The sequence below is a fragment of the Cuculus canorus genome, chromosome 1 (genome assembly GCF_017976375.1).
Source record: "Cuculus canorus isolate bCucCan1 chromosome 1, bCucCan1.pri, whole genome shotgun sequence".
Taxonomy (NCBI): Eukaryota; Metazoa; Chordata; class Aves; order Cuculiformes; family Cuculidae; genus Cuculus; species Cuculus canorus.
Genome location: NC_071401.1, coordinates 28,488,571 through 28,560,659, shown reverse-complemented (window position 1 = coordinate 28,560,659; position 72,089 = coordinate 28,488,571). Strand labels below are relative to the sequence as shown.

General features: G+C 39.6%; 1 protein-coding gene across 4 annotated transcripts; it reads left to right on the top strand.

The window, feature by feature from the left end:
* Positions 1-15,142: 15,142 nt before the first annotated feature.
* Positions 15,143-59,116, top strand: RNASEH2B (ribonuclease H2 subunit B). 4 transcript variants are annotated; one of them, XR_008451991.1, is made up of 12 exons: positions 15,144-15,438; positions 28,118-28,189; positions 30,569-30,676; positions 33,222-33,298; positions 35,794-35,914; positions 41,164-41,228; positions 42,440-42,545; positions 45,554-45,632; positions 46,571-46,613; positions 51,278-51,355; positions 53,287-55,718; positions 57,309-59,116. XR_008451991.1 is itself a non-coding variant. In XM_054078379.1 (11 exons), exons 1-11 carry the CDS (start codon positions 15,375-15,377, stop codon positions 53,392-53,394), a joined length of 918 nt encoding a protein of 305 aa, XP_053934354.1. In that variant the 5' UTR covers positions 15,143-15,374; the 3' UTR covers positions 53,395-57,302. The 4 variants fall into 4 exon arrangements, 3 of the variants coding, with proteins under 3 accessions (XP_053934354.1, XP_053934363.1, XP_053934342.1); XM_054078379.1 differs by lacking the exon at positions 57,309-59,116 and having other exon boundaries at positions 15,143-15,438; positions 35,797-35,914; positions 53,287-57,302; XM_054078367.1 differs by lacking the exon at positions 57,309-59,116 and having other exon boundaries at positions 53,287-57,302.
* The last annotated feature ends 12,973 nt before the right edge of the window (positions 59,117-72,089 follow it).

Below are 72,089 nucleotides of genomic sequence, written 5' to 3'. Positions count from 1 at the left end.
GTTTTTAACAAAATGTCTGTGTTGGCAGTTTGAGCACACTTATGATTTTAATTTGTGTAATATTCCCTTTTAGTATTGATGTGTATTTACAACATCTGTGAAGGGTCTGTAACCTGCATGTGACAGGGAAAAACTAACACACTGCTATTGGAATCTTTCCACTGGGTCCATGTAACAGACTATTAACAAAAATCTTAAATAGCTATTCTAATCATCAACAGCAATCTTACGCAAATTATATCAGACCCAAAGGACACGATTAACTTTAAAATGCCTTACAGACCTGAAACATAATTTTTGCTCGTCCTGCCTTCCTTTGTAGAGCTGAAATCAGATCATATCTCAGGCAGCAGTTTTAGCTAGGCACACACAAAATCAGTATGCAAGGCAGGCTGTAGACACGCAGGCAGAGGTCCACTTTCATGACAAGGAAAGCACATTTCTGAGTCCTTTTATTTTTTTCCCCCTCTGTTGCTCTTCTATAAATCTCCAACTGGAATTCCCATTCCATAACAACTCTTTTAACCAGCTGGAACTTGGACAACATCGTGGCACGAAGAGGCATTACTATGTCGATGAAGTGCTGCTGTTAAAGTGATACCGCTGATAGAGGTAGACACAGGATTTCTTCTTGAGGGAAGCTAAGTCTTACTTACCAACATGGTTTCAGAGCACAGGAAAGCGTGAATGAGGGAACATGAGCTATTCTTTGCTATTAATTTCTTAATATTTGCACCACAATTTGAAATGTTAACTATCACTATTATGTCCCATAGGTCGTTTCCACAGAGTTCTTGCTTGTTCACACCTTCTAAATCAGGAGCCAAGATTCTCCCCCGCCTTTTGCCACTTAGGCCCTCTCTTCCCCTTCCCTCCCACACATACCCTTTGTTTGACCCCATCTATACTACAATAACTACTTAAGTAACAACAGTTGTTAAATTTGTTTATGGCCTGACCTTAGAACATAGTTTGGCTGGCCAGCTAGGATGGAGCCAAACTGTTTTATATCTAGCTTAAGAAAAAAGCCTAGGTAGAGACCTAAGCTAAGAGGTTTTTTCCTAATAAATAATAAAAACCAAAACACAACAAAAACCCCTATCACTCCATTTATATCACCCCTTGCCCTCATCCACACTAACTATCCAAGCAGCATTATAACCAAGACCTTGACAACAGAGACTAACAACCACTGCTAACAGTTGCTATTTTTCATATAGTAGAGGAAAACAGGGGACAGTCCTTTGAAAGCTTATATTTGACGCAAAGCTTATTATTTAAAGCAAAAGGCTCTGTTCACCTCGCCTCAATGTTTTACTTGGCATTTGGAAGCTAGGCTCAGCTTCTAGAAAGGAAGCCTCAAGGTCTCTGACAAATCTGGGTCTCTGCTGGGTACAGCTGCTTCCTTCCGAGCCACTGATACTGTCCCATGGATGTGAAATTTCTAGTGTTCCCTGTAGATACTTTTTCCTTCTCTCTCAGTAGAGGTATTTCACTTCTCTTTTTTTTCTAGATCTTTTTATCCTCCTGTGCCAGAGCCCCTCTTGTTTTTTTCTGGTTTTATTTCCATTTGCTTTTGCCTTCTGCTTTTTGTCCCTCAGGATTTCCACATTAACTCACTTAAAAGTAGAGCATAAAAGTTTTACATTAACAAAAGAAAGGTCCTAGCACCTACTTCTAAATTCATTGAATGTGGAAATCCTGTGAAGCAGAGCTAAGACATGCTTCTAAGTATTGATACTATTCTAGATGTGCTCTATTTAATTCACAACTTATATTTTGCACAAATAAAACCAGGGATGTTTTCCACCTTGCTTAAGTTTTCTTATTTTTCAGAAACATTCGGATAATGGTTTTGGTACTTAAGTATCTTTAGCATCTCAGTGAAAATACCTCTCCCTGAGCCCCGGATGGTTTCCCAAGTGTTCTGTTGCTTAAGCAGAACTGACTTAGAAAATTTTATTTCATTTATGTGAAGGAAAATGTGACTGAAGATGGGTCTAGAGCCAGACTATGGCAGAATCCATGTGTATTTGCACATCAGAGAATAATCAAGGCTTCACTGCATGCAAATAGAGGAAGCCAAAGGAATTCACCTGCTTGTGCTCTGAAGGTAGGTTCATTTTGGTAGCAGAGAGAACTGCTCTTTGTGGTCCCAATGTCACTGCTCATAAAAGAGGATTCAGCACTCTTAAGGATGCTGTCTCTGAGACAGAGACATCCCAGGTGATTAGAGATTCATTAGCACTTTTCATGAATGCATATCCTGGCCAAACTAACACTCAATTTAAAAAAAAAAAAAAATGAGTGCACAAACAGACACTATGGGGTTTCAGGGTCCTATAGTAGTCTTCAGACATACGCTGAAGAAAACTAGGCACACTCACTCCCAAACATCCCACTTCCTTTGCCTGTGCAACTTGCTCAAAATGAGCTTCCTGTGAGATTTCATCCACTTCACAGTCATGTTTGATTCCAGCTAGCACAGTGGTAGAAGTGCTATCATAGAATCTCCTCATTCCAGCTTCACTTCAACAGGGTGGGAAGGCACAAAACTATATTTTGTAATGTATTCTTTGTTCATCCAAACGTGAAAAAGATTTCAGCTTGAAATCAGTCAGATTTTTGGACATTGACTGAGCTTTTTTCTTACCTTATTCAAACTGACTTATTTCAAGCTCTGTTGGTGCCCTTTTGAACTAGCTGTACTCCTGCCTTCTTTGTGTAATGAGCTGTACGTGTTCCAAAGCAGTTGAGTGCACTTAAATCGTAAAACAATGGATCTCTGCTGAACCTGAGTGTTAAGTTAAAATTAAAAAACTGTTTTGGAGAAAGTTTAAGGAATCACATCAGCCACCAGACTGGGTACATTCAGATGACTCAGGATATTGAGAAATCTTCTGAGTTTATTGGTTTTACAGCAGTTTGTCTTCCGCTCAATTCACTTATGATGTATGTAGCAGAATCAGTTCCCTTACCCAAAATGAAATCTTGAGCTGAACTCTTATGTTTCTTGAATTAAATTGTTCCAGGTAGACACAAGTTTGGGGTTCATAAAGAAGTTTTAATGGAACTAAATGAAAATTTATTATATTCTTTGTAATATTTTTCTACATTATCTGTAGAAATATCAAAGCAGATAAATCACTACATTAAACACACATGTTCCTAATTATTAATTTAGCCTGTTTTCCTGCAATGGGGCAGTCTGTCTGTCCTCCTTTCCTGACCTCCATGTCAAGTTTCAATCAGATTAGAAAGAATAAGGCTCAAACTAGGTTCTTATCTTGGGCTCCTAATTTGAACAAGCATTCTAGAGAACCAAAGAAGAAGCCCTCCAAGAGCAAAGTTTCCCTCTACAGTCAGCGAAGACAGGCAAATGCCTTTGTATATCTCTGAAGGCACACTTTCCCTATGAAGTTTAGATGCCTAGCCTTAGAAAGACATGGATGATCCTCTGTTGCTTGTGGTGGGCACAGAAACACTATGAAAAGATTACCTCGCTAGCTTTCTTGAATTTAAGCTCAGGTTTGGTCCCAGTGTTAGGCAGGCTTGATCCCATCTTAGGCATCTACAGATCAATGAAGATCTTTCGGAGAATAGAGATCCTCAAGACAATTTGCCTGCACTGAGACAGAGAGAGACTCTCAGCTATTGCACGGCCTACCTGCTGTGGTCAGGGGGCAACCAGCACACCCACAGCTCTAGATAAGCTGCAGCATATGATGAATCTCAGCTGCCTGAAATGTTGAACAGGACCTGGGCAGGGGAATTAGGGTTATGATGGGGGAGACTGAAAACAAAGGTAGAATCCATAAGAAACAATTTGTTCCTTTTAGAATTTGTTTGCATTCATTAGTTCATCTGTTCACAAAATAACTTATTGAAGTATGTCAGTTGCTTTTGTTTACTCTTGTAAATGCCAAATACATTCCAAATTCAACTGCTGGAGTACCCGATATGCCTGTCCTCACAGTACCAATTGCTTTTCCAGAACATAAAATGCACATCCTGCGTTGTAGGAATATATCTTTTGTGAGAGGATTTGCTGATATTGCAGTCCAAATGCCTAACTCTTACAGAAACAATCACCACACTGACTCTTGCTTACATTTTTAATCTTTCTTTGGCCCCTGGCCATTTTCTAAATAAATGAAACATGCCTGTATTGTTCCGTCCAGCAGACAGATGATAAAAAGTCTGTTTGAGACTACAGGCAAGTCAGTCTTCAGCCAGTCACTTCTAAAGATATGGAACAAGTACAGCAGTCCTTAAGTTTAATACTACTCTTTCACATTTTAAATCAATTTACAATCTTTCTTTGTAATCAGTTTGGTTCCTTCCCAAAATCCAACACAAGGGATGCTTTATCGCCAGTTCTTCATTTCTAGTATGATATTCTTGATAACAGTTATGTCAAAGACAACACTTCTTGATCTGTACAGAATATTTGATATAGCAATTCTCACAGGCCCTTTGTTTAAATAAAGCTATGGATGATACATATACCTTAACAAGTCATTTTTCTAATGATCTCCTCTGAAGGTCACAAAATACTGTTAATGATGTTTCAAATAACAAGTACCTTTTGCCTTCTAGAATTACCCTTGAGAACATACTTGGCTGAAATAAATTTTTATGTATATTAACAATAGAATCCCCTTGCAGTGCTCACAAAATAATAGACTTACTTGCATTAGTGAAGACACAACACTTCATAAGCCAATACGTAATTCAACTGAGAATTCTGTTTTTCAGTTTTGTTTAAAAGTAACCTTAGGATACAGCTAGTTTCAACATGATTAACAAGTGCAGAAAGCTGAGAATTCATCAAACGCATAATTACCAGTAAGATTCATTTTGCACATGAATTCAGAAGACTTTTAAAAGAGAAATTAAGAACTACTGTGAGATGAAAAGTTTTAGCTAGTATGGGAGCCAAAACCATTAACTCAGAGGCAATTAAAAAACTTAAATTCTGGCAAATGGCCACCATGCTCGCACCAGTACCAGCGCTCCCTTGCAGTTGTTGGACAGTCCGTTTGCACACATTACAGATGCAGTTATACAGTATGTTTTCTGCATGTGCAACAGGACCTATACTTCCAGAAATATCAGGGTCATGGTATATGAACTGGCTGTCTCTATGCAACCTTCATCTCCAACTCCTAGAAACAGATAAGTTTTATTTGAATCTTGACCTCTTGTGCCTGCTTGCAGTAGATCTATTTGGGCAAAAATTTTCACTGGCCACACTGTGAGCCATACTGACACATGGCTATGTCTATACTAGTAAATAAATCAGGCCAGTGTGCCTTCCATGGCCCCAGGAGCAGAAGACCAACACTGCCACTGTACTCTTTCTCCAAAACAGGGTGTCCCTGTTCACATTGCTTATTGGGAACAGTCATGTTGTCCATTACATTGTGCCGGGGCAGTGCCTGGGAACTTGCTAGTTGGCATAGGACTATGCCAGGACATGCTACCTGTTAGAAAATATAGATAATTTCTGGATGGTGTTTAAGGCCATGCTCAACCCTGTTTATTTTACTTCTCCTGATGTCACTCACAGTTACAGTAAAGTTACACAACCAAGAATTACAGAAGAGGCAGGTGAAGCAGTCTAGGATCGAGTCACTCTAACAATGGAAATACTGGATACTTGTCTCAGAATTGTATGCGCCCAGATGAGGCATGAATAACACATTTTAAATATGTTTTCTTGTCATGAGGGCACTGGTTTTGTTCTGCTTTGCATTAGGTTCCTTGCATTTAAAACTCAGGTGTCTCAAACGACTATAGACCTAGCTGCTCTCTCTAAATCTGCTCATACAGTGCTTGGACATCTCCTTGTTTCGACCTGTAAGCAATGTTCACCTCTCCCACAACCATTGCACAGACCACATTTCTGGCCCTGTGGAGGTATTTTTATGCAAAACCACAGATGGGATGCAAGTAGAGAACAAATAAGCCATGCTTCCGAATATATAGAGCTTTTAAAAAACAACAAAAAACCCCAAGTTTCAAATACCCAGTTTCTAATGAATTTGTGTCTCATAGCTTATTGAACTTTCCTTTGAATTGCAGCATGAGCTCAACTTCTTCTTAGGTATCAGATAATCCGTACAGATGCTGGCCATTTTACAAATTCACAGCTGGGAAGCCTTCAGGAATATTAACATCCAAGTTTGACATGACATGAAAGAATTCTTAGAAGAGAGATAGCTTGGTTATGATGTTGATACTCCACTGCCTTGTGAGGCCTGAACATCAAAATACTCAGTTCTAGAGCATTTATAGTTTTTATTTCTTCATCTCATAGTCCTTTTCTCCCCTAGAAAGGTCACTAATGACTTCTAAGACACTTCAAGGTATCTGACACATAAATATGGAGCTAGAGTATATGACAGAAGACCTAGGGGAGACTGCTAATGCACTGCTCCCACTCTGCAAATATATCAAGCCTGCAGTCAACAAATACCATGGATTTTAGAGAGTTGTTGCGCTGCTCAGAGATGGGCATCAGTTTTAGGAGGAACTGGACGTTGCCTGAAGTGTATTCCTCTCCTCAACCTAGCTGTGTATTCTCATAAAATATGAACCTACACCAAAGGTGGCTGAAGCCAGTGACCACTTACTGAGGGATGTGCATACATCCACACAATAAGCTCCCCTAAGCCCTGATTCCTTAGGAGACTGGCCTATAAACACCGCGCAGAGATTCCACAGCTATTTTGCTGTTGCTGTTAGTTCCTTATCCCATTGTATCCATGGTAGAGGACATCGACCTTTTACCAGATACAGAGGACTGTTATGCCAACCCCAGCGACAGAAATTCAGTGGGTGGCTGGGGGACTAAGTCCAGGTTTGAACCACATGAATGACTGTCTTTGGTGACAGCTGTGCTTGGGCAGTATTTGCTAGAAAAGAAAATGAGCCTGTATGGAAGGATCTCTCTGAAGACAGCACTACAAACAGTTCTGTTCTTCGAGAACCTATCTGGAATGTTTTCTTCAAGAGGATAAGTCTGTTGGTTTACGCTTGTATGACTGAAAGCAGAAGTTAACTATTTAAGTTTCATAATTAAACATGATGGACCTGTGTAATGATTTCTGAGCATGGAATGCTGTCTTGGTTATTGCTGGATATTTGAATTACGAATGTGTTGCTTTAGTAACAGGATTGTTGTTAGTAAATAAGCAGGGATGAAAACAAAAAGGCAGAAATTAAACCATTAAATACACGGTGGTTTTTCAGAGATAATTCCTCAAAAAGGAAAAATGGGAACATAGAAGATCAAATGGAATTATAGCTGTTTAAAGATGGATGAGAGGAAAAAGAGGCATTTCCTGGACTATATAGATAGCATTCTAGGATTTGTCTAAGAAATCTGGGATTCTGTTCCTCGGTAACAAAGGGATGAAGTCTCAGGACCAACAGACCGGCACACAGAAGTCTGAAATATTTTGGTGCACAGAGTAATACACGTATAGACATATATACATGTTTTATATGGAAAGTATCTATATATATTTTAAATGGTTGTGTCCGCGTATGCAGGTATATATGTATATGCATCTGTAAGAACTGTGACAGAAAGGTATTGATTCTGCTTTTTTTTAACTCACAGATTCTACATTTCATTGATATCACGAAAAGAAAGCACAGCATCAAGACTGCTGAGGTACTGTTGGCTTATAATAATAATACCATCAGATGTCACTTATGAGGTTCACTGTAACATTAAAGCTCAAGTATTGTTTTCTTTCAACCTAGACATTTTATTTGCATAGTGTTTTTCTCATGGTCTGCTTTTCAAGTGGACACTTGTTTTGTGAGACTGTCCTGATGGGACTGAGAAATACATTGCAATCCAGAGTACAGGAAGGTAGGGTTAATTTGGCCACTATTACATTTTTGATGCAACAACTTTTAATCTGAAAATGTTAAAAAGAGACTCCATATATTTATAGCTTTTGAAAAATACATTAGTGTTTTCTTTTTTTTTTGTTGCTGGGGGTTTTTTTTGTTGTATTTTTTTTTTCTTTTTGGCCAGTGCCTGAGTCATAATCTGGAGGATATTTTGCAGTTATTTACTGCTGTTGATGAATGCATCATGCCCATTAAACAAGTGTTTCTACTGTTCACTTTAAGCCAGCTCACAATCAGTATACTCATTCAACTTTTTTCTTCACATAGTATGTATCATTGTGAGCAGCTTCTATAAACAGACCAAATTCTCCTTGCTATAGCAACACACCTCCAATAAGTGAATTTTCTGGTTGATTAAACAGAAAAGAATATATTTCTTAGGTGCTTTGAAAGAAAATTGGAAGATCCAGCACACTTGGGTCAATAAATATCTGCTTGCCCTAACCCTACGAGGTCCCCATCCATCCCTAAGGTGTGATGGATGCACAAAAGACAGTGAAAAATAGTAAGACAATGATAGCAACTGCATGTAACTGTGCCCTGACCCAGTACAGAAAAAAGGTAAGGGAGAAAGGTTCTTATCTGCTTATCTGAGGGAGGTATCTGCAGTTTGGATATGTACCTCTAGATGAATGGGCTAACTCTGAGGTAAACAGATGAATACTACTCTATTTCTCTTCATTAACTATAAAAAGACACTAAAAAATCAGCTTGAAGTTAGATATTTACAGTATGAAATTAGGCAACATGAATCCTATGGTTTCTAAGCACATGCCCATATTTTCCCATCTAATTCTCTTTCCTTTTCTCTCTCTTATGCCTATTTGACCTGACATACGGGCAAACTTTGGAATCCAGCAGCTTATTACTATCACAGAAAAAGAATTATAAGTGTTACCTATAGGTGTTACACAACCTCGTTTAGTACAAAGGAAAAAGTGATTTCTGATCAGAGTTGGTTAGAATCTTTTTCATCATTGTTTGATTGCTTTTAAATTAATACTGTTATTTTTCTTAAAATGGGCTATTTTCCAGAAGAGAAGTACTTGCTTAGATGAATACTGTCATGAAGAACTATGTAAAATAATTACTTTTCACCCTGAGAAATTGACTTGCAATTTCGGTTTGAAATTCAAACATGGTTTTGAGAGTTGTTTTATAGATTTGCAATGTCTCTATGTGTTCTTTCTGGTCAATACCATCTCTGTGTTAGGCCTCCATATGTTCTTTTGAGCCACAGCAGAACATTCTAAGGTCACTAGGATTTAGATAATAGATATTATACAGCTTGTAAGTATTTTTGAATTAAAAAAGATTAGATTGGGAAACTGTTCTGTGAGACAAGCAATCGTATTCTGGAGGACAAGAAGACTGCATATCTGGACCTGTTCCCTCCTACATGCCAGCACATGTATGTGACCAAAACAGCAGTTTTCCACGCCACAGAATGGGATTGTGCCAAGCCACCTGCAGCGAGATGATCCCATTACCTGAACTAAGGGAGGTGCGTGTCGCATTTCAGTCAATTCAGGGTGCATATTTGGTCACACAGTGAGTAAGCACTATGATTTGCTCTGGTGGGTCAGAGCACAAATGCTTCATCACTGGTTTATGTTCTGTTAAAGTATGCTAAGAATATACCATTTGTCATTTAAACGAGCTTATTTTAATGTATAATGGTGCGTGATTCATGTTCCATTATACAGTTTTATTAGGCTTTTCAGTTTTTGTATTTATCTGTTGTTTTTCTTTTCGTGCATATCCACCATTAATGGCGAGGATAAAGGAATGTGATTCTTGTCTAATAGGAAGAAAAGGAGAAAAAACACTGAATAAAATCTTTCCCATTTGTTTCAATGCCACACATATGTTGTTTCGAATAAAACCAAACAAAACAATAATTTGACCTGTGATCAACAGAGAACGGTATTTTAAACTAGACGACTTAAAATGAACCATAATTATCCTGGTACATCAGCTGGAGTTACACCTACCAATAGGCCTTTAACTGGGATGAAATGTAACACTCGCACACATACAGGTGATCCTTAAATATGCAGATCAATGGATTTATGCATATAAATATTTGAACCACTGAAGCATAAAATAAATAAACTTCGCCTGTAAATACAATTTGTTTGTTGAAACCATGTAAAATGAAACATAGTCATAACCAGAAAGGTTTTTGTCTTTTAAACTACAACCTTGACCTAACAATGAATCATACTTTTTTCTAAACATTGTTTCATCTCTTGCTCAGAGCAACATTTAGAAGTTGTTTAACTTCAGGCTCTAGGGTAGAAGGAAGGGGTAAATTCTGCAGCTGAAAGTGCACAAAGATAGCGTTTCTTTGGCAACAGACCAAGCAGCTGAGAAGCTCAACATGAGCCAGCAATGAGCACTTCCAGTCCAGAAGACCATATCCTGGGCTGCATCAAAAGAAGCATGGCCAGCAGCGCAAGGGAAGTGATTCTGCCCCTCTATTCCTCTCTTGTGAGACCCCACCTGGAGTATTGTGTCCAGTTCTGGAATCCTCAACATAAGGATATGGAGCTGTTGGAACAGGTCCAGAGGAGTGCTACAAGGATGATCAGAGGGCTGGAGCACCTCCCGTAGGAGGACAAGCTGAGAGACTTGGGCTTCTTCAACCTGGAGAAGAGAAGGCTCCGAGGAGACCTTAAGCGACCTTCCAACACCTGAAAGGGCTACAAGAAAGCTGGGGAAGGACACTTCACAAACAGGGATAGGATGAGACAACGTGTATAAACTGGAGAGGGGAAGATTTACGCTTGACGTAAGGAGGAATTTCTTCACAATTAGAGTGGTGAGGCACTGGCAGAGGTTGCCCAGGGAAGTTTTGGCTGCCCCATCCCTAGAGGTGTTCAAGGCCAGGTTGGACGGGACCTTGGGCAGCCTGGTCTAGTGGGAGGTGTCCCTGCCCATGGCAGGGGAGTTGGAACTGGATGATCTTTAAGGTCCCTTCCAACCCAAACCATTCTATGATTCTATGACATTTTTGTTTGGCAAAAAGGGATGCTTACATTTGCACAGACACTGGGATTATAAGAAGCAGCCCTAGCAGAAGGCCAAATGCACATCCTGTGGCTCTGAAATGTGTAAAATGCTTATGCTCAGATAGGGTGCACTCCCATATTGCATGCAATTAGCTCTCTGGATGTGATGAGTCTTACGGGTCTGAGTGAGAATACCCACATGTGTAAAATTAGATTTGACTATTTAAAATGATATCACCACAGGAGTTCAGATCCATCCAGTGTCTTAAATGTCAGCATTTTCTTTCTGGAAGATATCACTGAAGTTTAAACTCTAACCAAATCTGCATGGAAAGTGTTTAATTCTTAAGCAAACAAAATTTTAGTATGATCAGCTCCTGACTGAAATCACTACTTAGTATATCTTTTATTATTTATTTATTATATTTATAATGTTATAGTCTATCCTATGTTTACAAAGACAGATGCTATATCTCAAATGTGCACAAGTAGTAAGGAAGTTTTAAATATTTAATATGCATAATTACTGCATTATTTTTATTCGAAAACTGATGTCATTCTAGAGTCTTATTCAGGCCCATTTGAGAATTTCAATTTGAGGTATCTGAGAAAAACATTTATATCAGAAAGTTCCCAGAAAATGACATTATAGATTCCAGGGCCAATATGCACCTACAAATTGTGCAAGAGGCTCATAAATCAAAAGAAATGAACAGCTGGAATGTCCATTCAGTTCAAGGGACGTGAAAAGTACTCAGCACCTTTGAAAATTACAATAGCTTGCTTACCAGGTGCCTGGATAAAGATGGATCAGTGCTGTGAAAAATGTGAGCTTAAAAAGTCATTTTTCTAAATGTACAACAATGGACACACCACAGTCAGGGAGGAAATAGAATGTCTGGGACAACTGTAGGTTATGCCTCTATGCTTGACACCGGCACATGCGGCATCTGAAGGACTGCAGGACTGGATTCCTGGTTTTGCCAGAGCTTTGTTAAGCTTAGAGGTACACAACAGACTGCAACTAGTCGTCTTCAGGGCTGAGGGCCAAATTGATGTTGTTATTTGTGAGAACCTTTTCTTCATATGGAAGGCTTTTCTTTTAGGAAGGGTTCAGTCACAGAAACCAGCTCTGTTCTGCTCTTCCAGTGCTCTTGTATGGATTACAGTGGAACAGTTGATACTGTCTTTCTCTCTTTGCTAGCACAAGTACAGAGCTGCAATCTAAGCATATACTACAGCACAGTGCAATCACTTTCAAAGTAAGCGATTTCAGTTGGGACTTCTTTAAAACACATGGTGTGGTCTTTGGCGGTGAGATCTTGCCCTACTTCAGGCAGGGAAAAGAATCAGGAAAATTAAAATAAAACAAATTTAGATCAATGTAATCTCAGAGTTATGAATATGCATGCTCAAACTTCAGGAAATTATTTTTTCCAGCCTTACATCAACTCAGCTGTTTTACATAAGTTGGTCTTGGTTAGTTCTGCTCTGTCTTGGGGCATAGATGTTAGCATGTTTTTAGTATTTGTTTTGTATCTCTGAGATCTACAATTGATACACGCACTTTAATACTTTTGATAACATACAGTATTTGTCTTCTAAATTTCTGGGACTATGGCCATCAACTCATTCTTGTGAGGTAAAGCTGAGTTTATGTACATATGTATGTGTGTACAAAAATATGCATAAGCATTCATCTTATTTTGCAACTATGGCTCCTTGGTGCGATCCGTAGGTAAAGGATATATTTAACATGATCATATTATACACTGGGGAGGATGACTGTTACAAGGGGACCCTGGCATTGCCCATGTCCAGCCTTGGAAAAGACCAAAGTTCCACAAAATGGTAGTCGAGGCTGGCAGGTGCCTCTGGAGGTGGTCTAATCCAGCTCCCTGCTCAGGGAAATGTCCAGTCAGGATTTTAACATCGCCACAGATGGAGACTTCATGGTCATCTAGGACATTGTGGATAAGAAGCTGGATATGAGCTGACAATGTGCGTTTGTAGCCCAGGCGGCCAACCATATCCTGGGCTGCATCAAAAGAAGCATGACCAGCAACTTGAGGAGGGGACTCTGCTCCTCTACTGTGCTGTGGTGAGACCACACCTGGAGTACTGTGTCCAGTCCTGGACCCCTCAGCACAGACGGGACATAGACCTGTTGGAGTGAGTCCAGAGGAGAGCCACAAAAAATTATCAAAGGCCTTGGAACAGCTCCCCTGTGAAGAGAGGCTGAGAGTTAGGATTGTTCAGCTTGCAGAAGAGAAGACTGTGAGGAGACCTTACTGCAGCCTTTCAATACTTAAAGGGGGCTTATAAGAAAGATGGGTAAAAACTTTTTAGCAGGACCTGTAGCAATTGGACAAGGGGCTATGGTTTAAACTAAAAGAAAAATTTAGACTACATATTAGGAACAAATTTTTTATGATGAGGGTGGTAAAAGACTGAAATGGATTGGCCAGAGAGGTGGTAGATACCCCATGCCTGGAAACATTCAAGGTCAGGTTTGATGGGGGTCTGAGCAATCTAATCTAGTTGAAGATGTCCCTGCTTATTGCAGAGGGGGGTTGGACTAGATGACCTTCATGGTCCCTTCCAACCCAAACCATTCTACAATTCTATGATAACCTGCTCCAGTGTTCAACCACCTGCACACTAAAGGCATTTTTTCTCATGTTTGATGGACTTTTTCCATGTTTCAGTTCACATCCTTTGCCTCGAGCTCTGTCAGTCAGCACCACTGAGAATAGCCTGGACCCATCCTGTTTACTCCCCACTTTGAGGTATTTATGTTCATGGATTAAGATTGCCTCCTGGGCCTTCCCTTCTCAGGGTGAACAGCCCCAGCTTTCTGCTGTTCCTCACACCAGATGCTCAAACCTGTTAATCACCTCTGTCACTCTGCACTTCTGCCTTCAGGTCCAAACTCATCATGCCTAATTCAAGTTGTGCCCCGCTCCAGACAAAGCTTTGGGCAGAGGTGCTGCCTCCTGCCAGGAGTTGGTGGTGATGGAGCTGTGGCAAGGCACCACTCAACTATGGTTGCCCTGCCAGACTCCTGCAAAACCGGCCACCCCCTAGCCTGTGATGGGACAGGAAAAAGGAAACTTTTGCCTGCCAGCCCTCTGGGTGTGAGGGGGAAAACGTGTATGGAAAGGCAGCCCTAGAGTGACCAAAAACGATAACAAACTCTGAGACTCATTTTAGAAAGCAAGCACCCTTTATCAGGTTGGGCAACACAAGGGAACAACCACTACCAATGGTGTGCTGCAAGACAAGAGCTGGGACAGGATGCATTTCCCACTTGCATGCTTATGTATAAATTTTCCCAGAAATCTTATGCATATGTTACTTAACAAGGACTAATGCTAATGTTATTACGAACTCCACAACAATCAAATATCTTGCTTATTTAGAGCTTTGGAGCCAGCTCTCTGACTGTCCTTGCATTTAAGACAGGAAAAGACTGTAAACAGAGGTCATTACAGGAGACGCATCTGTTTAGCACAGGTCATACCTCACAGATGTTATCATCTTCAAGAAAGGAACAGCACCTGAAAAACATGCTATCAGAGGGACAGAATCATAGAATGGTTTGGGTTGGTAGGGGCCTTAAAGATCATTCAGTTCCAACTCCCCTGCCATGGGCAGGGACACCTCCCACTAGATCAGGCTTCTCAAGGCCCCATCTAACCAGGCCTTGAACACCTCCAGGGATGGGGCATCCATAGCTTCCCTGGGCAACCTGTGCCAGTGCCTCACCACTCTCATGGTGCAGAAATTCCTAATGTCTAGTCTAAATCTTCCGCTCTCCAGTTTATACCCACTGTCCCTTGTCCTATCACCACAAGCCTTTGTAAACAGTCCCTCTCCAGCTTTCCTGTAGCCCCTTCAGGTACTGGAAGGTCGCTGTAAGATCTCCTCAGAGCCTTCTCTAGGCTGAACAAGCCCAACTCTCTCAGCCAAACATTCTAACTTTCAAAACATACAATTCCTTAGACGAAACTTTACTGTAACTTAAATCAAAAATATCCCACTTGTAATAGCAACTACCCCACGGACCCCCACGGCCGAGAAAGGGCACGATCGGTCCCTCAGCCCCGCCGCGCCGCTACCCTCCGCCCGCGCCCAGCAGCCCGCGGGGCGCGGCTCTGCCCCGCCCTCAGGGGATCGTACCATTCCCCTCCACATAAGCGGGGGGGGGGAAGGGGAAGAGAGGTGAAGCGGCAGGGTGGCCCCAACCATCTCAGCGCCCTACTGCCGCCCGCCCCCCTCTCTCTCCCGCCAGCGGGGTGGTGCTGCTACCCCGCCGCGCGCGGGGCTGCGGCCGCCGGGCGCCCTTTCCCGCCGCGCCGTGCGGCCCCGCCCCAGCAGCCATGTTTTGGAGGAGGCGTTCGTCGAGGCGGCGGGAGCGTACGGAACATGCACAGCGGCAGGCAGCGGCCTGCGGGCGCGCACCCCGGCCAGTGGGTGCTCATTGCACCAGGTAACCCGGCGGGTCTCCGAGGCGGGACCGGTCTCTGCTGCAGCGCCGATCGATCGCTCTCCGCCGTGCCTGCCCGCACCGCGGCGGGGCCGGATGGGGCTTTCTCTGTGGGCTGGGGCAGGTCCCTGGGCCGGCGTGTGCAGTCAGCCCCAGCCCTAGTGTAGTAAGGACGCAGCCTGTACATGAAGCCCTGCAGAGCACCCGCCCCGCTTCTCCTCGTCAGGGGCCACGTGTCCCTCACCGCACTGGTGCCGTTCATTTTCTGTGTGACAGTCCCTCACCGCACCTGCGCCGCTAATTTTTTGTATGACAGTCTCTCACCGCACCTGTGCGGGTTGTTTTTTGCTGTGGCGTGCCTTCACCGCACTGTGCTGGTTGGTTTTGGTGTGATATGCTCTCACCACACCTGTGCGGGTCGTTGTGGCGTGACATGCCCTCACCGCACCTGTGTGGCTTGTTTTTGTGTGACATTGGGGTTTTCCAAAGGTCAGCTCGCCCCTGTTTGCAAACAGCGTTGTCAGCCCTGTGGAGAGGAGACGTGGAAGAGAGGTCTCGCTGGGTTGGAGCCTCACTGTCGTCTCCCTGCTGCTGGCAGCCTACCTTGCCTCCATCCCGTTAGTCCATCCTGCATTTGTTTAAAGAATTTAGTGCCCTAAGTCTCAGCTTTAAAACAAATTCCTTGAAAACCATAAGTCCTAAGCCACAGTAAGATCTCCCCAGCTCTCAGTATACTAAAGCAGTAGTCTACCACGTGGCAGCTCTGCAGATGCGATGTACACAATGCCTTAAAACACTCTGTAGGCTTAGTTTCTGTCACTTAGGACTGAATAAATGGGAAGATGCTTTCCTCCCTTTAGAAGATTTACTTCTGCGTAGTGGCAGGTTTTAAAATTTTAAATTCACAGATCCTAAAAGGTTTTTTGTATTTATTAAAGAGGGTGAGTAAAACAGGATATTCTGTAACTCCAAGACAGCACAAGGAAGGAGGCATTTCATAATGTTTTTCTTAGTTTAATTTCCTAAGGAAATGCAACTTCCACAATTATCTGTGGGTCAGCTTTGTAGTGTGCCTGTTTCTTAGCCCACCCAAAACTGTTGACTGGATTTCAATCAAAACGATAAAAAGGAGGTTCTCTCTGGAGTGAGTTTGTGATCTTTGTGAAGGTATCTGCCATGATGGCACTACTGAAGGAAAGGTGTAGCAAGAGCTTAGTTCACCAAAGGCTGAAAACGGGGCAGGACCTCAGTCTTTATACATGCATCCATAAGAAACGAGGCTTCTCTAGTTACATGAGAAACAGAACCAGTGTTACGATTTCACTGATTCCTCCCTTCCTCTAGTTTTAACTTTTCAGTTCTCCCCTTTTGGAATCTGACAAGCTTGATGCCTAGAAAGGAATTTATAAGTGCGGAATTAATTTTTTTTTAATATTGACTCTGCAGACTAGGATTTAAAGCTGAGTCTTGTATCGGAAGACTGGCTGTGCCAACAGATGTCCATACTGTGCAAATATTTACAAATATGGTTAACTTATGCATGAGTAGTCAGTTCTGTGCAGTAAGTTAAATTCTTCAGTAAGTGTTTGCAGGATTGGAGCCAGAGCTTGTAACTTTCATGAAGCCAGACAGTTTGTATTACCATTTATGCCAGCACAGCTTTGACAAAATTTATGTAGTACTCCAGACCTGTAAGAAAGTTTATTAAGCCTTAGTAGAACCTCAGAGCACATAGCGATTTTAAAGTAGGCTATGGCTGATAATTTCAGAACTCCACAGTTGATGAGACTGGCCAGTAACATGAATAGGACCGCTGAAATTAAGCAGATTTAATTATTTTAGTTTAGGTTTCACATTTTTTTTTTTTTCAGAAAAGAGATTTTAACATTAACATCTATCACTTTTCAAAGTATTGAATGTCTTAACTGCTTTGTTTAATGGATCTCAGAAGTTCTTCATTGGCTGTTTAGCAGAGTTTGTAGTAGGAAGAACTGATTACTTCTAGGAATGAAAATGGATGCAATTGAATTTATAAAAAAAATGCTTTTTCTATGATTGTGTTAAATTTTATTCCTATGGCAATCTTTATCTTCGTAATAACTGTGTGGCATTATATTTCATACATGCATAAAAACAACTGGTGTAAATAATTGCAGGATCTGGCTCTGAATGTGAGTTTAATAATATCTGTTAATAAGTCTGCCACTATCTTGGTCTGAGTAGCCTATTTATCTTCCTGTATCTGTGACCATTATACTATGCGTAGTTGGAGGAGGAAGTGAGTTGTGTTTTAATGCTATGCAAGAAGCTCCAAAGCTTTTCTTGTAAAAAAGGCACTTATGAAGGTCCCAGTTTCAAGTGCTTAAGTTAGTTTGAACTACTCACCTGGGTAGCCTACTTCCTAGAACAGCTTGTAAGGTTAATAACCTATACCATCCTACAGAACCTAGTAGCATCTCCACTTGGGTGTATGCCATTCATCTTAGTTTCATTGTGACACCTTAAAAGTTCACGTATGCATGGAGATAGTGACTAGTTCTGCAAAGAGGCTGGATGTCTTAGTAGAAAAAAGAATGAGGTCTGTCAGAAGTGTAGAAGTAAAACAATGAGAACTGAAATTTGCTTTCTTAAGTACCAATATTTCTCAATCATTTAGACGTTAGAGCTTCAGTGGTCACTTCCTAGTACAAGGCAAAGATATGTCTGGAGTTCTGAACAATGATACATGTGTTGCTCTGATTCCTTAGTTCGTGTTCTGAGAATCTGTCTGAAAAAGTCTCTGGCTGGTTTTACTGTTTATGTGACATGTAGAAACACTTAACTATGTAAAAAGCACAGATAAGGGAAAGGTGAGATTCTTTCTTATTTGGACTTCAGCAACCAACAACATTGGGTTGCTGTCTGGAACACAGCAGCTAAAAAGCAGACAGTGCTTTATTTCTATTGCCATAGAAAGTGAGTACAATATGCTTGTCTGCTTTAGTATTGAAGGTTATAAAATTATTACCGATTTCCCTTTTTCATTACACGCTTTTACACTGTGTTATATTGAATAGACAATAAATTGCTGCTCTGCTGTTCAGAGCATGTTTGATAATGGTGATAAATTCCAATTTTCTTTCTGATTTCTTAGCTTTTGTATTCATTTCAGTGTTCTGGAAGCAGTTCTGCAACAAAGAATTACCCCTGTCAGGTAGAACTGCCCATGTTTTTTGTTGAAGTCATGGTTATGGCTAGAGTATGCAGTTGGAGTCGTTATTTCACCAACGATGTACGTTATCTCAGCCCTCTTGAACCCTTCTAGAGGGCTAGACTGTCACTTTCTGTTGCAAATGGATAAGCTGTCATTTTATTTCCAGTACTGTAAAACTTTGATCGTTAGTGTCTGTCCTGTGCCTACACATCATAGGACAGAGCTGCAAACCACACAGCTTGGCAGGTGTTTTACCTGGACTGTAAGAGGTGAGTGCAGGTGGAAAAGAGGAGCAGAGTTGCCTGAGCTGTGAGGCAGAGTTGATGTTCAGTCAGCAGGCCAGTCACCCTATGCTTCATTTCAATCAGTTTTTGCCTACCCTCATTCTTGTGACAGTGAAAGAGGTTCGTTCACCTTTCCTATCGGTAGCAGCCTGATGGCAGTATTTGCTCTCACCAGCCCTTAGCGACACCAAGACAATCAGGCTGTTTGGCATGGGACAGTCACACAAGGGAAGTACGAGTAGGAAGGAGAAAGGAGAGCCTCAGGCAGTCCTGTCTGGGCTGGCTGGTAGGCAACTTCTAGGTGAAATAATGAATGAATACCTACCTTTAGGAATGGTAGCCTGCCCTTGTTCTTGTGAGAGCTCTTGTGATGGTGTTTCTGCTTATACTTGTTTCTTTTCCGTGGAGACAGGATAATATAATATGTCAATACTATCATCTTTTTGTTCCTGTGTTAGGGATTGAAACACCAAAGTGGAGGACAAAAAGGAAAGCCTTGGTTTGGGAATCGGGGGTGAAGAGTTAGGAAGAAGCATTGGTCTAGTGGAGAAAGTAGGACGAGGAGAGGGTGGTAGTCATAGAAGCTGCTGTGGTGTTCGTTGTGCAGCCGTATCATTGGCATTTAGGGGAGGGATGAGAAATGGATCTGAATAGTCGAGACAGAACAATGAACAAACAGGAAGAGGGTAAATGGAGGGATTAGTCACTTGGAGGGAGGTGATGAGGACAGAAAATTTAGGTATGTGTGTAGGAGTAGAGCGGTGCATGCTGGGCTTGAATAGTGTCAACTCTTTGGGCAGTTTTTCCAGATGCAGATTAACTACGGTGTGGATATGCAGGCACCAGGTTTGGCCTAGAGCAAACTCAGCTCAGCACTAACAGTTTATTAGTTCAAATGCTGTGGCATGTTAACATATCTCTGCTATTTCCAGGACCGGCTTTGCGGTGCAGCTGCTTTCAGACAGCGTCTGAGCTAATAAGTCCTAATGGACCCAAGCTGGCTCTGTGCAGACCCACTTGGGTGTTTCTATGCTGTGCTTCGTGTTCCAGGGGATTTTATTGGCTTGGCTGGAAATCTGGATCTGAACTTACTTTGTGTAGGTTGGTTGATGTCAGTGGTTAGGAGGACCTCCTGAATTTGAAGTTCTGAAGGAACCACAGTACAGAGACACCAAAATGCTAGTAAGTACTGAAGGACCTACATGGACTTCATTTGTGGGTGGCCGAGTTTTCAGATTGTGCTTTTCTGCATTTGTCATAGTTGTTGGATAATCAGGGATATTACACGTGTATCCGAGTCCTCCTTTCCTCTTAAGGATGAAGAGCTTCCTATACAGGCTGCTTCTTATTTGGTCTAGTTACTGAACAGGTACAAAGGAAAAGAAGCGGCTCCTAAGGATTACAACATGACCGTCTCACAGCTAGAAAGTTGCTAATGATGTGCTTTAGTGTAGGAGATTTTGTCTATGTTTACAGAGTATTCATGCAATTTTTTTAAAAAACCTACTGCCTGAACAAATGAGATTTATTTTGCTTAGTGTGGGTATAGGAAATTTCTGCTTGCTTTGTGAGTTGGACACATGGAACTGCCATTTTTAGTGTTTTTTCTGAAAATCATAAGAACTAGAAATTATTTTCTAGACAGAGAAATAAGTCAGGGATCCCACCTAATTGAAGGGTCCTAAGGGCAGGGCTCTAGAAAACCCTCAAATACTGTGATAGTGTCACTGTGTATGACAATGATCTGATTGGGGCTCTATAAAACAAATAAACCGTCTTACATAGTGGCTTCAAACTGGTCTTACAATAGCAACCAGAATCGCACTACCAGCTTAATGGGATGAGTGTGAAAGGCAGTCTCTTTTCACTACACTTTCTCAGGGATAGGTGTTTTGTCAGAACTAGAACTATTTATATCTTTCACTGGTTTTAGCAAAGAGGTCAGGAATTGAAGACGATTTTCCAAGTGTGGTGTTGCACTCTACACCTGAAGTTAAGACTGCTGTATTTAGCTTGTCCTGTGTTTGTCTGTATTGGGAAAAGAAGCAAGGGTTAGCTACAAGCTGAAAATTGTTTTTAACCTTTATTTTTGCTGAATGAGACAAGGCGACAGTGTGCTTTTTCCTTAAGCAGTAAATTGATTAGGTTTTTTTAATTGTTTTATGGGAAGTGCCATATGAATAGCACTGGAAGGATTGCAGGGGAAGGTATGGAAATTTAACAGTCCTATTATTTTTAGGAATTACTTATTTAAAAATAAAAGGAACAGTTTCACGTTAGACTTAGCAAGTTGTTTGAACAGATCTCATATATGCCAAAAGTCAGATGGAGGCAGAAATAAATGGTCTGTGCTGCAAAACCATAGGGCATCAGCACACATTAAATTAATTCTTCATTCTTTCAAATGGGACTAAGGAACTTTTGTTTCTGTGCAACAACAGAAGAGCCATTTGACTTGAAAATTTTGGGTCATATTGAGAGAAAATGTCATAGCAAAAGAAGCATTTAATATTTAGTGCATAATAGTAGTTTGTGTTAAAATCTGAAATAGGCAGGTTTTTTGTTTTGGTTTGGTTTGCGTTTTTTTTTCCCATTTTAGCACCTTGCACTTAAAAACCCCTTTAATATATGCTTTTATTTAGCATTCAAAAAACAGTTCACTTTGTCTTCTACAAAATAGACTACACTGCTAGGCTGTTAGGAAGCTTGATTCAGAAGTTGTAATGAATGTCAAAATCAAGCAGGATACTTGAACATTAATAATTCTAGAATAATTAGATGGACTTGGAAATAATGTTTACAATAAACAAATATGTATATTTTTTTAACTACTGACTTAAAACATTAGAAAGATTATATAAAATATGTGCATATATTTATATACCTTCTTTATAAGTGAATGTGAATATGCTTATTTTAGAAGTTAGCAGTCTGGGCATATTTTACTTAACCTCCCCCTCAACTGGCATTTGCATCTCCTGAACAAAGACTTTTGCCTGCAGGTAATTTGCACCGTTTCTTATATGTTGTCTCTTAAAAGGCATACTGAGCTCAGCTGCGTATAAAGCAGATATAACTGGCAAGCTAAGGAGCCAGAAGGAAGCATAGCAAATAAAATAACTGAAAAGAGATGTTTTAATGTGTAACACCATCTCCTACTTCTGCTTTCTGCCATCTGGCTTGAAAGAGACCAACTTATGCCAACTTAGGCCTCTTTGCACATGGGAATAAGGCTGATTCAGCCAGTAATACAGCTGCATGAGTGTTGACCCTATAAATATTGAGAATGGAAATCTGAAGATTTTATCCTTCTAAGTGATAACGTGTTCTTGAACTTCTCAGGATTGGCCTCTCCTTCACTGAGCTCAAGCCTCTGCATGATCTGCCTAGCATCTAGAAATCAGTAAGAGATGAATTAGTACTGTCCTTTGCTGCCAGGGAGTTCATGAACATGTTTTTCTGGCCTAAGAAGTGGACTGTGCCAGTGTAAGGGGAAGCCAAAAGATGCTCACGGGCAGAAGTTTTCGTATTGAGCTTTATTGCATAGCTGTGTACTAAAGCGAAAGATTACTCCAACTACCTAGTAGCATTTCCATGTGAAAGTTTTGCTCAAGATGTAAAACAGTGCCATTTTTAGATTTCATTGTGTTCTGTTGTAGGGTTTTCAGGTGAAGTTGGAGCCGGAAAGAGGTTAAGGGTTCTAAATTGCATAACATTAAATGTAATTTCCTTAGAGAAATTAGGGAAATTATTTTTTTAGGGAAATAATAAGTGCTGTGATTACCAAACTGATAGCTATTCTTTTACAACAGGCATGGCAAAAGTGCTCTCACTGAAGCTACTACTATGTATGGTCAAGTAGAAAGTAAGGTGATGACGTAACATCAGGTTAACATAACTCAGTAAAAACTGAGGAGAGTGTTTCCAAAAATCCGTTGTGTGCAAGTGCAAAGCCATACCTTACCGGTAAGCTGTGTGCCTTAGTACTCTTCTGAGAGTATTGTGTGCCACAGAAGCAACAATGTAGTTTTATGGCTGTCTCTTGCTTTCCCACCTCTAAAGTCACATACAACCTAATTTTCTAATCAGCCTGTACTGGTCAAAGACCCGAGTGTCACGCATTGAGTGAGTTATATTCTATGCCATCTGCTCTGGCCATGGGTTCTGTCTCTTTGTTCCGGTGATCACGTAACCATATGGTGAGTGGGCATAGCTTACTGATCTGGGTGAAAATTAATACTTCTTTTCTTGTGACTGGTTCACTGAACTGAGCCGACTTGCTGCGTGGCCACAAGATTGCTAGTTTTGATGTAAAGAAAGCAGCAAAGATGTGCAACAGGAAGGAAGCCGAACTGGGGACCTCAGGACTGTGCTTTTCAGTGGCCTGTGATCTTTGGTCATTTGAAGCCATTCATGAAACTGCATCCTCAGTTTGTGCATACCTGAATTCAGTCATTATGCTAGTATTTAAATACTTAGTAACTTATAAAAATTGTCAAAATTTGGGGTGCAACAAAGTACTGGATTTATTTTTGAATTTTCACTGGGTTTTTTTCAGGGCATGATGCAGGCCAGAGGACACCTTGATTTTATACTGTTAACAAAGGCACTGAATTAAAACCATTTATTTCAAGGTAGACTGATTCTAAAAAGAACATAACAATTATTAGATCACCATATCTCCACACTTAGGCTACATAGTTTAAAGGCTTCCATAAAATGTTGATTAAATGGGCTCCATCATGTCTCCATCCGACACACCTTTCATGCATGAGTAGAAGCTATGAAGGGAATGGAAAAGACTTGTGTAGGTGACGTATGGTTTAATATCTGTTTTTAAATGAAATCTTAACTTTATATTTCCAGACTTTTAAATAATCCTGAGGGTTTTCTGGGGGTGGGGGGGTGGGGGGGGTGGGGGTTGGTAGGGAAATTTGTGTTCTTAAGAGGGCTTTTTCCTCTGACGCAATTGACAGATATATACTGCCTTTTTGCTTGCTTGGCTGGCAGGGAATGCCATATAACTTGGTATTAGTCTGTTATATGTAGTATTCTGTAAGCATTTTTTTCAAAAACAAAAAAAAAAAAGTGAATAGACCTTGCATCGTCTATAACAGTTTCGTAGATCTTAGTGGGAATTTTATGCTCTTTTTCTTATTTATGTCGCTGTACTAGCCAACACTTTTTTTTTTTTTCCCTCCAACGGCCAGTTTCATTAGTGCCTCGTATCTGTCCATTGTGGAAGAAATTATTGCCAGAAATCCTTTGACAGCTGGTTCATTTTCACTTTGTTCTGTTTATATATTTTATAGAATTTGCCTGGTTGTATGTCTGACCTTGATGAAATACAATAGGCTTTTCTGTAATGGAAAGCTTTGTTTAAGTTTTTATAGTCTCTTTCACTCAGCTTCAGTATTCTGAGGTTCCATTTGTAGACCCCAGTACTAGTGATGGATATATCGCCTACGTTTTTAGATGGACTTGGTGTGATTTCGTTAATAGTGAGTGAGCAGTAGACTATAACTTAAGCAAAGCATACGTAGATGTAGTAAGCCCAGTGGTGGCACTTAATTGTCCTGCTTTGCGCGTACCTCAGAACTCCCTCCTCTGGTATAGCTATAGCAGTACTGCATCCAGATTCATTCTGTGTTGCTGGAGATTGTCTGTAAGAGACAGAGGCATGTATTTCCAGGGGCTGATATAAGTGTTAGGTGAGTTCAGCTGCCTCCTGGAAGTGCTTCTCATTTGTCTTCCTGGGCAATTGAGAGTGCCTTGTTAATTGAGATACTTCCTTGGCACAGGATTATTTGAGCCCTTCTGTACCCTTGTATCTGGGTTTTGTTGTCCTAGGAGAGTAGCATGCTGTACTGGCACATCTGTTAGTAAGTTGACCTGTACTGACTGTGTTACCTGCAGCTTACAGCTGCAACACAGTTGGTAAAGCATATAATATTCAATCAGAAAGGTCTTACCTCTCTCATTTGATGTTCTTGTAGAAGAACAAGTTTCTCAGGACTGAGATATGGCTATGTTGTAGTAAGCATAGTGGGAATCATCTGAAGTTTTCCCCAAGGATTTAACAAAAAAACCTGTTCTTGTAGTGTCCTTTTTGTCTGCTTATTTTATGTAACTTTTTTTATCTGGATGTCAATCTTAACAACAACAAAAAAAGAAATAATATTTTAACTCTTGTTTTTCTAGAAAATTGCTGCAGTATTGCTCTTTAAGAAATCTTTATTTACGTAGCTATAAGAGATCCTTGCCCAAACAGAAGGACAGATAAACGTAATGACATTAAAGAAATCCAATTACCTTTCTTGGCTAAAGGCCAGAACAAACACAAGTTAGGTTTGGACACCTAACTTCAAAAATCCCTTGCTCGGCGCTTTCTTAGTCATGAAGTGTTTAAATTCAGATAAATAGGGCCTTCTTCTCCCTTAAGGCCACATTAATATTGCATCCAGTTTTCCAAGCGGGCATTCTCCCAATTCCCTCTTTTTATCTGCCAACTTGACATGTAGTAGAAACAGTCTGTAATAAAAATATACTTCAGCTGCCCCGGAAATGGAGTAGGGTATTGCCTACATTTTGAGGAAAGTAAAGGTAAAAGAAACTCAAAGAAACCACTTTTACCTTTGCGTTCTCGTCTCCTTCCTCTATGCATGTGTATGGTCATGTGTGTATCCCTTCTGGTGAACCGTCTTCTATGGCAGCTGTGGGGAGAGTGTGGCATATGCTTTGATCCCATCAGCACGAGATACTGAGACTGAAGTCTGCAACTCATTAGGGTATGGTTGCTGTCCTCTGTGCAGCATTGAGCCCCATGAAACTTGGAGAGGACCATGGTACAAAATGGGCAGAGCTGTGCTTCTCTTCACATGGGGGAGAACTGTAGGCTGAGCCAAGGCAGCAGTAGAACCAGGCTGGTGTACATAGAGGAAGAGCAGAGTGTGCTAGACCTGGAATAGCATAGGGTGGGCCTTCGTGATAGAGGGCAGTTTTCTCGGTTGGGAAGGCAGAAGCTTGATGAGGAAGAGATGGGACGCTCGTATCCCTTGGACTTGTTACACTGAGTACACCCTGTCTGCACGGATAAATTCTTTGTGTTACTAGAAGGTTAGGAAAAGAGCATATCAACTAAATAAAGATGTGAAGTTCATTAAAAACAGCTACATTAGGAAAGATTGTCTACTTAATTGTTCACATTAAACAAGATGCAACTGAGGGCTCAGCTGGACGCATTCCCAGTGCTCATAAATCTATGCATGAAGAAAGCAGAGCAAGTGAGCGCTAAAAGTTCCTTTGGGGTTTTTTTATTTTGCTTTTTGTTTCAAAATTTGAAACTCACATTTAATGTGTATATTTTAACATGTTCATGTGAAACACATCAAAGTAAATGCATGTGGTGTGTTTCTCTCACTGTCATTAATCACTGTAGTGTTTTAAAAAGTAACAAAAAATACAGTAATGTTAAACTGTGGTCAAGAATTGAAATATACACAGCTCTAGAAATTTGAATTTTGCCTTTGCCAGGACAAATGTAGCTTGACAACCGTGTATGTTTATGTATCAGCATATGAAGCAGGTCTGGTTAGTGAATACGGACTTTTTCCATTAAAAACCTCCAACCTATATTGAAACTTTTCGAAGCACTTTTTCAAGCCACCTAAACGCTCAACTGAAAATTCAGGGGAAGAAAATGGTCGTAAGTTTTCCAAACAGCTCTGAGAACTATTGTCTTCCAACACTTTTTCACAAACCGCACTTACTTTTTAAGCCCTGCTTATGTCTTTATCTGGGCAATTTCTGTTTGTGGCGTAACTGAATAACCAGGAGTGAATGTGAAAGATGAGGGTTACATGATGCTTTTTTGGTCACTGAAGTGCCAGTGAATGGCCGGTGAGAAGTCCACCTGTTCTTTCTGGAGGTGTTTGGGATAGAGTGGAAAACATCTGGTTTTGGTTGTATTTGAGGTTCCTACTTCCCTGTTTTCCACAGAAAAGAACTGTGCTATCTCCCTCTCTTCAAACCTCCTGGGTGCTACTGAAAGGGGAAGGACGATGTGGCACTTCTGTTCCTTACAGCAGCCTCCCTTGTGAATAGCTCTGCAGGCTTATTCTGCTGTACCTCTCTGCTTTCTTCAGCAGCACCATAACACAAACATCAGTCTGATCCCTGTCAGTCCATTCTCTGGGGCTTCGATAGTGGTTATGTATGTGAAATGCTTTAGTAATTTTCCTTGCTCTGATGAATGCCTATATGAAAGGAACTGGGACAGAACTGGCAGTGTGCAAGCTAAGAAAGATGATGCTGTCATATTGTTCTTCAATCAGATGTGGGAAGTTGTTTTCATAAATATAAGTTAGACTTCTCTACAAAGAGAACTTGGATAGAATATAATTAACTGGGGATCCTTGTAGATGTTTTTCTCAGACTTGAATCAGCATCGTTGTGGGAGTGGTTTCCTTTCTAAATTTTTTTAAAATTTCATGGAGAAATTGTACTTTTGTGGCTCTGCTTTTTGTCTTTTTTTGCTTAAAGAAGCAGGAAAAAGAGCAACTGTCAGAGACTTTAAGCCAGATGTGCTGTATTCTCTCAGCTTCTTTTTCCTGTGGGGAAAATTAAATGCACTCTTTATTTTTAAAGAATATACATAACAGATAAACAGCTGAGCATATTTTTCACAGAAGTAACAACCATTCAGGCAATTTCTGCCTCATATTCCTGGATAATCTGACTTCTTGAAAGCTTTAGAGAACGTTTGTGTCTTCCCACACATATTTTGCCTTTTGCACTTTTAACATTATAAGGTCCACACTGTGCTTGATCTAATTTACGGAAGTATTCTCATTGTCTTTGTAACTAATTAGGGCAACATATCAGTTCATTTCACTTAACTGAGATGTGACATTTAGGAGCCCTCTTGCCTAAGGCTCTATAGGGTGAGAAGTGGTTTTCAAAATCTAAATAATCCCTGGGTGCTTATCTTTCCTGTAACAGAAGAGTGCCAAGAAGTCTGGAATCATAATTTACGTGCCTTGGTTGGGTAGGATGTATTTGAGCTGAAGCACATATCTTTTAGGCAGAAAAGATGTGAATTTTCAAAAAAAGTCAAAAATTAATTCTGAATGTCTTAGAAAAGCATGGAAAAATGTGAAATACTTCTTGGTTTACGAATTCGTAACGTTTTCCTCTCCCCCTACAGAGGCTGCTATTGAACCCCCTAAGCCACCTGACAGTGAACCTTTGTTTACAAAACTGCGCAATCCAAGCACAGGCAAGTTTTGGAATTGTGACGTGACCCTACTAATGTTCTGGTTGATTCCCACCACAAAAAGATTGATATATTGCAAACTGAAATGATGATGACAGCGTTATAGAGTAATGTAATAATTGGATTATGAGATACTGCAATTGCAACAGAAACTTGCAGTAAGCCTTAGTTGGGGTTAACATATTTTGCTGGAAAAACATGTTTCATGTTGTCTTTTTGTCTTTTCATAAACCTGTTTGTTTTCTGTAGATTTAAGTTGTATGTTTTTGTTTTGAAATTCACTGCTTATATTTATGTATGCTTGTAACTAAAGTCTTCGGGTACAATTTTACAATATAGTAACTGGTATTTATTCTTGAAAGAGGAAAATATTAAAACCGATAGACAACAGAATGTGAAATGCCTCATTATGATACCTGGGTTTTGATTGCTCAGATTTACAGTGAGACTATAGTGCCACAGATTTTTCCCACATGCTGTGTTATATTGGCTTTCTAATTTATGTTTTAAGAGCATAGGTGTTAATTTGCTTTTCTCTGTGGAAGAATGGATATATTTACCTTGTAGAATCAGAAACATTTCTGGGGAAAACGTAAAGTGCAATGATTGCCTGAGTGTGTTCCTTTAGAATTTACAGGAGCTTATTTATAGACCTGCATAAACTTTCAGTTATGTAGCATATTATAAGTATAGGGTCTAAAAATGGAAGGACTGAGAACACCCCATTAATGTATTTTCCTTACATTTAGGTCTAACAGATGAATTGTTGATGCCAGATATTGTATAAATATGCACTGAAGGACTCAGCACCATAGAATTCATGCTGACCACTTTATAAAGTAAAAGTATGCAGGATCCTTTTTTTTAGACAGGTGAAAAGGACATTTCTGTCCGTTGCAAAGTCTATGAACTAGGGGTCAGTCTGCAATTCAGAAGTACCACAAGAAGCATTTTTCAAAGTGCTGAGCTAAAAGGGAAATAACCATACCAAAAGACTTAAGCAACTAATTGAAGTGGTAACACTGGGCAGGGCTGCCTAGGTTGTCTCTTCATCCTCTAGAGTTTCTTTCTAATGACACTGTTAGGAACCTGTGGTGACTGTCCTTTTAATATAAGGAATTAAGAAGGCAATAGGAATGGTCCCTTTCCCAAGATTGCATAGCTCACTATGACATTTGACTAGGATGCTCACTGGTAGAAGTCTTAAGCTGTTCAATGAACACTTCTGTGAGTAGTTTGACGTCTGGTGCTGCTCAAATTATGGTGTAGACACTTGTTGAGAACCATATGGTAATGATTGAAACCTCTGCTCACCCTTATATCTATTCTTCACAGCTCTCCTCACTCAGAGAACTGAATCTGTATCTTTAGGTGTGGTTAAACATCTAGACAGCCTTTTGGATAAAGGGAGGAAAAGGGCATTATCAGTAATTATGGGAAGAGATGCATCTACCCATTTTAGCTGATCTCCCTCTGCACCTAGGGATTTTGGCAGACTGAGAACAGCAACGCTGATGTCAGTTTGCAGTGGCTTACATTGAGACTTTTTTGAGCCAGTCCATGATATGCAAGTCAGTGCAGCTTTGCTATTTATGTGTTTTGAATAGGACCGCCATGTTGTAGTTGTTCTTGTCTCTTGATGATGCATTGGTAACCAATACAGGACCAGACCAGACTCAGCTGATGAAATTTCAGTGGCCCCTTCTGCAGTTGTGGCAGTTCAGTGTTTTAGAAAATGCCAATCCTGTTTGCAACATATTCATCACCCTTTCATTATAACCCAGAACTAATGTGAAACAGCAGAGCAGTGCTGTGGGATAGCCTGAAATAAAGCTTTTCCTTTTCAAGCTATTAAGATTCTGATGGGCACATCGAAGCAACTTCTTTTAGCTTCCTTGTTCACCTTATTTGTCTACCCATACTGAGTCATTAGCAAATCATTTTGATACAAAAAAAAATTGTTTTGAATTGTGTTTTGAAGGTTTGAGTCTTTTGTTTCTTTAGCACAGCATCTGATATCTTAGAGACAACCACGATGGAAGGAGAAGGAATTTTCTTGTTTTCTACCTTCCCCCTCCAGTACAGACAAAAGCTGATTTCTTGACTGATTTTGATTTGGGTTTGTATCAAAGGCTTTGTATTGCAAGATAAACTATTCACACATCTGATTTATTGTTTCAAATTCAGTTTGGTTTATAGAGCTGGTAAATAAACATCTGTATATAATAGTTTTCTTTGTCTGAGCTTTCTTTGTAGTGAGTTTATGTAGAATATGTGTATGTTTGTGTGTCTATGTATATAAGGCACATTCTTCAGATGTGTTGGGTATTCTTTTGATTTTTGTGAAAGCTTACAAATGCAAACCAGATTTCTTTTCAACAGGGGAAGCAACGCTTTACTTATTCAATAGTGGTGCACAGCAGCTGTTTGAAGTAAAAGTTTATCATGAGGACTATCGTTCCTGGTTTATAGGTCAGACCGTTCAACAAGGTGAGTAATATAACATATCCTTCCCCCAACTGTAACTAATGTTCATACACAGACTTTCCCTCTCTCTTCTAGTAAATTTACAGGTGTTTTTCTTAGTTGTTTGAGGCATGCTGCTTTGCATCTCCACCTTCTGATACATTCATTTGCCGTCTGGATTTAACCAGGGCTGGGGGCTTTGTGGTCTCTCTTTAAAAGGCTGCCTTTGGCAACCTCAATTAGGCAGATGTTCATTTGTCTTTGAGGAAGGGAGGGTGTGAGGAGAGTCATTCAATTGTATTTAAAGTGAAGTGCTATAAAATACTTCGCTTGCCTTGTCAATCAGATCAGCAAGTCCTCAGTGTAAGTAAAATATCTGTTATCCTATGGGAGAGAAAAAGGGCTGGAAGGCCTTAGCTAGCTAAGCAGAGCAATATGTCAGAGCTCCAAGCATTGGAATGTATGGCCTTGCTTTCTTTTAATTAGTTTTGAAGTTCTGTGTGTGAGTGCTAGCATCTCAGGGATAGGCCCACTGTCTGAACGTGCCATTTCAGTGTTCTGCCCAAAATGAGCTTGTTTGTGCCATCCCAATCATTCTCTGATCCTAGCTTGTGTTTCTGAAAATAAGGAGGAAGCTTATGTAATGGCTTGTGACAGCTTTAACAATCCTTTGTCAGTAAGGTGGTCTTGGAGTAGTGTTTCTCTGCCAGCTTGTCCATAGACCAAGAAATAAATATTAATTAGGAAATGAAGGTATATTTATTTTGTCCTTTTTTAACTAGAAAAAAGACCATTTATAGTAATAAATAAAAGCAACCCCACCAGACGTATGCCTTCTTTAATGATAATATCCCAAAGCCTGTGTTAACTTTTAAACATCCTCTGCAGGTGCACATAGCAATGAAAGATGTATGTCTGTGAGCTTTTCCTTGCTGCATCTGGGGGTGAGCCAAAAGACTGGGTCTGCTCTCTGTTCCACATTATGTCCACATTTTATTCTCCTCCTCCCACTCTAACCTCTATTTTGGCCCTTGGGAAAATGTTGCCTTAAGGAATCATTGCCTCAGTTTTCTTTAAAAGGTACAGGGGGAAAAATTGTTCCTGAATGTTAGGGCTGCCACATCTCTGAAGTGGTCAGGAGAAGAATGCTACAAAACTGTTGTGTGTTTGCAGTATAAAGCATATTATTTTGTTATCTGCAGAAAAGGGCAGAGGTCTTTATACACTTACAGTCAGTCTGAACTCTTCAGAACAAATAAAAATACATCTTCCTGGAGGTGCAGTGGAATGCATTTAAACAGAAGCTTTGAGAAAGGGGCTGGCGGGTTTCTTTTCCACTCTGGTTTTATTATGACAGCTTTCATATTTGTAAGTAGTCCTGGTGCTTGCTTTGCCTCACACAATGCGTCATGTTAGTAATGCAGGTGGTGGATTGGGTACCAGCTTTGTCAAAACCACATTCTTCCCACTCCATTGTTTGTTAGTTTTAGGGCCAGCTCAATAATATTTAGTTTTCTTTAATTATCTCAATCATGTGAGTTAATGCAAAAAAAATACATTTATTTGCTTTTGGTTTGCTAATTAATGTCAAATTGGCATCAATTATTGTATCTCATTAGTGAATTTCCTTGATGTTACATTGTTTCCTATTATACAAAAAGCCTGACTAAGCCATTGTCCTGCAATGAGCTCCAGGTGGGCAGAGGTGACTGTTTCAAGGGCAGACCAAGTTCTTGCTTTGTGTGTAACATTGAATGCAACATACTGAGCCATATTTTGTAATCTGTTTAATGTATTTGGTTCTGTTAGGAGGCTGTGTGCAGATTCTCCCCTTGCAAAAGAACAACAGCTCTGACTTATCATAGAATCATAGTATAGTTAGGGTTGGAAGGGGCCTTAGATATCATCTAGTTCCAACCCCCCTGCCATGGGCAGGGACATCCCACTAGATCAGGCTGCCCAAGGCCCCATCCAATCTGGCCTTGAACACCTCCAGGGATGGGGCATCCACAACCTCCCTGGGCAACCTGTGTGAGAGTGTCTTACCACTCTCATGGTGAAGAAATTCTTTCTAATTTCCAGTGTAAATCTGCCCCTCTCCAGTTTACACCCATTCCCCCTAGTCCTATCCCCACAAGCCTTTAACTTAACTAGCTCTTGAAATTCTTTCTTGCCAGAAGCGTTTTAGGTAGAATATGCTGGAGATATATGTATATATCTATATATCTCAAAACAAGTTTCTGTTACACCTAAATATGCCAATAGAGGGCAGCTTCAATTTTGCTGGGTTTAATACTTCATAAAAAGGCAAAGCTAAGAGTGCTTGAAGCCAGCAGACCAGTGGAGCTTCTGCTTTGGTTTGACAGAGTTTAGAATTGACTTCTCTCTGTATTTTTAAAATAAAACCACAAATACTGTTTTCATGCACATTTTAGTAAAGTATTGGGATACTTATTTAAAAAAGAAATATTCTCATCTTCTTGCCCACAGTCCTGAAAAACATCCTAAAGAAAAGTAAATGTATTGTGCCTCTTGGTACTAAGCTTGCTTTTACATATCTGTCATTTAGATGGGCGCCTGCTGTTTGTTACACCGATGGACCCCTTATTTCTGATACTTTACTACCTCATAAAGGCGGACAAGGAGGTAAGCCTTATTTTTTTCACTGAAACACTCAGGAGAAAGCATTCTGACTTCATGTTCTGCAAAAGTTATATTAATTTTACAAAAAGGGGCTTCCATCATAAAGGAAATGTCATTTATATTTAAAGCAGAGATGTCCACTCTAGAAGTATGTTTGTTTACATCAATTTTTTTCGGTCAGTAAAGTATATTCCAGGAGTTAGCTTGCAGTCTCAAGTAACTGGAAGTCACCGCCTTTTTAAGAGAAACAGAGAATTTTCTTTTGTCCTTTTGTGACAGCCTCAGAATTATTGAATTTAAAATGATGAGATGTCATCAGAGTAAAATAAACTAGTGCCCTTTCTGAGGCATGAGTAGATCAGTCTTTTAGGGAAAGAAGGGAAAGAATTTGGATGCTGTGAGAGAGGAAAAAGGAACTTTTCTGTGGCAGTGTTTGAACTTGAAAGGAAATTTTGCTTTTTGGTTGGAGTATTTGTAGAGATGCTGTATCATAGAAGAGCAATGGGATGATAAAGTATCTGAAAGTTGGATAATTAATAAAAGGCTTCAATGATTTATCGTGGTGTGGTAACACCACACCTAAGTTTCTGAAGTGTATCAAAAGGCATAAGCAAAGTTACTGATTTATCATTTGTAATCTGCCTGTGGAAAAAAAGGGCATAAAATGGAATGTTTCATGGAAGCAGTAATTTCATATTTGCATTCTAAGAGTTTTTGCTCTAAGAGCATTTCCTACTAGGTTACTTTCTATTTTCTGCATTAGATTGCTAGTGGAGAATGCAAGAGAACTTTTTTTTGTGTGGTGAAGAAATAAAGTCCTACTAGACAATTGTAATAGCAACTTGTTCTGTAATTATTTTTAAATTATTTGTGATGTAGGACATGCAAACGTGTTCTGTATTTCTGTGGTCTGTTCCTACTTCAGCGTTGCCCATCCAAAGTCGTTTTACCAGGAATAGTTTAGCTCATTCTCAAGGCACTGTGCTCTGTTTGAATTCAGCATCCCTTTGAAAATGTTATACCAAACTTAAATTAGGGAAACAGTAAATTTCCTCTGTGTAGTAGAATATTGAGGTAGCCTGAACAAAGGACTTTTGCTGCTCTTCCTGTGTATGGGAAGAGTCCTGTACTGCCCTTTACTTTCTTGGTACATTGTTTTCTAGGCCATGCTTGGTGCCAGGTAGAGGCATAGAGCTGTTCCGTGTCCTAAATCAAGGCAAATGTGTTCCTGCAGTGCTCTGCTTAAGTTAGTGTATTCTTCAGTAAAAAGAAGTCTTGAGGATTATATTGCAGATACCTCATGCAAGACCAGCTTTAATACAGCACAGTCACTTCTGGCTTGAACTAAGGTATCCACTAGGTATCTTAGGATCATCTTTTGCACTATCCTTTAGTTTTGATAGTGTGATGCAGGGTTGCTTAGTGTGTCTTCTGAAAAGAGCCATCTCCTATCCAGCAGGCTCTTTTGGCTTAGGCTCTGTACCCCTGCACAACGTAAATGTGGCCATCTTGCTTTGGGCCACAGCAGATTTGTGCAGGTAAGTTATCTATAGTAAACAGTTTACTGCAGATTTATGTCTGCGTCTCATAACCTTCTTTTTGCCATTGTTATTGTGCCTTTTATTTTTCAGGACAAAAAAACTTAAAGTATTTTCTGGTTTGGTTTGGGTTTTGCTTGTTTATATGGTGATTTAACAGTGGACGGTTACTTTTATTAAGCCTCTGACTGTCTAGTAAGAGGATTAATACATAATGTAAGCAGTATACCCAAGCGCTTTTTTTCATGCTGACCAGTATAATGACTTCAGCTTTGGCTCCTGAGTCCATGCACTCTCTAAGTTTGGAGAGCTCACTGAGTCTTTCCAAAGGGAAGGTTGCCAGTTGTGCCAAACCGTGCTGAATGATTATGCATTGTTTGGCAATGGCAAAATTTGTTTGATGGTTCTGTCATGTGTTGGTCTATTAAAGTTATGCCAAAATCACTATATACATACTGTGGCCAAACTGGAATTGATTTTGCAGAGGTGAAAGGTTAATACTGTGTTCTAGAAGCTGCCCTGCTCCTTTGAGATTTATCTTTATGGAAGAAAAAGCAAAATTTGGATGGAAGTTATGACACTGGGTTTAATCCAACAGGTTTTGGTCTAAAACACTATTGGCACATACTGACTACTGTGTCTTATGTCATCTTCCAAAAAATCGCACTGTACTTCACATTAGTTTCTTCCTATGTTGTTTTAAAATTAGTCTTTTAAGTGCAGTAATTGAAGAGTTCAGTGTTTTGCAGGTATTTACTGATTTGAAATATTTATTTTTAGTTTGCTCTATAATCAGTTTCTGAATGTGTCATGTGTTACCATTCAAAATATTGTCTTCTTTAAATACTTTATTTTAAAGACATGGCCATTGAATGCATATGTGTTTCTATATATGTGTAGCTTGTATATGTGTCTTAACAGTATAATAACTTATGTGTAATGTCTTTGATATATTTTCAGCAGCAAGGAAAGTACCAGCCACTCGATCAAGTTGTGCTAGACTCGGACTTCCCTAACTGCCCACTGCTACTGAAGTGTGCAGATGTTAAACAGTACATACATCATGTAACAGAAGAAAAAGGTGAAAAAAAGGGGCGGGGGGGGGCATAAAAAAATACTGGATTTGTTAGTGCCACTTCATTACAAGATAGATTTAATTTTTTTTCTTTACTAAATAAAGATAGCTTTACCAAGGTGCTAGATAAAGCTGTATTTTGAAAACAGAAGCTTAGACTTAGAAGTTGTCATTGCAGTATTGTGAATAGTAATGTGTAGCTCCAAAATACTCATGCAGTCTTGATTGTAGGTGTCATAAAAATGATAAACTCATCAAAGCTGGCTGCTTGACATTATTGTATGGTTTGTGAACTTTCTTTGCCTTTTGACGAAAGTTCTACATCTCTCTAAATTCTTTCTTTACTGTAGTGTGGTCTTGTGTGGAAGAAGTTAACTGTTGTCCATTTGGCGTTTTTTCTCCTTTTCTCCCAAGGCATTCAAACAATAAGTAGGAAAAAGCTGAAGAAGAGACAATATGCTACTGAGAAAGGAGAGCACAGTTTTTCTAGTTTTGCATAATTTAGCATTGTGGGTTTAAGTTCAGAGGCTTATTTTTTTAAAAAGGTAGAAACCTTGATTAGGATGCATAAGTGTATGAGAGAGAAAACCTAAATAAAAAAAAATAGCAAAGTACCAAATGTGTACATGGTGTCCTCAACCTTTGCCCAGCATTCCCATGCCAATGGGGGCTTTTATTTTATTTGAGGACAGTATCTGCTTTCTAAGGAAGAGGAAGGAGCATTACATAATCTCCACAGTTTAGCAGACCTGCAAGGGATGCAAGACATCGGGTTTTATGTTCAGTCCTTCAAAGAGCATTTTCCTTATGCTTGCTGACTTCCTGCTAGTGAACAGAGATTTACCGACACACAGATGGAGATCTACAGGAGGTGGTACAGGAGTGTGAGAACATGGAATCTACCACCATCTGCAAAATGACAAAGCTGCCTGACCCTAATGCATGTAAAGCTCCTCCAAGGAGTTGAGGTACACAGATTAAAAGCCAGAATATTAGGAATTTGCTTTCACGAAGCACTCTGCCCTTGTTGTTGATACATATAAGAAGAAATATGATCTAGAGATAATTGGGAATTGGCTAAGGACACGTGATGGAAGAATGAAAACCCTAAAAAGTAAAACACCAGACCTCTTTATTGCTGCATAGAACATCAAGGGTAGAGGGGGCTGTGAGTTTTTCCTGAAAGATTTAGATGCACAAGTTTTAAGTATTTTCTGTATCGTATGGTGCATATGCAGTGATGTAAGGTACTTTCTTCAACCAGAAGATGAATTTGAACTTCAGGGTGGGACATGTTTCCGTTGAAAATTATCACTTTAACAACAGAGCAGGAAGTCCGGGCAGCAAAGCTATTGTTGTGTTCTGCTGGGACTGGGGTAGTTGGAATTACATGGTGTTGTGATAACTCCTGGACTTCCAAAAGAATGTTTGGAAAACTTTAAGTTACATTCAGTATCACTGGGAGCAGGCACCCTTTTTCTTTGGGCAAGTTCTGACTTTTGAGAAGGCTTCTTTAAGACAGGCACATCTGAACTGCAAAACTGCTTTTGCCTTCTCATGAAGTGATAAATACTTCTAATAAAAACTGTTATTAAGCTTTTAGGTAATTGCTGTGCCCTATAACTTGTCTTACGCTAAGGAGCTAGGCGTGAAAGAAGGGGTACTAAGCTTCTGTGCACCCATCTGAGGACATGAATAATCACGCCAGATTGTCTTGGCTGTCAAACTAAGAAGCCTGTATAGGAATGTAGGACAAGATCTGGATTATTTTTTTGCAGGGGCACTTCCTCCAGACAGTGGTGCTGCCTTTGGACAGTATTTATGTTCCCTTCTTATCAGCAAAATATTTTTTTTTTAAAAAAGTATTTGCTCTAGGCTAGGTCTTAGACCTTGATCTAACCTCTGTATCCTTTCTGAAATTGTATTTGCAGTTGTTATCTATCAGAACATCCTCTGATAAACTGTATTCTGTTAGACAATAGTGAAGATGATTTACTGCTTGGATTTTTGCATTCATGTTCTTAATAGTGTTTTATGTACACCTATAAGTCTGTGTCATTTTGCCAGCAAATGATATTAACTCTTAAAGAAGTTATGTTCACTTCCAGGTTTTTGTTTTGAAAGGCAGGGTAAAAATTGCTTTTGTCATGAAAGCTGTACACACATGCACACAGCAATTTTATGTGATGTTTTTGGATGTCCTTAGGCATGTACCTGCTGTTTCTTTTCTTGGTCAGGTTTGGATTGGGCAGAAAGTAACAGCAGAGCTCATTCTTAGCACTTCTTCCTTTTTTTCAGAGCATCAAGCATATTGTTAAGCAAGAAATACGTTGGCACTTGCTTGCCTGTCATGCACTGATCACCCTTCTGTTCAATCCACTTCTATGTGTTTCATATTCTCATGTATTTTATTGCCTGTAAAAAATACCAGTATTATGACTAAGGTACACTTCTCTAGCTCTGAGACCTGTCGTTCGCTTTGTAGCCTTTCTCATTTAAAGAGTGAGGTTTTAGGGCAAGAAGTGTTGAGTCTTCGGCAGCTCTGATCTGTTTGGCAGAACATAACAACATAATTATTTCACTCTTAATTTAATCTTAAGGCATATAACATCTGTCTAAAAAATTCTGACCCTAGAGCGCTCACAGTTTACACTTACTGAATTAGCAGAAAAGTCCACCTTCTCTGGTCTCAGTGTTGAAGGGCACTGAAAATTCATTTTGCTGGATTAAATTACCAGTTACCTGCTTTAGTAGTTGGGGAAAGGGTGTGTTACAGCTTGTTAAATCTGGGTGAGGCAGGTTGTTTGCTAATAAATTCAAATGTTGGATAGAAAGTACAACAGAGAAGGTTTAAGAAAGGGTTATGAATTCCAGTTCTAGAGTGTTACTCTTTGTTTCATTTTGCAAGGCAAAACCTGCCCCCTGCTCTTGTCTGATGTGATTAACATGAAGAGCCAAGAAAACTTACCTGATTAGAATAACTAAGTAATATTGCCAAGCTTGTATTCCCAGAAGTTAGGAAAAAAGGGGCCATGTGAGTTTTAGAGTTATGGAAAACACTGAGAAAATGGATGTTAAAATGTGCTTTAGGCAGTTTGCTCAACAATACATCAGGGAAACTTCCAAGTCTACATAGTGATTACCCGATCGCTGAACATATTATTTAATTGTAGAACCACTTATATTCCATCTGTATTTCTCGAACCCACTCTTTCCAGATGTCTCAGACCAGTTTTATAGGCACCAGACACATTAGGGAACAAAAGGCTTTCCAATATATACTCATATTATCAAACATAGTCACTAACTCTCACCAATATCAAATGTGCATCACATGTTAAATCCACGTTCCAATATTGAATCCTTTTGTCAGCAGTTTGTGACTTTCATAACTCACTTTAATTCTTCAGAGGTCTCAAATATTGTCAGTTGTTAGAGTTTAATAGTCAGAACTGTCAAGCGCACAAAATATTTTCAAACAAAGTGATCTCTGAAGGTTTTAGTGTAATTATTTTTCACATGTTTTAATGAATATGGCTTCATAGTTCTACGTTTTCTTTCCCTAACTGAGTCACTCTGAATCATGCTGTAGTGGGGGAGTCCACTTCAGAATCCAGACTAGAATTACTTTTCAGCATGGATTGGGGGATGGTGGCCAGAGGATGTCCCTTCCTCGAACTTTCTTAGATAAGAGAGGAATCCGCAAATTGTACTGACTGTACTTGGACTCAAACCATGTTATCTCTTTGAGAAGCAGGTTCAAGTATCCAGAGCATCTCCCCCATTTTCTGCTTCTTTCAGAGCCATTTAGAAGCTTCAAAGTCCTAAAGACTGCAGCCAGCAATGTCACAGCTAATTACTTTACCTGCAACTCATCATCTGCTCAAAGTAAACTGTATGTTAGAGGTTTTCTTTCTTTTTGCTCTGAAGAATTTTTGCATTTTACTCTTCTACAACTTTTTTGAATGATTTAAATGTTATCTTGACAACTGCTTTCCTCGACCTCTCCATACCCCCTACCATGCATACACAAAGAACACATAATAGCTATTTGTAAGCAATTTGAAAGAGCCAAGATAAACCCCAAAGAAGGAAATGCTGAAGAAATCATAACTAATATGTTGTTGTTTGCAAGGGTAGAAGGAAACTCTATGAATAAGTTTTGGAATATGATACTGGATCAGTAAATGACACGAAAGAGATGTAGATATTTATAAGAATTATATGCAGGAGATTAAAACTTACTGAAATAGCTGATACAGAAAAAGACTGAAACACAGTGGGCTCTAAAATCTCCTTTTGTAGTCTTATTACACATTTCATTCCATTTCCAAAAGGTAACTTTCTGTGAATTAACACTGAATTTTTATGCGGAAATTTCCATGAGCCTTTGCTATATTCTCTTTCATTTGCCTCAACATCCTGAATTCGCCTGTCTCCAGGTAACTGATCACATGTGCATAGCTAGTGTTCGTGGTATCCTAGTTATCACTGGGGAAACACTGTCTGAAATTCTTCTATCATTGAGTTAATTTATGTTCCTCAATAAATCATAAATTAATCTTGTGCTTCCTCCCACAAGAAGTGAGTTTCACTATTTTGGAGTCTGTATTTTCTTTTGGCACTATACTAAACTACATAAAAGTGGGATAGAAGTAAAACTGCTGCTTTAGTCACCCTGTGAAGAGAGAGAGGAGAACTGATAGGGCAGGGGTTTATTGAAAGAGTGGATTTTTTGTCTCCAAAAACCAGCTCTCAGTCCTGGTTGCTTACTAGGTATTAGAATTACGTAAGTAAAGATTTGAGATAGGGGTTTGTTGTTTTGTTTGTTTGTTTTTAAATAAAAGCAGTCATGGAACCAACATTTTGTGTTGTGAACTATGTAAAATGACCAGTCTGGTGACACAGGGCACTGAAGGTTTGGCATTGGCAAACTACAAGGGCTTGAGAAGAGGGTTAGTGAATTCAGGCAGCCCAAGATTACATACAAATAAATAAAATATGTGCTTTCCTGGATTACGGCCTAGTTAAAGAATTGTCAAGTCGTTCAGACTTGTGCATTTCAGCTTAGTCTGTTTATTTTTCCACATTTCCAAAATTATTGAAACTTATTGCCCTGATATCAAACATGTGTAAGCTGCAAATTAACTTTGATGCTGTATCTGCAACTTAAAAGATTTTAAATGTATTGAAAATGCAATCCAAACCAATCATGACTTTCTTCCCCTTGAGTTTGTTTTTTTTTTTTTTCTTAGAGATTGGCAGTCAGAAATTCCACAGATACAGCCAAGAGAAGACACTGAAGTGGTTAAAGAAAAAGGTATTGTATTTTCTTTTGTTTTCAAAATTCCTGTATGTTTAAAATTTGGTTATTAGCTTGTGCATATCAGCATTTGAGCCATGTGATGTGCCTCAGTTCAAAAAACATGCCCTCATCTAGAAGGACAGATGTCACAGTACAGTTGTTGCATTTGTGAATGTGATGAGATATTAGAGAAATGACAAGATTGTTACATTTCTCTTTCTGACGGGGTTGGCATGAAAGGGCTTATGGAGTATGGGGAGGCAGAAGTAGCAGCTGGAGTTCAGCTTATCACTGTGTTCTGCAGGCTCTGCAGAAGGTGAGGGGCTTGTCTTTAGGTTTGTTCGCTGCACAGATGGGCTGGAGGAGAGACTTTTGCAACTTTTAATTGCTTCCATGCTTTAAAGCAGGACAGAAATGCCTTGATTTTGTGCTACAAATGGTTTTCCTGGTCAAGTTTTGGCAGAACAGTCCTGGTATGGTTGCTGCTGTCCTGATCCAAACACACTGTTGAAGAGGTCTGTACAGTATGCAGAAAATAAACTAGTGTTACAACTAAGCTTGATATGATCTGTGTTTTGCTATGAAGAAGACAAGTTTCATTTTACATACACACATATACCCCTACTATGATGCCACTTGGTAGAAGAAGATTATATACGTTATGAGATACAAGGAAGCCTTGTCATTTCAGTTAATCAATACAAGCACAAAATTTTATCTGCTTTCTGTGATAGTGAGGCATAGGAATATCTATTTTGCAGTGAATACCTGGATATTTGCATTTGAACAGGTACCTGTTTGTGTTGTTGAAAATACCTTCCTCTGCCAGCTATTTGTAAATCCAGTATAGCCATGCCCTGTGTAAAGTCCTTAATCTCTGATTAAGCATTGCCTTTGCAATCCAGCTGAGCTCAGGCATTCCCTATTCTCTGGGCAGGTGTATTTCTCACCTGTATAATCATGGCTGTTGCATCTGAGTAGGTCCGCTCATCTTAGGGTGTTGCAAAACTGGTTCTGTGTTGTCAAGGCAACACGTTCAAAGACATACTAGTTTCTTTGGATTTTTGAGCTCATATGCTAGTCATTACAAATGTATATTAAATTTCACCACAGTCCATAACTTGAGTGTTTTATATGCTTGAAACAAAATTACAAGAGCTTTGTCACTGCATTAACATGTGCATAACAACACTGATACAGACATTTCATTCTGTGGTTTCCTATAGGTCATTCAAACAGTGAAAGCACTTAAAAGCAACAATATATCTGTAGGTGAAAGGGTACATGCACCTACATTTATCAGTGATAAACGGATCACAGATACTGATGAAGGTAAGAAAACTAAACATTGTAATGAATTCAATTTTTGTAAAATTTCATTTGTGGAGGTAGAAAACACATAATTAGAACCTAAAATGTATTGAAACTGGCTTTTGCAGTAAATGTATTCCTTGTACAGAAAATTCTGTATATGTTGTGACTGTGTGCCTTGACTTATTCTGAGTTCTTTGGTATCTTCATCAGGTGACATTGTAATTAATAGTAGGTCTCAGTAGGATTCTTTCAGCTTCTCCTTAGTTCAAGAAGACGTTTTTCTCAGTGAAATATATGCTGAAGTGCTTTGCTGAACTGAGACTGTCTGGAACAAGAACACATGTTCATAATATATACTAGTATCTACTCAGTGTCTCTGTATCAGAACAGACTTCTTTTTAGTTATTTTTATTAGTGTGCAAGTGCTTTTTATCAAATTCTCCAAAAAGGGAAGGGATCTTAGGAAGTCAAGCTGCTGGTCCGAACACTACTTTATGTGACAAATGTATAGAGCACAGGATCACATGTTTATTAAGGGCAAAAACTTTAATAATATGGGTATTAAATTACCCTGAAATTGACAGTCCTGGTACCAGAAAGTCTGGAGTGATCCTGTTTGCTTCTGGTCACCTTTTACTTAGGGGGGGTGATGTCATGAATGTTACTAGGGTATAAAGTTGTGTAAAGAAACCTGAAAACGGACTCAGAATAAGTTCTTTAAATGTTAATGAAAATTAAGAAAAGTTTAGAACAAGATGAACATAAGTAAATTGTTCCTTATTACAAAGACATTCGGAAGTCTGCATGCTGCTGAAAAATAAGGAGAAACAAAGCAACTTGCTGATGAAGTGGAAAATGAGTTACCAAGTAATGATATCAAAGGAAACAACATAAATGAGATTTAAGAGGCAACTAGACAGTTTTATAGAACAGAGATTGTAATATATGGTTTTTAAAAAGAGGCAAAGCTCAAAACTTGTAATTGAATTTAACTTCATAGTAGCTTTTCTCCTTTTCCCCACCTCCATTTTTTTTAAAGAAAGGGAAAACTGTCTTGAGGGCAATCATCTTGACTATGCTTAAATACTTCATCTCTGAAATTTATAATTAAATAGCTCATCTTCAGTGTTTTTTCTACCTTCCTCGTTACTTACAGTCATGAGGATAAATAGTATTCTAAAAGTGTTTTTTAAATTTAAAAGAGCAACATTTGAAACAGGGAATACTGGGGGTTAAAAGTAGGTAAGTTTTGGAGGCAGTCCCACTGTATGTAGCAAGGTAAATGACAGGAAGTCGAGTGGACCTTACTCAACACTTATTGTTAATAAGACTAATTTTATTGTCTGATCCTTTCGTTGCCATGACAGTGCAATTTATTTCTGCAGAGAATTGCTTTCATAGGGGTATCATGACACTTCAGTACCTTATAAATAGACGGATATGTGTAGTTAGCATCTACAGGTGTTGTAGGGTAAACATCTGGGAGGATATAATGACTGTAAATGGAGAAGGAGGGGAGGTTTAACATGTGAGACCTGAATATTCATTCAGAACGTAAAAAAAGGACGTGCACAAGTATTCCTGATGTTTGACAGGAGGTTAGTAGCACAGCAAGGCTAGGGTGAAAACGCAGACTGCCTAGAAGGCAAACAGTGATATTTTAAAATTGGTAAAGAAGCCAGTGAACATTGCTTCAAGGCAGCAATGCAAAGAGAATGGATTTTGTATTTAGTACAAAGTAGTAGCAGTTGACTTCAACTCACCATTCAGTGTCATAATGCAAAGAGTGAAATGCTGGGAATATTTTTCATAAGTGATGAATTGGATATACTAAATGTTAAGATGAAATTGTCTTGGATGGAATTATTTCTTGCTCTCTTCTGACACTAAAGTGAGTTTAGGGAGTGACAAATTATTGATGAATCCAGGCAGTAAAGGAGGGAGCAGTACAGACAGGAGATATTATACTAAGAATTTGATGTCACTATAGTTGAAATGCATATGCTGGTGTGGGTTTGTTAGTGCTGCAGTGGGCTTTTTAGATAACTTAAAAAAAAAAGAAAAAAAGAAGACGAAACCATCTCTGGCACTGAAGAAATAGATTTTTACCACCCTGAGGCTTGCTTACTATGTGCTTCTGAACTCTCACAAGCGTGTAGGCATATGAACAGATAGAGCTGACCTGTTGTAGATAGAATTCAGAGGTGAGATTTTAGCTCAATGTCTGTCTGGCAAATACTTCCAGTGCATGCGTGCGGTTACTCCCTAGCAGCCCCAACAACTGCAAGTTTAAAAGATCCAGCCCATGACCAGTAAGGGTTGTGTAGAATGTGACCCAAAAGGACCTGATTTAGGACTTCATGTTATTAAATCATCGCTTTTTTTTAACTCAGTCTCTCAGAAAAGGCATTTATAGCAGGAGTGCCCTGTACTGAAAACAGCTTCTAGTAGTTCATATTTCCACAGATAATTATCCCATCTTGCCAGTGATGTTTAGATAGGCCTTGGCATTTTCCATAAAATACTGAAATTAAGTACAAGACTTTGAAATAGATTCATTGTCTCATCTAATTGTTTTCAGTTGAAGCCAGAAAATGTACTTCAGTACTGAAGACCTTGCCAAATAATTGTAAGATCCAGATGCTTTAAAATTAATGATTGCATGTTCTGTTGAGTCAGCTTTTTACTTTTGCAGGTTTTAAAAATTTAATTTCTTTGGAAAAATATATGATATCTACTTTTCTCAGAAAGTGGACAGCTTTTGTAAAGTACATACAGCAGATATTAATAACATGTGCTGACAAAGTGAGTGTAGTAAGTCTTTACTTCTTAAATAAACGTACAAGTGTCATGTAACATAAACTACTCAACACAGAGAACCATCACAGTGTATCCATTAGAAGTCTCTTACTATTAATTGAACTCTATGATTTATGGTAGTGCATGGAATATGGCTAGGGTAATGTGACTATATAATGTGAATGTTCTTTTTCTTCTCCTTCACCCTCCCTTCTCTGTTCCTGAAGACTACATGCGGTATGCCCATGGGTTAGTATCAGACTATATTCCTGAAGATCTGAGCAAAGAGTTGTTAAAATACTTAGGGTAAGTATTGTTCCAGCTAGCTGCTGTGTCTATGAGGCATACATTAATGTTGTTTCGGCCATTTCTGTTTAATAGTGAGATTTGTTTATCAAGGTTGCAGTGAATGACACAACGAAGATTATATTTGCCACACTTAAATGTGATTTTTTTTTTCCAGTGTAGATTATGCCTTTGTGTTGTTCCTGTGATGTAAGGACTGTGGGATGGAGGAGAGATGTATTATATAAATCCAGAATGTCTGTTATCATGGTTACATCATGAAACATAGAGCAATGTTTCCCATTTAAAAGCAAGGCAGGGAAGGAAATGCAAAGAGTTAAAGCAGAATTGTCAAGCATGAGCATCAGAGCCAGGAATAGGATCCTCATTCCCAGCCCTCTTTCCTTTTCCCTGCTCACTTGGTGCTGCTGGAGTTTGACTTCACATATTGAACTTGTGCTTGTTATTTTATATTTAAATCTGGAAGATGAGCCAGCATCATCATCCTGGTGTTCCCTGTCAGCAGCAGGCTTTGCTTGAAGCATCGCTGGGACCCTGCACCTGCCCCTCAGTCCAGTTCTGTTCAAAGGTTCTGGTGGCCTGTTGAAAAATGTGCAGTTTGCAGCTTGAAGTCCCATAGCTTGACAGCTTCGCTGAAGCGATATTATGTGCTTTATGATACCTTACTAATAGCCAAAGTTTTTAAAAGTAAGGTGTAGTTCTCCTGTTTTGGTTGCCAGATCTAAGAACTTTTAAAAGCTCATGTTTCTGTATGGAGTCTGGCTCTGTTTTAGTTATCTAAGTCAGAAATAAAGTCTCTGAGGTTTTTTTTGGTTTTTTTTTCACAAACGCATGCCATGTGTAATAACCAAAGCAATCTTTGTGGGGAAGGAATTGTAAGCTGTAGGCTGTGCAATCCAGCTGTCTTAATTTATAACTTAGACTCTTTTGTCCTACAGGCTCCCAGAACTTAAAAGCCCAGCACAAGAGCCACCACTGAAGGTAGGAGAGCATTAAGATATTGACAGATACATGGTATTGTAAGTTGATTTCTCTGAATTACTAAAACTAGACTAGGCCAAGCACTGGGTACAATTCAGTAAGTAAGTTGGCCTTGTGAAAAGCCATTCTGAAATAATGCAAAAAATTTACCAGGTACTTTATATTTTTTAATAAGGAATAGTTTGGTTGGTATTCCGGTTTAAAAAGGGGGAGGGGAAGAGACATATTGTATGTCTTTGTTCAGCAGTCTTTTCATACGTGGTTTGCTTATTTAGTTTTATTGAGGTTGATGGTATAATATGATCTCATAGGTTTTCTTTCATATGTAATTTATGAGGACCCTGAAAGGGACCTCCTGGGTCATCAATTCCCAGACAACCATGTTGGATAATCTCTCATACACTGACCGTTCTTCACTGTAAGTCTCATTAGGATTTTTTTATTTCCATTACTTCTCTTGGAAGACTGTTCTATAACCTCATTCCTCTGATACTCAGAAACCTTCCTGTAAATTCCACCTAGAATTTATTCATGGCCAATTTATTCCCTTGCGCTTTTGTGCTAACATTATAATTGTTGGCCTTTTTTTTTATCTCAATGGCTCTTTTCCCTCCCTAACATTAGTTCTCTCATTGTGCAAGGGGAAAGCATATATCCTTTCTGTTTTCATGTTGTGAAGCCAAACTTGGTTGTGTGTGATAGGTTCTTCATTCCCTCGGCATTGCAGGAACATTTCTTTACACCTATTCCAGGATGAATTCAATTGTTTCAAAACAGGTGACCAGAATCATATATAACTGGACATGACAAAACCTTTACCAGTACAGTATAGAAGGCATTCTTCCCTTCTTGTCTTAACTGGGAGTACTTTATTTCATTACATCTTAGAATCTTTTTTACCTCTATTGCTGTGTGGTAAAACAGATATTTCACAGTCCTGCTGTGAACAGGGAAGACACTCAGGTAGATCTGGTTGGTTTTTTCCTCCACTGCAATTTTAGTAAAACAGCATTAAGATTTGTGATAAATTGACACAGTTAGCTGCTGTGTACCTGACCTTGTACTGTAATGTTCCCAGTGTTAAAAGATACTCTGGCTTTTTCTTTACAATGTTAAAAGCTCTTTAGGTATTCATAATGCTACTCAGTGGTGTACATTCAGCAAACGTTAGCCTGCTGTTACCTTTATTTAACAATTAATGAACATTTTGAGTAGATATTGTTCATAGCACTGCACTAGTAGTCTCCATCCAATTCAATGATGTTCCTTTGTGTTATTTGCCTTTATTTCCATTTTACCCAGCTTCTTACCTACCTTAAAATTCATACACAGTCTTTGTTTTCTATACTCTAGGTTGCTTAAGTGGCATTATATCAAGTCCTCTGACAGTCCTTCGCATTTTCTGCCACTAGAAAATGTGTTATCTTTGGGAAAAAAAGATGTGGGTAGGCATTACCTATGTTTAGTTTTCATTTACTCTGTATCTTTAATTACTCTCTTTCACTTTTTCTCCTCTCTCTATTCTACTAAGGCCTACTATCACTTTCTCCTCCTCCTTACACATAGATGGGCTATTTTGCAGGAGTAGGGTCCCTACTTGATAGAACAGTTGCCAGGTTGTGTGTCCGGACTTGTGATTTTGAAGGCAGTCTCTCAACAGTGTCAGCATAAGGATTTTTACTTCTGTCTTGAATAGAGTGGTTTCTATTGTCTTTTCTGCCCCTGTGTTTAACCTCTTCGTCTTTACTGAAAACAATTTACTGAAGCGAAGGATTTATTCCATTTTGAGGCTACACATAGATTAGCTTTAATGTCTCTGCAATTCACTGTATAGCAGCTTCACTTTTTCTTTTTTGGTTCCCATCTTGCCTTTCTGGCTAAACAACCTTCTACTATTTGTTTTAATTTCCTTTCCAAGGTCTAACTCAGCTTGACTTTTTGGCAGTTCTTACTTTATCCCAGTATTACCTGACCCCTAAAACAAATTTTCTCTTTTTTTGGCAGTCTTTTTTTCCCCTATTCATTGTAGAATTCTGCTTAGTCCTAGTATTTTTTTTTCTTTTTGGTCGTGGGGGAGGGAAATATGTGAGCAAGGGGGATCATTCTTATAGTTTATTCTGAGAAGCTCTTTCCTTCAAGATTTTTCACCTTGTTTGAAGTAAAAGATCCAAAACCACTTCTTCCATCTTTTCCTTTTACATTGCAAGTGTCCTTCTTACACATCAAGTCCCTTTGCTTTGGCTTAGTGAAGTAAGGCATATGGTTTGCAAAGTTGGCTCCTCTATAGTCAAGAACCCCACTTCTGATTATTCTCTCCATTTAATTTAAACTGAGGCACCCTGTGTCTACTGAAACTGGGCTACTTACTAGGCCAGCCTTAACTGCAATGTCCTTGCTACTTACTGAAACAAAGTCTAAAATAACCTAATTCCTGGCCGGTTCAGTGACTGTTCTACTAAGCAGTATGTCAGCTGGCACATGCAGGAATAATTGGGCCCTACTGTTATTAATAGCATTTGTTCTCCAATGTATATCCATGGATATAAGTTATTTCCATGTGGTTGGACAGTTGTTCTGGCTGCACAGTTACTTGGCTCTTTGATTCACTGAAGAATTATCTTTATGTGTTGTAAGAAATATTAAACGCAGATCAGGAGCCAACTGATATTCATTATCCATATAAGCATGTTATAACAACTATATTAACCTACATGTGATGTACATTACATGTTATGTACGAATAGCTGTTATACCATTGGGATAGTTCTGAGAATCTATTTTTAAAAGTACTTTTATTTCAGCAGTTTGGCTACAGAGGAAATGAGGCTTAGAACTGTTCAGTTGTTGGGCAGTGAAATCTTGCTGAGGATCTGATTAATTTCCAGAGCACTAACCAGGGTGTGTGTGATGCTTCTGTGTTTAAGTCTTTGCAACTTCAGAGATTAAAACACTCCTTTATTTCACAGTCACAGGGGAGCAAGGCAAGCTTGTATGCTGGAATCTATAGTCTCCTCTTGATCATATTTATTCACTTGCATTGACATTTCTCATCATGAGAGCAAGGTGTATTGACAGACATAATGTAGAATTATTGCAAATAAAGAAGGGTCTAGCTTGTATTTCCTATTATGGTAAAGTAATTGCGTGTTTAGAAATGATGTTAAAGTAAGTTCTGAAGGGAGGACAGATTAGGAACTTCAGTGGTTAACAAAAAAGCTACGACAGAATCTCCTGTTGTACAAGACAAAACTGGGTATAGTCTGGGCTCTGTGATTTAATGATTAAATCAAAATGACATGTTCTCTATATTAATTGTAAGTCATTGATCTTGTGTTGTAATCGTCATACTGTCCAGTTTGTCAACTGGGAATCTGGGCATTGGCAGATGATGACAAACTTCTACAAAGAATATGTAGACACTGCTACAACTGAAGAGCAAATGTTTTGCTGAAATGCAGACACTTTGTTGTAAGTTTTAAAAACTTGTTTATCAGATTCCAAAAAGAGGAGAATAATAATTATTCATTAGATTGTCATTTGAAAATGTAATCACAGCACAGTAAACAGCCTCCTAGAGAGTCTGATCCAGATCCCGTTGAAATCAAAAGAAAAGGCTGCTCTTGGATCTGGTTCTAAGAGCTGAGAAATTTAAGCTGCAGACCTGGCTTCTGTGCCAAAGAGAGAGAAAGAGGGGGAGGCAGAGAGAGAGAGAGATCACAAGCACCATAAACAAAATGAATAAAACAGGATCTTAAAATGTGTGGTACCATCCAAGTTGCTTGCAAAATCACTCTTTTTGGCACAAAAACTAGGAAGGCCGCAGTTTAGATTTCACAGGATATTAAGGATAGGGTAGTAATATCGTATATATAATAATAGAAAAATACAGTGTTGTAAAATACCATATACTATTTTCCCCTTTTGGAAACATACCAGGAAGTTTTCACCTTTAAACTAAACACGCTCACAGTTTATGGAAAGAAATATTCATTCTTACAGCCTGATCATGCAAAGTGCCTAGAACTGTTCATTTCCATTATTTCTGAAGTTAGAAGGCACCCAGCACATGCAGAGTCAAGCTTCTTAATATACTCTTGGACGCAGTGTTGACGCAGTCAGCAGAAGTATGTCAGTGTTCCACTGTTGCCAAACTGTAGAAACTAATTACTTCTAAAGGTTGTGCACAAACAGATAATAGACTAGGTGATGATCCGCTTGTGTTGGCAGATAGCAATAGCACTAGAGTTGCTGCACGGTTCCATGAGACCATGGAGACCAGAGTCGAGGTTCCCTGGCTGTTAGGCACTAACTTCCAACAGCTGCTCTGTAAAGATTCTGTGGAGTCTGACACCGAAGTCACAATTGTGGAAGTTAAAAGCAGGTTTCAAGTGATTTCTAGAAGTCATTCTTCAGAAGGCTAGAAAGAAGAAAATGCTTCCTGTGACACTGAATGATCTCTTCTGAATACATTAGAGATGGTATATCTTCACGTGTAAAGAAGACAGTGACAAAGAGAAATCTTCCACTGTTAGTGCAGATTCTTCAGTTGATTGCCAGTCCTATTTTGGTGCTATGGTTACATTATAAAGCCAAAGCTTTAAACTTCCATGTGTGTACATCATAAAAGTGCTTGACAGAGCAACTTCCTCACTCTAACATTTCAGAAAAGGAAATTATCAGATGTCCCAGTGGAAGCAGAAGACTATACTAAGTTTAACAGCAGTGATCTGAAACCCAAAAAGGTAAGCAGGCCTTGCATTCATGCATGTTTTGCTAAAGCATAAATATCCAACTATAGCACAGAACACCTATTTTTCTCCTCATCTGCCAGACATGGCAGATGTCTGTAGTTACAGCTCCTTGAACTTCTCATTCAGGTTTACTTTGACTTTTATAGTCTTAATGTCCCATTTTGAACTCTTCTATACTATTACTGTTTAACTCTTGTTTCATCAGTGAACATTCCAGTGAACCTCATAGGGTTTGACACGTGAGGGTGCTCAGTTAATGGTTGGAAAGCTCTTTGAGATCTTTAGATTAGAAATTATATGGCTTAGTGATAGCAACTGTTAAATTTCAGTTAACTTGATAAAGAAACCAAGATGGCAGCATTCACTTAAATTCCAGTGGATGCTAGGACAGGCTTTATTTTTACCTAGAAATATTGCTTTTGCACGTACTTATGTCAACTTAATGAAGTTAAGTCAACACAGAGCTTGCTGATTGCCAGCTCCAATGTTAAGTTTAAAGGCCAGTTCAAATCTGACTCCAGTGGTGCTTGCCGCTTTACTATTCCTAGGAGAGCAACAGACATGTGAAAATAAATATATTCTGTCTATGTGTGCCAAAGTTTTGAGGCTTGCACTGGCTTATTTCTCTGAACTTTGAAGGAAAGTGAATCCTTCTCCAGTCCATGGGGAACCAAAAAGGCCCACTGTGCTGGTCTTGTGACCTTCAGACTAATGCTCACTACTCTTTATCCTTTTGCAAAGAGAAGCAGCTGGTGACAGATGCATTCATTCACCTCTCCAAAACCCCCAGAATTTTTTATATTCAGGGCACATGCTGGTTTTGTAGTAAGAAGAGGATTGCCTCCTAAGTGAACCTGATAGTTTAAAATATGCATGTTTCCTCCCTTTCCCCATTATGTACCTATAGCTTTTGAACTGAGCATAAAGATAGAAATAGATTGAGGAGAGTTAATTAATTTTAACATTAAATATGATTTACTTCTGAAATAATGAAGCACATTGATGAGAGAGTCTGGGAAAGAAAAGATAGCTCTTGGACTCTTTACAGCATACTGCTCTTTTTAAAATACTTTGGCAGTGTTTTTATTTGTACAGTAACACAGACGATCATACTGCTGTTGCATATCTCCATCCTATCCATAACTTTCTAGCTGATCCCAAGTATTGTAATTGTGAAGTCCTGCAGACTGAGGAGTATCATAAAGAAGGGTCAGTGCAAAGTTTTCTTAATAGGGAAAACAGCTAGAGATTTAAAACATAACTTTTTAAAAGGTAAGAAAGAAAAGAGGTCAGCTCTATAAAACGTGGCTCATAAAATGTGTTTTAGGTGTAAAAGTCTGGGAAGTTGTCCCAGTGGCCTCAAAGTGCTTTGCAAACGTTAGTTACATTCTTCATTCTTAATTCTTCTATTACTGTATTTCTCTGTGCATAGAGGATTTGATAATACATCAGTGTGAATTATTCATCATCTGTAATGCAAGGCTGTAATTCAGCCTGCTGACAGCATAATCATGAGATTGAGTTGGAGGGTACAGTATGCATCTGTTATATTGCATGCATTATTCCTCTTAATGTACACTCAGGGATTATCCCAAAGTAAACATTTGAGTTGGGATACCTCATTCTGCAGAAAGGAAAGATGGTTCACCTCCTTGTCCTTGCATATGATTCTCTCTCTTTATCTGAGGTTAAGCAATTTGTGACAAGTATTTTTCTTTTTGAATAATTTGAAATCTTTTTAGTAAGGTTTTTCTCTTACAATTTAAATGCTGCATAACATTATCTTTACTGTTGTATACTGAAAAAGCAACTCAACTTCTTGCTTGACTTGTATGTACTACTTGTATGTAGGAATTTGTAGCATATACTCTCCTCCTATGAAGAGGCTGCTTAACTTTTTCTGTTTATCATTTCACTAACAGGCAAACAGCAAGATGTCTGCAGCGCAGAAGGCTCTGGCCAAAGTTGATAAGACTGGAATGAAATCCATTTCTGCTTTCTTCAGCTCCAAACCTAAAGCAACAAAATAAAGACTTGTTCTTGAAAGACTTTTATACAGTGGTTATTTTTGCATTTAGCTAAAGATGTCTCCTGGGTTTTTTCGTTAGTATAGTATATGCAGGACATGTCTCTGTACACGGTGGAGTGTGATGTGTAGAGATCTGTGAGCTGGTGTGGGACAAGCTTTTATACCTCAGTGGGGCAAGGCACTACCATGCAGATGTTCCAGCCTGGGTCAGGAAAACAGCCTAGCTGCATTAGCATGGTCCTTTGAGCTGAGAAGCAAGGTGTAGCACAGTACCATAGTGTACTGCTGCCTGCTCTAGAGTGAGCTCAGTCAAAGCCACCACCAAGTTTTCTCCGTTGCACTCCATTCTGGGCTGGAAGCATGCCCTCTTTTGATGAATTTTTAAGGAGAGTTTTTTTATTCATAAGGATCATTATTTTTTTGGAGGCTTTTTGGAGATTTTACCCAGTATAACACCAAGGTAGGATGGCATCTTTAGATTTTTGTGTTCACCCAAATCTTACTGCTGATGTAAGCATTGTAATTGGTGGCAATTTATCAAGGCAAAGATAGTGTCCATAGAGGGATTTCAGTTGTTTTGAATATACTAGAAACAAATTGCAGTAAATGTCAATGTGCATGTAATGCAATAAAGTACTTTGTGTAATAAATCTGTGCTTGTTGTACTTGCTGTATGTTTCAAGAGTCAGATTAGTCTGCAGCACAATTCTTAAAGGGTTTCAGTGTCTTCCTGTGTATAAATTTTAATCCTATAAGAATTACAACATCACTTTGGGCTTACATGATAAATCTCTTAACACATAGCATTATAGGGGTATTTTTATGTTGAGTTCCAAGGTCAGTAGGTCCTTACAAAAATAATAGGGGACAGATTTATTTAAAGGCAAAACTGGGGCTTTTAAAGAAGCCTGTTTGGAGCTGGATGTGTAATTCAAAAGCTTACGTATGAGTGTCTTGGATAAGATTTATTTGGTGGATTTTTGCACAAGATAGGACTGTTTTTTAAAATGTACTACTTGCTCTTGGGTGCGTTCTTTCCCTATTGCAGATTATTCCTATATATTCAGGGGGACAGCTGTCTGCTATGTGGCAGCTTCTGTGACAAAAAGAGATGGAGTCACTGGGATCATTTGTATAAGTTTTACCAGTTCTGCACACCACTAACTCAGTTTCATCCATCAGTTGTTGCACTGAGCTATTACAGTGGATCAACTACAATATGTGTTTTAGAAAGACAATTTTAAAATAATGTTATTTGCTACTTCGGCTCAGTAGAGAATCTGCCTGTATTCTTTGATAGTGAGGAGTTTCTTCATTTTTAGTAACTATGCCGTTTTTCTGCTTCAGACTTCTTGCTGCTGTTTACAATCCATGGATTAGAGTGGTGTCTGTTAGGTTAAAGAGGTCTGTGATATTTTTTTCCAACCAGAAATGAATGAGAAGGCTTGCTGTATGTTGTGCCCAGTTTTGCAATTGTTGTTGGAGTTTGTCTGCATTCCAAACCAGTGGATTTTTAAAGTTTCAGGCATAGTTTGTAAATGGGAAAGTCAGTATGGTTGGAAATCCAGATAGAGGAGAATATTTGGAAATCTATGGAATTATTGCTTACAGAAATTTATTTAAGAAATGTGGATAACCTTCCAGTAACATACAGCTAATATTTCTGATTCTAAAAATGTTTGTCTGAGGTGGATTATCAAGAGCCAAAATGAAAATAAAGTTCCTTAGAAAAAAACTGCTTTTCGGGCATTATAAGGAATCACTACTGTAAGTCTTCCTTATCTCTGAAAATCAGCCTGTAGTACTGGAGTTTGAACATAGGTTGAGAAGCATGTGATTCACATGAATAGACTTTGTTGATTTAGTTAGAATCATTATCTCAAGCCATTTGGTGCTTTAATAAAATTCCAATAATGAACGTCAGCTTTATGGAACAGTATAAGGTAGTGGGGAGCAGTAGGAACTACAAAAAAAAAATCCCAGTAATTGCTACGTGAAGCCATAGAGAAGTTCCTGTTGTAGCACACTGCCTTGCTGATTTCACCAGCCCTATCAGTAAAGTTTCCTTTTCTGAAATTAGCCATCAGACAAGTTTAAAAAATAATAGCAGGTGTCAGTGTATGTGATGATTTGTAAGCGCACCACCTTTAGTATTGCCATCTTGCTTTTTTCCTACCTTGCTTGTCTAGGCTATAAGTGAAGATCAGCCCTGTAGCAGCTCATAGAATCATCAGGTTGGACAGGACCCGCCGGATCATCAAGTCCAACCATACATATTGATTTTTCCAATGGATCCTTGCTCTGATTGGAAAGAGCTACCTTTTGGTGAGCCCAGAATGGGTAATTGCGGTCATGAACTGGAAGGGTTAGGTTTTGGAAAAGTTCAGCCTAGCTCAGCAGTTTATTTGACAAAGAAACCCAGCATCACAGCAGTAGGAGAAGGGATGCACCGGTGGTGACAACTGGTGAAAACCACCACGCTAAGTGCAGGATAATATTACAGAAAAAAGAAAAATAATAAGAACTGGCACGTACTGTCATGTTAGTAGTGAATTTTTGAGCAGTAAGCAACATCTTGGGGATTGTTTTAGTAAACAAGAGGAAAAGAATCGTGTATCTATTAGTGGAAAGCCAACTACAGGCACTAAAATATGTTAAAAAGGCAGACAAGCATGGATGGACATTTGAGTTGAAAACCAAGAGTGGGAGAGAATTACATTAGAAACAGGAACTATGAGGTAGGACAGATGCGTGATAGAAACTTTTTCTGGGTATTTAAATCTGGTAGTTTTATGGGGTTGTTTTTAAAAGTTCAGAAGTTTTGAAAATAAATTATGTAAACATGTATTTTCATCAACTGAACAGTTCAAGAACCTTTCTTCTTGTCCAAGTTTCTCTGGTCAGAATTTGGGACAGAAGGAGGACAATTCTGACAGAGATGGGAGGTCTGTGTGCTGACTTCTGATCTGGAGTACCTTTTTTTTTCGTTCTCTCTATGTGACTTTCACATCTGCTGCTGTACTCCAGGTCTAAGTCTAGAGTTCTTCCTCTGTGCATAGATGCATTGTGCTTTAGCATGTCACATCTCAACTTCAGCTTTCAGCTATGCCATAACTTAACAACAAAAAAAAAAATGACAAAAAAAATTAGCCATTTCCAAAAGCCATCAGAGCTTTCACGTGAAAAACAAAAACTTGTCCCTTTAGGAAAGAAATACATTTTAGTAACTTTGAAACTTCCTCAACATGTAGCTGTAAGAAGTTATGAAGAGCATGTGGTGCCAAATACATAAAACGATATTTCCTACCACAATGAGGGTTTAAATATAGCTACTATGCCTGGCCAGCAGTAGCAGTAGGTCATTATGAAGTGCTGCTTTGCTATTTCTTTCTTGGTTAGCTTAGTATGAAACAGTATGCCAGCATCATTATAGAAATCTGGTCTGTCTTTATTTGGTTTTGGCATTCACATGCCATCTCTACCTGTTGATGTAAATATCTGATGAGTTGTGATGCTTTTAAAGTTGTTTTGGGATTGAGCAGCTCTTGTATTTCCACTCTTTTTGACTTAACAATTGCAAATGGATTGACATCAGTGGGCATGGAAAACTTCATATGGAAATACCAGCACTGGCTTAGAGACATGCAAGGGTGGGACTTGCACATCATTTTTAGTCTGAAGTAATAAACTTAGTTCTATTTGTAGAAGTGACAATTGGTGATTTGAATATTTTCTGCAGAAAAGGCGCCAAAGTTGGCAGAATTTGCATTCAGATGTGAAATTTGAAAGAGTTAGCAAGGCTTGTTTTCGGGTGTTCAGTTGCATCTGACTTCATGGGTTTTTTTGAGGGGAACTAAATTTGTGGGTTCTTATTCAAATAATGTTTATGACTAGGGTTTTCTCTTTCCCTTTTAGATGCCTGCGCAAAAACGTGCGAAGAAGAAATGAAAGGAGCATAAGGAGACTCGCTAATATTATTTTAACTTGCTGTAATCTCCAAGCAGCTTTTAAAGGCTTTTTTTACGCACTTTCTGAAAGTAAGTGCTTGGAGTTAGACATGCCCTGTTCCAAGGAAAAACAAATCTCAGCAGATTAACATTATTAAATATGCGGTGTGTTAAACATACACTGCTTCAAATTTTATAGCTTATACGCTATTGGTCTATCGGGCCCTTCCAGGAAAGCACTTACGAGCATGCCTAATGTTAAGCACATGAGCAGTGATCTTAAAGTCAGCAGTGTTGTTCGTGTGGATAAGTGCTTTGTTGGATCAGCGCCTAAAGTACTGTTAGGTGCTGAGCATCCTGATCCATATCCAGCAAAGCACTTAGGTTCCTGCTTATCTTGAAGTGGAAGAGCCAGTCTAACTAATATTTGTGCATTAGTGTTCACCATAAAATCTCTCATGGCACAACGACTCACATGCTTAAAATTAAGCACCTGCCTAAGTATTTTGCAGGGTCACACCAACAACAGCCCTGAGCAAGTCTTAAATAATTATTTGATTTTGTGTGAATTTCTTTTTTTTGTGGTTTTTTTTTTAACAGAGTATATGATTTTAGTGGCGATAATTGTAAGATTTAGAAGCTGCATAGCAAAATACTGTATGAAATTTTCTCCTTTCTTTTTCAAAATCTAGTCAAATTCAGCAAGGTAGCCACTTTGGACTGGAATTTCAATGTTCAGACTTAGAATAATATAAAATGGGGGAAAAAAAGTTAATTCTATTTTTTAGCACATTTATGGCTTTTTTTAAATTGATTTCCTGAGTTTGATTTAAATGGCTTTGTCCAGTTCTGACCTTTTATCCAGACGTCAGCCAGCTTTCATGTGGACAGTCTGCTGTGAAGTGCTAAAGCTTGAGGTAGGATGTGTGTTCAGAAGAGCAGATGGAGAAGCTTTATTTTTATTTTACTTCTTTTTTTTCCAAGACATTGAAACCTTAGAAACATGTATAAGATAAGGTATACATTTTGTGTTAAAAACTAAACCAAAACCTGTGTAGTCAGGTAAAAAAACCCACCTAATTATTTCTTAATCATGTAAGACACACTTTCTATGGAAGGAACTTCAACCAAAATGTCAACTTGAGCATGCATAAAGCACGCAGAAAACGGATGCTAAGGCGATCCTTAAGGGATCTGTGTCAGATGCAGTCTATGTTTTTAACTTGATAACCTGTTCATCAAACTACCGTTAATATCTAACTCTTTGCTACACAACATTTTAAAAGTGATAACTTAATGAATGTGTACTTCTGTAAATTTTAACTGTGATTCCAGTTCACAGGTTTCAAACCTTGAATATATTTGAAGCATTCTAGATAAGGAGTAAAAAAAAAAAATATTTTGCTTCCACTCTGGCAAATTCTTCCTAACTTCAGGTCAAACAAGAGCTCCAAGAAGAGTTTGTGAGGACATTGCTGAAAATTAATTTCAAGATGAAGATGCAATACTTTATTCAACTTTCTTTTCAACTGATTCTGATCAACTCTTTCAGAATATGAAAACACTGAACCAGTAACCATTTAGAAGTCATAGATGAAAGGAAATGTAATCTTAATGCTTACTCTAGAAATTTGCACTGAATTCTTATTGTTACTTTGATGCTTGTCTGGTTAAGCAATGCACACTATCCCTTATCAAGGAAAAAATGTTTATTTTAACATAGTTTCCCCAGGCAGTACTGCAAGAATATTATATGGGTCCAAGATGAAATGTCTATTTTTCTAGCTTATATTAAAAGAAAAAAGCTTTATGTATAAATAAAATACATATTTGTAAGATGTTATTTTTAATTCATATAGAAGAAAGAAATAAAGACCTTTGGAATAATTTGTTGATTATGACTTCATTAATGTCACAGAGGAATGCAAAGAAAAATGCAGTGCAATCAGACTGCTAATACTGCTAGCCTCCACAAAGTAGTCAGTAATCCCTAGACTGAGTTGAAGGCAATAACGAATCCTGAGATAAATACAAAAATGTTCATTACGACAGATTTGGTGAAGCAATTAGGCTAATCTTTGAGGGACCTTACTGTATAGAAAACGCAGTTCTGTGTGCATATAATTGTTAGCAAAAGTACTCTGGCCATTTTGATGTTCATGAACTTGGTGGCGAATCTCTAAGCCGTGGAAGCATGAGGAGAGTTGAGGTGAAGAGAATGATGTGATATTCATGTGGGGTTTTTACATATTTTGTGGTCTTTGCAATCACTTATATAGTGTATAGATGCTCTGTCACAGACTTAAACAGAACAGATAGACAATTTTTTTCCATGTTTTTTTGTAGCAGGCAGTTAATCAAACACAAGAGAAAGACTATTCCTCTGCCAAAACATACTGGTATTGCCATGATACTGTGCTCATTGCTGACATGAGGCTTTAAGGCTGTTAGGAGGGTTATTTCATTTGTAAAATCCAGAGAACAAGGAATAAAGCAAAGGTAGTGGGTTTTCTATTTGGTGGCTGAGTTGGTTTATTGGTATTAATGAGAACCAAGCAAGAAAAGTAGTAAGATTTGTACCATTTAATAAGCCAGCACTTATCTGTAGAAACAATTACCAATGCTAAGGACAAAGCACTATGGCAGTTTCTATTTGGCTATGAAATAGCGTTTACACTGCTTAGCTCGATAAAGTCAATTTGAGAAGTAATGCAAAGACTAAGGAGAGCAGCACATCACTTTACAACTTCAAAGAACTGCCATAGCTCAAGTGTCTATGCTTAGCTGTCTAATACCCTCTGTGTGCACCACTGTTACATCTAGGAGGGTCTGTCACATCACAAATTGCCCTAATTTTTCCAAAGCTCCCTTTTAAAATGCATTTGGTACCCTGAGATATTTGCAAAGCAAGCAACATTATCACAGGTAAAACAATGCCCCAATGAGGCTCATCAGTTTTAAAAATGTGAAGCTAAAAGAAGATGAAAAGCTGTGCTTTAAAATCTGGCTTCTAATTTGGAGTTATGTTCATTGTTCTGTTCACCCTTTGGTTTTCTTCACTCTGATGGACTGATTGATTTTCAAAAGGTGCTAACTTGGTACAGCTCCACCTCCTTTAGAGTTTAGGCCAACCAAGAAAACTGTTTCAGAATAGGAACCCACGTTGATGAAGACAGCCAGAATCAAAGCTTTCTGCAACCCTACACATGAGTGGAGATGGTTGAGGATAGAACCACCAGCTGTTGCTTCCTCCTCAGTTCCCTGTGCAGATTGAATTGGGAGAGGTTCTTCATTAGAATAGCTGATATTCTTAACAGAATCATTTACGGAGGTTGGTGGATTTTTATTAATTTTTTTTTAATCCTAGGAAGAATTATCCACTGGAGCTGTGACTTTTTCTCATGCACAGTGAGGTGAACCTAGACACTCTGTGTGCCTGCACACAACATTTGTAGATGGCTCTCTTCAATGTGACTGTAGTGCCTTCAAGAATTGGAGGCAGTCCTGTATTTGAGAAATTGAATTTAGCCTCCAGGCTAGACAGGATAGGTCAGACTCTCAAGATCTCTTTAGCTTTCCATTAGATATTGTTTCTCTCTCTCTTTCCTCTCTCTCCACATTTTACAAACACATAAGAAACTTAATTTTTACCCTGTTCTGTTGGGAGGGGAAACCTCCCCTCTCAACCCTACAGTTTATATTCTGCAGTCTTGCCGTTTAGTTTTCCCTTAAACAGCCCCTAAAACAATGAAATTTTGGCATAGTACCCCATCCCGCAAAATTACCATTCTGTCTTTGAGAGGGCAAAATTCACAATAATTTTGAAGTCCACTCTCTGATGTCTAAAGCATTCCCATCAGCCTGCAAAGAAGCACTGAGGAGTTGGACCAAACTATCAGCATCATCTGCAAGCAGTGAAGGTATAATAGGTAAGTTGATCTGGGCCTCTCCCCTGCCACCCTTTCCAGATGTACTCTTTGTAACTGATTTTAAGGAGTTTTAGCCCCTTAATTTCCAGTTATTGTTTCTCAGCTGTTAACTGCCCCTGCACCTTTGGCTGCGATGCTGTGACTTATTGTGTGAGGCACATTCAGCCTTTCAGTGTGAATTAAAGCAGCAACCAACAGCCAGAGAGTCGTAACTGTTTAAGCTGTTAAGGCTCAACTGAAAGAATATATCCAAGTGTACTTCAGCTCTCTGTCCCTCAGCCTTCAATCTATAAACCGTGAATTATGTCTCCCTACCTCATCACAGTAAGTCATGACAGTTACTAGCTCACAGGATTACAGTTTAAATGAAAATGCATTTAAAACTGAATCGGATGAACTCAACCTGAACTTCCTTGAATTCCCATATGCCTACCACAAGCAATTCTTTGAAGACCAGAGCTACACATAGACACTGATTTGCTCCAATTTCAGGAAAAGCAAAGTAAGATTACCACTTGGTTCATGACACCATGTGAGGCAGACAACCTGCTGCAGAGTAACGGAGACCTGACAGAGGCTCCCAAATCTGGATGGAGGGAAGTTTTTCTCTAAATCAGGTCATGAGTTGTTGGTTTAGGTTGGACTCTACGAAACAGAAGGTTTGTGGAGGATTTAATGCTGTCATTTGTTCCCACAGACAAAAGCTTTTACAGTTTTTGTGCTGCTTTGGTATGATTTGCCCTTAGTAAGCACAAATTGTAACTTCTGGCATTCCTGGAGTCTAATTACACAATAACACTAGCTATAAAAAAAACCAAAAAAAGTGTTCATGGGCTTCTAGCAGGATAGTTGGTCCCAGGATAACTTACCAAATTACAGGTTATTTGGGCAACTTGCAAAATCTGGGAAGACAAGGAGAGTTTGCCCATGCGCACTCCTCCCAGGCAGAACAGGATTTCAACCTTTGCATCCTCTCCACGCCAAGCACAGACATAAGTATGTGCTCTGCTCCAGCTCAAAGCAGGTGGAGCAGTGGCAAAACCTAAGTGAGGTTGAAATGAGGAAATAAGTTTGAATGTAGTCGGGAAAGAGACATGATCACGCTCAGCTTTTGTCAAGATGCTTCTGGAGAATTGTGTCCAGTTCTGATCCCTACAATTCCAGAAAGAGATGGACAGACTGGACAAGGTTCAAAGGAGGGCCATGAAGATGACTGAAGGGCTGGAGAACCTGTTCTATGAGGAAAGACTGAAGGAGTTAGGTCCTTTCTCCCTGGAGAAAAGAAGGCTTAGGAGGAACCTCATCACAGTGATCCAGTAGTTTAAGGTCAGCTTCAAAGAGAAATGAGGCTCTCTCTTAATGAGGAGTCACGTGCAGAAGACAAGGAGGAACAGGTAGACATTGCACTGGAAGAGTTTGTATCTTGACATAAGAAAGATATTTTTTACAGTGGGAAGAATCGTTCACTAGAAGAACCTCTCCAAGATTGTGTAGAGTCCCCATCACTGGAGATTTTCAAGATGTGATTGGACAGAGTGCTAGATAAACTCATCTAGGCTCCCTTTCCCATAAAATGTTGGACAAGATGGTCTTTTGAGGTCCCTTCCAGCCTGGGCTGTTCTTTAATTCTATTATTCTATGAAATGTGTAAAGGATGTGCTACCACAGAACTTCAGCAAGTGTGCTATGTCCTTTTTTCCCCATCAGTTGGCTACAGTGTGCAGCTTTGGCAGAGGGGAAGCCTCCAAGGAGGATTCTCTGCTGTGTTTTCTATTTCCAAAGTGATTTGTCCCTGTGCACATATGTTGGGCTCAAAGAGATTGACATTTCCCTTCCAGGTCTACTGCTTAGTGACCAGCAGCATGGGCCCAATGATCTCCTACAGGAATTAGAGTATTTTATTCGCAGGACGTTATGGAGGAAAAAAGGCTCAAGATGGGAAATGAAGGACCAGAGACAGGAAGGGCAGAGAAGAGAAAGAGAGCTTGGGTAGCACAGGGAAGCAAAAAGGGCTGTGGTTCGGCACTTTTCTAACCTCTCTTATTGTCTGAGAGTTGTGCAGTAAATGTTCTGCTTTACTTGTGCCAGTTGTATGTGAAAACCACTGTGTAGCAGGCAGCTACTAAAACCCAGTAACATTAGAATGGACATGCTACTCCATGGCAAGAAGAAAATGGTACTGGAGCTTTTTAAGAGGAAACCACCACAGAAATGAGTTTGCCAGTAGCACTTAGAGGGATCAGAGAGATTCTGGGTCCAGAGTTTTCCAGGGCCTTTTCAGCAGTTCTTTATGAAAGACTGTTTATTTTTACAGCATACAAAACTCTCCTAGTTGGCTTTGAAGACTGCTAAGAGATGAGGTATCTGTCCCAGAGGACTTGCAGAATAACTACAACCATGACATTCTCAAATGTCCTCATACTTGTGTTCATGTGTTCTACTCTGTGTGTGTATATTTTCAATTCTGCCAAAGCTGTGACCACGCAAATCCTATTAAGCAGAGAGGGGGTTTTGTAGCTAAATTCTGTCCTGGAGTTTTGAAGCACTGAGTTTAAGTGAACAGTGTGTATTAACATACTTATGTTTATAGGTTGGCAGAGTCTAAGCCTTTATGCTCACAATACCTGGTCTTCATGAGTGCAAGGAAGAGTTTGAGGAGGTACAGATCGCTCCAGTGTGTCAAGCCCTGGTTGCACACCTGGTGTCAACAGGAATCAGGCATTTACGACCATGGGACCCACTCTGAGGACTGAGGCCTGCTTGGGAGAGGTGGGATTCACCTGACAAAGAAGAGCAAAAGCATCTTTGCCAATAGGCTGACCAACCTGTTAAGGAGAGCTGAACTAGGAAGGACGGGAGAGAGAGGGGTAATGATGACCCAGTTAAGTGAGACAGCAGTCGAAAGCAGAAGCTGCAGCATGTTGGATGAAAGATAGACTTTGTAAATGGCAACACCAGGCAAAGGGACACTTACCTTAAGTGTAACTACGCAAATAGGGTCAGTCTGGGAAACAATCAGGAGGAATTTGAGCTCTGCATGCAGCCTGGCTAGGTTGCTTTCTATAATTTTTGAAAGGTTGTGGAGATTGAGAGAGGTCTCTGATGACTGGCAAAAGGTTATTGTTGCATCTATCTGCTACAAAAATCCAAAAGAACAGTCCAAGAAGCTGAAGGACAGTTGGCCTCACTGTGGTCCCTGAGAAAAGCGTGGAGAAAGACCTTTTGGGGCACAGAACAAGACATTTTGGAGACCATTTCCTTTTGGAGCACATTTCCAGGCACAGGAAGGAGAAACACAGCACAGATTTACGAGAAGGTAATTCACACCTGACCTACTTGGTGGGTTTCTATGATAAAATGACTGGATTTGTAATTGAGGCAAGAGTGGAAGATGTCATTTGCACTGAGTTTAGTAAGGCTTTTGACACATTTTCCCATAGCATACTTGTACTGGGACTTGTTGGGATGTTGTGGTCTAGATGGGTGGACAACTAGATGGGTTAAATGGCCAGGCTCAAAATGTCATGATTACTGGTCAGACCCTACCAGGATGCTAGTGGTTTATCACGGGTCTATCCTGCAGTCCATCCTATTTAACATCTCTTTCAGTGACCTGGATGAGGTGAGGAGAGTGCTCTTGTCAAGTTTGCAGGCAACGCAAAGTTAATGGGATCAGTCAATATACTGAGGGCCAGGGCTGCCACGCAGAGAGACTGAGCCAGACTGGAGAAATGGCCTGACAAGAACCTTAAGAAATTCAACAAGGGCAAATGGCAAGTCCTACACCTACTGTCTTGGTTTTTTGGTTTTTTTTTTTTTGTATCTTAATGAAAAGGTGATACCTTCTCTGGAGGACCAGAAAAAGAATTTAAACTAGAGCCTGCAACCAGAGTCAGTTAAATAGGCAAAATCAGCAGGGAGCTGCAGAAGACAGGGGCAGAAGTGTTCATGTCCTAAAGCCAATGACATCAACACTGTTTTCCAGACTGAGAGCAATAGGTACAGTTTCCCAGTGAGACTCCTTGGGCTGCAGGGATAAGGCAAGATCTGCTCACATTCAGCAGACGTGTCTAGGTGCCAACAAGTGCTTCTGCTCTGCATCTCTAGGAGCAGCAGACCCCGAACACCTGCATCCAGCTGGACCCAAACCAACAGCTGTGAGTTTTATTCCTCTCTCACACAGGTAAAAGTGACCTGACTGACCAAAGGAGGAGCTTAAAATCTCCGACTGCCAGCTGAGCCATCTGGTTTCATTTCTTGGCTTGCTCCGAAATTCTGCTGAAACCTGTGGTGATATATATACTGGGCAGGGATAGAGAGGGTTACTTCATGGAGGGGAGGAAGGATTGAAAGTCTGCCTTTCCCCTGAGCAGTGGGTTTGTGAAGTCTCTTATTTTTAATGTGAGCTCCTTGAGGTGAGGCCCATTTCCTCAGCCACATTCATGCAGCTTTTGGCTTACCGGACTTCTGATCTTCAGTTGTCCCTCTGTAATCTCAATCATAAGAATTTTGCCCTAGTGAAGACTTGAGGATTTGCCCATCTAAAATATCCATTAAACAAATACATCCTCTTTGAACAGTGTTAAGTGCTTTTTGATCTTGTCTAGCAGTCCATTTAACTGGATGCTTAGTTTTCAGTGTACATCATTGTGCTTTTTAACAGCCCTTGCAGTAAAACATGTTTACTGGTGAATATTTGGTTGAAACAATTAAAAAATACTTCAATTTTTAAGATATTTTCTTCCTTGGGCCCCAAGTTCCTGTTGATTTCAACTGGGCATGAGTACAGCCCTTGGCCTGTGCTCACTGCCTGCTGGCTTTGGACCGCTGTTGGTGCATTAACACCCGGCGGAGTTAGTATGAAGCTAATGACCAAGGGCAGAGGAAACTTGCACAAAAGACTGCTGAATAAAGCCTATAACAAACCAAAGATAACTAGCAGGGAGATGAGGAGGGGGGGAAGGTGGACTGTGCTGCATGAGGCTCTGGACTGGCACTGTGTGCTGCACTACAGCAATGAGGACACAGGGACTGAGAGGAAGGCACCCATCCCTGTTTCATGCATGACACCAACATGCAGCATGCAGTTCTTGCCAGAAGAAGGCTTCCAAAACTCCCTGCCCCAAGGACGCTGCCTGGCCAGCTCGGCTAGAGGATTGATGTTCAATAAACTGGGAACTAGTAAGGCTCTTTGCTTCTACAACACCTGTCCTATTGTCTACTTAAACCAACAGCTAAATAAATGTTGTTAATAGTAACCACGCAATAGCATCTCAGTTTAAACAAGCTGGAGGTGAAGATAAGGTTGAAAGCATTTATTTGTGTTTTAAAATGCTACTCAAAACCTCCTTTTCAAGGATAAGTTAAGTAACCTCATTGTCATGTCGTTATTGCATTTTGAAGTTAAACAGCTCCATGATCTATGAACTTGAATCACACAGTTAATTACCCCACATTCCCCCTCCTTGCTCCCTTCCCCTTCCCGCTTTGCTCTTGAAATACATTATAGTTCTTTGACAGTCCGTTGAGAACAATGTCTGCTTTTGTGACAGCGACATTGCCAGTGGTGTAAAAATCTACCGTCTGTCAGGTTTCCCCATGTGAAACATAATTGCTTAATTTCCATTTGAAAGTACATCCCTGACATTAGAACAACGTAGACACACCAAGGATAACAATGATTTCCTGACACCTACAATGGGCCATAATGCAGTAATAAATATGTGTACAAAATGAATGCTCTCTGCACACAGAGGGAGCAGGTCTGAATTTACAGCTGCAGACGAAGTGTTCCTCAGGAAAAAAAAAAATTAAAAGAAAGAAACCAACAGATTAGCATCAATGTGAGTCTATGTCAACCAGATGGCTTGCTATGGAAAAAGAGCTTCCCTGCTTTATTCCAATAACCCTGGCTAGCAGGCTGAACGTCTGAGATGAGAAGTGAAAAATGATCTCATTCAGTCAGGCTTTTTCTTCCTTCTCACATACATACAGCTCGAGCTGGAGCAAAGTAAAAGCTCTGAAAAGAACACAGAAGTTGTCCCTTAACGATGACATGTGATGGACCAGGAGTGCTCACAGACTTGGGTTCAAGCATGCAGAAAGCACAGCGAAGAGCACTGCCAGCTGGGAACAGAGGAGCTCTAGGGGGACTGCCGCTGGTTCTAGTGGGGCACCTATGCTGCTCCTTGAAATGATGATGCGCTTTTTCCTCTGACTTCTCCTTCCCGTATGTGACTCCTAAAATGTTTGGAGCAGAGGTCATTTCCCCAGGCCCTAGTCCTTAGCATCCTTAGATGCTAATGTGACACCAGTCATGTTCAGTCATGTTGGTCCTAACCTGTCAATGGACTTGGCAAGGGAGCACACAGACATGGGAGGCAGCTACACCAGGCTACTGCTTGGTCCAGGTCATCATACCTCATTTTAGGCATTTAACTGAACACTTTGTTAGAAGCAGTTTCCTCCAGAGTCACTGCAGACAGAAACTTTTTTTCGTTTGAGTGCTGACAAAGGGTCTGGTGGTGCTTCTCAATACAGATTGTGGGAAAAAAAATCCTACTGTAATAAGACTCTCAACTTTGCATGAAGTTAAATGGGATGAGTCCAGCCTCAGATGCCTGCCTTGGGGGCGATGACGGCTCTTCTTTGCTAGAGCAGATCAGGATATCCTCTCCAGCTGACTATCTGAATCTCACATCACTTCTCCCTGGGGACTCTATAGTTTGACAGCTACAAAGGGACCTGAAACTGGCAGTTCATAGAAGGCCAAGTGTACTTAACTTCACAGACTTTAGAAACCTAATACTAGATTTATAGCAATGCCTTTCTCCTGAAGTATCATTTCAAGAAAACTCTTGTACAATGGTTCCTCATTCAGGCATCTTCTTCAGACAATGTGCTCTGCACAGCAGGCAGTTGGGCTTGGAGTTTGTCTCTAAGAGCATTTAGTAACACTGTCATGAGAGTCACGAGGTTGTAAAAGTAACTGGGGTGATTTGACCTCTCTTATCTGCAACAAATTATGAGGTGTGACCATGCACCAACAAACAAGAGATGAGCGTTCTGCATTCTCATAGCAGAAGCTGTCACACTGGTTGTCAAGACCTCCTTCAAGGCTAGGGCACAATTCACAGGGTAGGAGCTGAATAATTATTTTTCATTTCTCTTTGTTTAAATTCTGTGCCCAATGGAAATCTCTCACAGTACGAAGGAGGGAGGATGTTTAACTTTGATTCAGTCTATGGTAGAATTAATGTACGTGGAATATCCAGTCCTTGATTCTTTGCTTGTCTTTGGCAGCAAATGAATGTCTGTCATTGCAAATGTCTACAAAATTACTATTTTAATGACCTGTTTGCTTCAATTAAGGCCTGGCTATTATCTTTCCAAGAGGCAGAGTGTTGGGGGGGGGGGGGGCCAGAGACTGAGCTGGAGAAAAAAGCTGATCACTAGGACGTGTGAGCAGAACATTTAAGGGGCCAGCTGAAACCGAGAGTGGATTTGGAAAGGCAGTGTGATGAATCTGTGACATTGCAATATTTCAATCATCACATTTCAGATTCTGGTTCATGCACCATTTGCTATGAAAGTTTTGAGATTTTAATCAGTGTTTCAAGAGTAAATTGATACAGCTTAATCATTTAGAATCTCTGGCACAAGACCGAAGTGTATTATGTTAAGTGTATGTTATGTATTATAAAAGCTGCTTGCTGAAAATTAATTGAGTATTCCCGTGCTAGATAATGTTTCTCTATTCCCCAGAGCCCATCCCTTTGCGTGCGAGTGTTTTCCCAAGTGCAATGCAGATGCCAGAGAAAAGGTGAATATATAACATATGTAAAAGGCTGGCTCGGTTAGACACAGCACAGTATCAAGCCTGCTAACCTCCCTGGTTACATTGCGGGGCTGTTTATTTGTCTGCATGATGCATAGTAAGAAAACTGCTGGGTACAAAATGAAAAAAGTATTTTCCATAGAAGCAAAATATAAGAAAGCCTGTGTCGTGACTCTAATTCATGTAAAAAAAAGGAAATGTGTTTGTATTTCTCCTGATGACTTATGCAGACTTGGCAGAACAAGCAACCCAAGTAAATGACACAGTTAGCAGCCAGTGAGTCTAGGTAATGAATGTGCCATCATATTGTGTATTCAAAGGCTCGGTACATTCCCGTGTTATGCATATCCTTCATTTTGTACTTGTGGCAATGTTAATAAAAGGAATTTGATCAGAGGTGAGGTGTTAGGTACACCTTTAATTTGGCAAAAGTAAACGTTGTGTGGCCATCAGCATTATTTATGCTCAGTGCTGACATTTCTGATATAAATGATTTCCATCTGGAGAGGCTGGTTTCTCAGGGGGACTTGGGCCCCTTTTGCAAAGAGGGGTTGGTTTTGGAGCTTCCTCTAACTACCCAGTACACAGGCAATTGATTCAAATACTTTTGACCTCAGTTCAAACACCCTTGCTGCCTGATTCACAGCTCTGTGCAGGGACTCCACAGTTGAATATCTCCACTATCAAGATGTTCGCCCCAGCATCTTTGTTGAAGCCGTCCTGGCTCATTTGTAGTTTTTGGTCATTCTCAATGTTAGGCACAAGATGAGTGTTCATTGCCTGCAGCTGGAGCTCACTTCCTTCAATCCCAGCCTTACGTTCTCCTCATCACACATCTATTTCCTCTGGCCCACACGGTTATCATTTCTAGAAACTGGAAGTGTATGAACACCCAGTGTGTATGTCCATCCTCTCACCCTCTCGTAAGTTAAGTTGTCAGCGTAAGCTCATTACTCTGACCTGGGTATACCAAAGGTTTCAAGCTCATCTGTACACTCCCCAGACAAGAGCCTCCACTAACTATTGCTTAAGACTTTCATCCACAAAGTGAAGAGAAAGGCAGCATTTCTGTCAATGGCTTTGGTGAGGACACCTAGCCTCCTCATCTGAGTATCTTTCTTTGCCTTTTGGCTTTTTTTAAAGCCCTAAGGCAATGGAAGGAAAGCATTTGTTTGGGGTCACTTCAAATGCTTAAGTCAGCCAGAATTAATTGTTTCATTCTGCTGAATAGTGGGAATTTTTCTCTTTCTGTTTCAGTTCAATGCATAGTCTCCTCTCCAAATGGAAAATCAATAATTCTCAGTGGCCCTAATCAAAGCACACTCATTATCAGGCCTTTTAAGATCAGACGTGGTCCATAAGATGGAGGAGGGAGATAGCTGGAAGGAGGACGTCCTGCTCTTCTGATGAGAGAACTTCCCAAGGCACTGAAGCGACTCATTTCTGCTTGGAAGGTTTGTAGGCCCTTGTTTCTATGCAGGTTCTTGTTTGATTTTGACCATCAATGAAGGGTCAAGAGTATATTTTCCAGGTGCACCCGTACCGTATCTGATTTACTGAGCAAGCAAATCCTACATCTGGCTCCCCCCCAGGAGCCTTGTCATTCTGCAGTCACACATCTGCAGTTCTACTCTGTAGTACACTCTTATTATCTCTTTCAAAGGACTGCTAGCTGGCCTTGTCTTACAGCATCTTACTCACCACCCAGTGAACACATAAGAGCTGAAGGGTGTCCTGCTGGTGGGTCTCCTGCTCCTGAAGAAGTCCTCCTGCAGGCATTCCTGGGGCATCCAAGAAGCTAAAATACACCTAAGGTTCAAAATCAATAAACTTCTTCAGCTCTGGGGTTGAAAGTTCTTCTCTTGAGGAAGAAGTGAATTATTTGGTGACTATGGAATCCTCATCTTCTCCCCTTGTGTCATCTGGACACAAACAACATTCCTCCAAGGACAGGAGGCCAAGGGTTTTTTTCATAAATCATAGAACTTCCTTGGAACACCCTTCAAATGTATCGTCATCTGAACACTGGGTGCCAGACGCAAATGCTTCTGCTTCATAGAACATATACGTGAAATGGCACAAACAGGCATAAGACCTAACAAAGAGTTCAAAGTTCTGGGCTGCACCAGAAAAGGAAGAAATCGCAGGCTAAATATTCAGGTGAGTCTGTGCAGACATCAAGGAGGGATAGAGCCATTACCATGAAGATCAAGCAGGTGTCAGAGACAGAAATCACAACTTTACTCAATTCTGTAAATTTATGGTTTCTAACTTTTTTCTTCCCTGTCTGCAGACACTCAGAAGTTTTTCTAAGGGAGGGGCACATCACTGTTTAGTGAATTTAAGTCCACTGACAAGATGTATTTCTGGACTCCATAGGTCAGAGAGACCCCAGATTGAAAATATGTGCTATAGCTGTAAGTAATAACTCTTAGGTACTTGCTGTTCCAGACCTTAGAGGACGACACAATCTCGGTTTCTTAGCCAAAGTATTACATAGGCCGCCGACTACCAGATCTCTGGCTCCTTATGCTTAACTTCATGGTGCGCTTCACTTGTGAATGAAAACAAGCATAGGGAGCCTAAGTCCTCGGTCAATGTTACCTCTGAATCTTCTGTGTAGTGCAGAGGATTTGAATTATGGCTTCAGATCCAGCTTATAGATACTTGCCCTTATCCTCTGTTTTTTATTAAAATAGTCTTCCAGAGAGTGTTAGCAAATCAAAGTTTGGGAAGCTTTTTCCTCTTTTAAAGGGCAATCACTGTGTCATGACATTATATCTCATCATCGTCTTTATATTAGCCTCCAAAGAGAAAGTCTCTAGACTGCTCTCACTTTTTTTAAAAGTAAGTAACAAAACGTCATCTTTTTTCATTTTGGGACTTGATAGCAAAAGCACCGAACACTTCTGTTTACCTTTTTTATTACACAGTATTGGCATTCTTCAAGTCTGGACTGAAAACTCATCATCTTTTTTCATTA

Excerpts from the sequence above, each read along its gene's own strand:
- RNASEH2B (XM_054078367.1), top strand. The coding sequence starts at position 15,375 with ATGCACAGCGGCAGGCAGCGGCCTGCGGGCGCGCACCCCGGCCAGTGG. Across the intron at positions 33,299-35,793 it reads TCATAAAGGCGGACAAGGAG|CAGCAAGGAAAGTACCAGCC; the intron begins GTAAGCCTTATT and ends ATATATTTTCAG. Across the intron at positions 45,633-46,570 it reads GAGTTGTTAAAATACTTAGG|GCTCCCAGAACTTAAAAGCC; the intron begins GTAAGTATTGTT and ends TTTGTCCTACAG.